Here is a 71,244-nt window from a genome sequence, read left to right as displayed (position 1 = left end):
GTCTCTCTCTCTCTCTCTCAAATAAATAAACATTAAAAATAATTTAATTAATTAGATAAATAAATAAATAAAAATTAGACAATAGTTGTAGCCAACATTGGTTAATCTACCCAATGTCCCCTCCCCTTAGCCTTGCTAACACCACCCTCATTTGGGCAGCATTGTACCCAGTTAGAATACTCTCTCCCCAGATTCCCATGTAGCTGGAGGTGACCAAGTCACCAGTTCTGGCTAAGGAGGTGTCAACTGAAGAAAACAGAAAGGGGTTTCCAAGAAAATTATTGTTTTTCTGATAACAGACTCAGATGGCACATACCTTTTCCCTCTTCCTCTCCCCTCTTCTTCCTAACTGAAATGCAGAAGCAAAGCCTGGAGGTGCTACATCCATTTTGTAGCCATGAGGACCAAAGTCACATACTAAGGATATCAGAACAAGAAGCCGGAGGTCTGAACCCTTGATTTTTCCTTGAGCAGCTGCACCAGCCCTGGACTGCCACTCCCAAAACGTATTCCCCATCAGAAGAATAAATCTTTTTTTCTGAATCTACAGATCCCAAATCATAGTGAGAAACCATTTAGAGTCTCATAAACTTGCAGGGGAAAGGTTACACTTTTTTTTATAAACCTCTAACATTTTGCATTTCTACCCCTTGTGAGTGTGGGCAACAGACCAGAAGAGTATCAACAATGCCTGTGACTTTGTGAATAAAAATCACAGACATTTTCATTTAACGTTACAATTGTTGACCTTATTTTGATTTATCATTTACAGTTATCACTATTTTGAAATCCTGGTGGTTTATTAGTTATTTAATGCATAATTTAAAAGCACATATTATCACTATATCCCAAATTTGGATTTTTAAAATTATTTTGATAACTATTTTAATAATTGGCTTCCTTTGTAGTCCTACATTTGTTTTATTTTATTTATTTATTTATTTATTCATTTATTTATTTAATGCATGTAAAAATATTCTTCCACAAGACTCCCCTGACTGCCAAAGAAGGTCATGGCTTGAAAAAAAGGTTCAGAACCTCAGTTCCATCGAGGTAAGCATTGTGGTCAGGTTTCTTTGCACGGGGCACAATAGAATTCCAAAGTAATCCTCCCATTTTTCCTAGTTGAGGCACGGGCAACTCTGAGGGATGGTAATTTCTAGAACCAAGAGTAGAGACAGTGATGAATAGAGCACAACTTCTGCAGCTCATTTGCCTTCAATCTGCATTTTTTTTCCCTAACCGGAAGAGTCCCCTGGTGAAATGCAGGTACCCTGGAGGAAACTAGAGGGAGGTACCCAGTGTCTCCGCCTCCTTCACTAGTCTTCCTCCAACTGGGCTTTCTTACTACTCACAGGACATCCAGACAATGAGGTGGAAAATGCCTTCCTTCCTATCAGTGCATGATGCCCCAGGGCCAGAAAGTTTTAAATATTAATGGAGTCTTAAGCCTCTTTAGCCTACCTGTTGCTATCATCCTCAGGCAAGCCTTCCCCATTCCAGCCCACCTCCATCCTGCATGAGCCTTGCTGGTAGTTTCCTTACTTTATGGTGGCTGACGTTATGTCTCTCTGCTGGCATGATTTGCACTCTGATGGTTAACTAGCTTGGCATGCCCAACCTCTGGATGACCTGCCCTTCATCACAGCTGCCGGTTTGCCCAGAGCCATTTGTCCAGACCACAGCCTCTTGGCTTTTTGTGACATGACTCCCATGTGTCGACTGGGGAGCCAAAAAAAATAATGTCTTATCTGTGGGTTGAGCAAAGGTCACCCCTTCTCTGTGGCAACAGAACATCTGCCCTGGAGAAATGAATTGATGACCACTTCATCATTCGTTATGATGAGAGCCAATCAACTTTCTTTCCCTATTGTGTTTGTCTGTGAAAAAGACCCAGAACCCAAGAAGGCAAAGCCAGGAGGCCTCAGATACCATGAGAAACCTAGCGTTGGCAGTGGCTGGGTGGCATAGGAGTCCTATGGAGTTAAGGTCATTCACTTTACCCAGCCTGGGATCCCATGGCTGCTGTTTTCATGCTTCTTAAAGGCACCGAGTCTCCCGAGTGTCCCTTTCAGAGGCTTCATGGGCTTTTGTGTCATATTTTGCACCTGGAGTTAGACTGTGAGTGTACTTGCTACCTATTCCTGTGTAACAAATTACCCCAAAACTTGGAAGCTTAGGAAAATAAGCATTCTTGTGATTGGGAATCCAGAAACAGCTTAGCTAAGGGCCTCTGCCTCAAGGTGTCCCATAAGGCTGCAACCAAGGTGCCAGCTGGAACTACAGTTTCAAATTCAGTCTCATCTTACAACTAGACTGAGGGAGGATCCGGATCCAAGCTCACTCACATCATTGTTGCCAGGATTTCATTCCTTGTGAATCATTGGATGAAGACCCTCAGTTCTTCACAGACTTCTGGCTGGCTCTTGACCACATGCATGTCTTCACAGGGCAGCTCACAGCACGGCAGCCAGTGTCCATTAGAGAGAGCAAGTGAGAGAGCCACACATAGAGAGTGAGCAAGAGTGAAGCCAGAGTTTTTTTATAACCTGATCTCCAAAGTGGCATCCCTTCACTCTTGCCACATTCTATGCATCAGAAGCAAGCCACTGAGACCAGGTCATACTCAAACAGAGGGGATCACACAAGAGCATGAGTACCAAGAAGCAAGGATCATTGGGAGCCATCCAATAACTGCCTACCACAATGGGGAGTTTTGTGAAACTCTGTTCATGTTCTATGCATGAATTACATTTCTGAACACAGTTTCCTGCGCTTCTGTCTCCAAGTTGCAAGTATATTGTTGCCTAACACTGGGGGTTTTAGCCTAAGATCCATGGGCATTGGAGGAAGGATCTTCTGATATTGTGCCAAATGTTGGGTATATGTAGATTTTGCTAGGGAGAGGATCTGTGGTTTCCCATGTGATTAGATTCCCAAGTGGGATCAAGAATCCAAAAAGATAAAAGAGCCACCACCCATAATGTTTGTGAGACATCTGTGTTTGCAATATGCTCAGACTCTATCAGAAGTTCCATGGAGGAAGTGGCTGGCCAAATACAGGTCAGAGCTGGCAGGACTGAGCTGGCCTGCTCAGAGGCTGTCTCATCCAGTAGGTAGAGAAAAGGAGCCCTAAGGAGGAGAGAAGCAGGTAAAGACAGGTCACAGATGACTTGAGAGGTTTGGAGGCCAGAGTTTGCTCTATTTTCCCTATGCTGCTGTTACTGCTATATGATCTGACCAAGGAGTGGCGCCATGCATTTTGATGGCCATCCGACAAACGTTGGATCTTTGTCAACAAATTCAAATAAGTGTTGCCACAACACAGGGTCCTGGCACATAAAACCCATTCTCAATTCTTTGCTTAGACTTTCAGCACTTTTTCCTTCAACTTGTTTGAAAGCCCTCGCTTTCTACTTCTAACAACCATTCACACTCCACAGGATAGGAACTGAAGAGGGGCTCCTTGGAAACTCATACTGTTTAATGTGGGGAGGTAGAATGGCTGGAAATGACAAATGGCAATTTGATGAACCCACTTTTGCAAAGACATCCTCTCTAATCAAACGCAGTGTGTGGTTGAAATGCCCCGGTCAAGAGTGTGTCCGGCTTTGACTATCTTCTCTTCACATTTAAGATATGTGCCATGGCTAAGTCGCTTAACCTTCTCTGGGCCTCAGTTTCTCTGTCTGCAAAATGAGAATAATGAGGGGGCCCACCCCATAGGAGAGCGAGGAGTATTTGATTAGGTTGTAGTCATAAAGCACTGAGCCCAGCATCTGGCCCAGAATAAGCCCTGAAAAGAGACTGGCAATGTCCTTCACCTTTCTGGATTTCGAAAGGTGAGCAAGATCGTAGCTGGTGAGGAGTAGAGAGGGTGCCTGGTGCTTTCACTCCAGAGTCTGAATTTTAATCCAGTGGGATACACAAGAACACTGGTGGAAAGCCTTGGAGCGCCGGGACCCTGGTTTGAGTCTCTTCTCTCTGCCAAACTGAGTTAAAGACCTTCAGCAACTGGCTGTGCTCCGAAGGCCTCGCATGCACAGGACAGGCTTGCTCAGAGGAGCGCAGAGCCACGCATTTGCTGCCACACCCAAGCTCGTCCCCAAGCACCTGCACCAGACCCTGCTAGTCAGTCGTGGCTCCTGGGAGGACACATGAACAATGCCTGCAATCTGTTCTCTCTCTCTTCAGAGAATGCCTTGGCAGAGCAAGGAAAGTGACCCAGGCAATCCCCTCATGAACATGCCAGTGACTGACCTGGAAAACACAGATGATGTATTTACTGGGAGAGAGTCCTCCCCCATGGAGTGCTTTCAGCGGGATGCACCTGAGGTATCTGGGGTGCTTACAGCAAACAAATCCAAAATCCCTGGATTTATGGGGTGTACCTCCCCCAGAAGACGTCAGGTAACCTTTGTGCTCACTGGAGTGTAAAATAGAAATGCTTCGCGAACAAAATAGCTTTTTCATGTAAGCATTGCCCCCACAGGCATTGCTCAGAGACTTCATTTGTTACATCTGGAGGAGGGAGCATTCTACTGTGGCAAGCGGGGGGCCTGGGGACTCCATGGGGGTTCTGACCTTTCCCAGCTTCCCCCGTGCCTGGCAATAACTTGTGTCCTTAAATTGTCAGTTAAGCTGGATACTAGGAAAGATCTGGCTCGGATTCTCACAAGTCTGACTCCAGTCTTTGTGTTATCTCAGCACCCTGGGGCTTGCGAGAGTTTGAGGTGTAGAGACTCTGGGAGAATACGGACAGTGACCTTCTTGGGGTCAGGACCCTCAGGGTGTCTCTGGGTTGTGCACTGGAGTGTCCTGGGTGCTCCATCAACGTTCACAGAGTGAATGCAGGTTGTTTCATCCTAAAAACTGACCTTTTGGCCTCCGGCTGTTCAACAGAAGCAGTGGGTGATTACACCTCAGAGAGCAGGAGGAAGAATCAGATAAGGGGAAGAAGTCATGTGGAAAGCTGTGTATTTCCTCAAACCCATTTTGAAAACTTTAAGCCACCGCCCCGAAACTGCTGGCAATGTGACAGAGAGACCTGTGCCGAACGCCCTTCTGAAGCAGTCCTGTCAGCCTAACAGATTTATTCTCTGCCACCACAGTAATAAAGGATGAATTTAAAAGGATCACACTGGTAACCGAAACGATCATAATCCACCAGGATGAACTTGGGAATTTTGTGGAAACAGCCAATGTTCGATGCATGTGAGCCCCACAGAAATAAGTATCCACAAAGCTCACCAAGCTTCTTCTGTTGAGGAAACATACTTAGTACCATTCCTTTTCCCCAAGGCAAACTAATAATTAACGTGGGATATTAAAAAAAAGAGAGAGAGGGGCGCCTGGGTGGCTCGGTCGGTTAAGCATCTGACTTCGGCTCAGGTCATGATCTCATGTCCGTGAGTTCGAGCCCTGCGTCGGGCTCTGTGCTGACTGCTCAGAGCCTGGAGCCTGTTTCAGATTCTGTGTCTGCCTCTCTCTCTGACCCTCCCCCGTTCATGCTCTGTCTCTCTCTGTCTCAAAAATAAATAAACATTAAAAAAAAATTTTTTTTTAAAAAAGAGAGAGACAGAAATGATAAAACAGCAGGTTTTATCAGCCCCTTTTTCGGGGCTTTGCACATCTTTAACACAGTAGAAAAAAACACTGAACATGTGGCAAAGAGAGAGAGGCTCAGAAAAAAATGAAATTTAACATTTATTGGAAAATAATTTCCCACAGCGTTATAGTAATCCATTAACCCCAGAACAAACCCGAACTTAATGGCTGTTATCATTATGCAGTGACGTCTCACATTTTCCAACGCAAACAAAACCATCTAAAAACAATGGTGTCTCCTTTGAAACTCTTTAATGCTCATTTTTGGCAAAATAAAATCCATTACCCAAAGAAGGAAATGCTCAGTGCCAACTGTAAGATTGCTCTTTGGTCCAGGGCTTGGGTGACGTCACACACCTATTTTAATAGGAGAAAGGCCCTGAAATTGAATTACTGCCTGGAGATTTTGTGCAGAAGAGGGCATTGGGAAAGGACCTTGTCAGATCATATTTTGTATGTTTTATAAGGCATCTCATAGTATACGTTTAAATCTCACAGATTTTATGCTGGGGCACCAGAGGCCCTGGGCTGTGAGCACTGAGGTGTTAGAGGACAGAGATACAGTGAAATAAAATGCCGTCTCTTCAGTCTCTGCCATAATTCTCTCCACTTATAAAGTGACACTATAAAAAAAAAAGACTGTGTAAAAGAGACAGAGACAGAGAGGCAGAGACAGAGACAGAAACAGGGAGAGTAAACATCCCCTGTGAGATAGGGTTGAAAGGCATGCCTGTTTTATTTGTTCAGTTAATTATCTAGATCAGAATTTCTCAATTTTGACACTACTAACATTTGTGGCAGATAATTCTTTGTTGGAGGTGGTGGTGGGCTGGCTGCCCTACCATTGGACAATATTTAGCTGCATGTTTGACCTCTACCCACTAGATATCAGTAAAGGAGCAAAAGATTTTACTTGCTGATAAAAATAAATAAAAAACAAACAAACAAAACAACTAATGAAAGAAACAGTCCCCTTTTCTACCAAACGCACATTTTTGTGTGTGAATGTTGATCTGCTGTCCTTCATCTTATGAACCAGCCAAGGACCAAGTAAACGCAATGAGGATGACAGAGCAGAAAGAAGAAAAGAACCAGGGTCTTTAAAGATGTCATTGAGCCCCTGGGAACCACCCTTCTTAGACTTATATCTCCTTGAGAGATGAAAGTCCTTATTTTTAAGCTGGGTGACCCTATGGCTTTTGTTACTCTTAACTAATGTCACTTGGTCCACAACAAGGCAGAAAATAGAGGTCTCCAACCTAAGAAAGTGGATAGTCTAAGAGAAATCTTGTGACCATAGGGATGACAATGCCGGTGGAGACTGTGATAATGGCAATGATGCTGTTGATGATTGTGGCAGAGGCATTGGTAATGATGGTGATGGCAGTGATGATGGTAACAATGGTGATGGCAATGGTAATGATGGCCATGGTGATGACAGCGACAATGATGGTAAGGATGGAGATGGCAATAGTACTTACTGCCTGGAGATTTGGTGGAGTAATGGTGGAGGTGGCAATAGTAATGGCGATGGTGATAGTGATGGTAATAATGGCCATGGTGATGGTGATAGTGATAGTAATGATGGTGATGGTGATGGTGATGGTGATGGTGATGGTGATGATGGCAAGGCAGGTGAAGATTATGGGAATAGCAATAGTGAGGTCAGCAGCTACCATTTGTTGACCTTTGTACAACTTCTACTTTGGACCCAGTCTCTCAATTTCTTGGGCTATTATAAAGAGGAAAATACATAGTAGATGCAAAAGTTTCTAAAAGGATTAAATCAACCATTGCATTAATAATCCATTTATTAAATACTGAGCCCTACACTGTAGGGCTCAGACACTCCATCCCTTGGTCCAGAAGGGAAATTTAAACCATGAGAACTCCTGCCCATGTATGGAAACTCACTCTAGTCCCATCCCCTGACCACAGGAAAAGCCAGAGGCACTGGCCCTTCAAGCCACTTTCAGACCAATTTAGGAGCTGCCCAGTCCTCCCCTGGACCATTTCATGATGCAATAAATATTTTCATACCATTTTGGTACATCTGTGACATCATTAATCTCAACATCTCAACCAATTTTGGGTTGTGGGAGGTTGGTCCTGTCCTCTGCACAAGACCTCCACAAGGTAAACCCAGTGATATAGAGAATCTAATTATGCCCATTTTATTGATGAAGAAACAGGATCAGAGAGGTAAGTTTATTTGCCTTGCATCACATAGCTTGTATATAGCAAAGAAAGGATTCTGTCTGACTCCAGAACCTGAAATTCTAATCAAAAAGGCTGCATTTTCTCCATATCTGGGGTTTGTTTTAAAACATGGACCAGGAGAGTCACTGTGGAAGATACTTGAAAAAACGGCAAGCATTTGTTCACTTGCTCATTCTTTCAGTCATTCCACAAGTAATGGTGCCCCTGCTACATGCCTGCTGTGGCTAGGTTTTGGGGAAAGACATTTGGACACTCAGAGACCCTTTGAGCCAACTAGAGCCAAATGCTTTTCTAAATGAGGTTATAGGATCCTGGGGCATGGTAGAGGTCAACCAGGCCAACCCCCTGAGGAAAACGCTCAGAAAAAAATTGGCCAGAATGGGCAAATAGATTGAGAAAAAATGGCTAGGGAAGGACCATAAAAAGGTAACCACAAACCCAAGCAAGTGTGAGGCACCTTCCAAGAGCAGGACACAAAACCTGGAAAGAAATTCATTTTAATGAATCATTACCTAAAATTGCTGATGAGAAAGTCACAATAATCCTCAGCATCATAGCTTGGGTTGGGAAACTGCCTCACTCTTGTAATTAATAAAATGAAGAATTAATTTATAAATCAAATATTCATATTAAAAATTCAGAGAGCAGCAATCAATATTTTTCTGCTCGTGCTACATTCATCTAATTTTCTGTAATAAATGACATTAGGAGATGATTATTGGTAAATTAACAGAATATCCAATTGAAACACTTCCCAAGAGTGTTTGCCAATTTGGAGGGCTCATTTACGGAAAATACAAGGCTTGGGTGGATCCTAAGGACTGTGAAGTAATTGACTCCTTATTGAGCACTGGAGAGCTTCAGTTTGAATGGCATGGTGACAAATCAGCCAGAGCCTTTTAGAGAATTAGTGAATTCAATTAGTGAATTGTAGAAACCTATGCCTTTTTTTTTTTTTTTTTTTTTTTACAATGTGGATCAAGTCTTGCTTGTTCCCATTCTTAGAGCCTGGGACCAGCACTGACATTTGCCAAGCCAAATTGATATTATTTCCCAGAATTTTGAACCTTAAAGCTATGAAGCAAGGAAAGGAAGAGCAAATGAAGGTGCCTTATCACAGTGGCCACAACAGCACACTGACCATGTTGCCCCTGCTGCCTGGACCTACAGAAAGCCCTTGGTTCTCATTTCCTAGGTTGGTTTTCAAGCCACCTATCAATTCTGAGAACTCTAATGTCCTTCTAATAAATTCCTTTATGCTGGAGATGACCAGAGTCTGCTTCTTGCTGGCAACGAAGAATTTTGAGTGAGGCATAAATAACCTGAGGGAAGAGATAAATTGTGCGTTAATCAAGTTTCCTCCTCAGGTTAGGCTCTCTGAGTAAGTAAGGTAAGAGGAGCTTGCTTTTAAAAAGATGGGAGAAGGCAGCAGGAAGCCATTTAGCTTTGATAAATGTGAGGAGTGTAGTTTGGAGGGCACCTGTCTCCACCTGAAATGGGAACAGAAAGAATTATGACCAGAGAGAGAGGAGGGAGAAGAGAGCAATCCGTTTAAGCAAAGCACGTGAAATGAAGTCATTATCCAAAAAACAAACAAAGGGTAGATATGCTATTCATGCTGGTGCAATTTTTTGAGGCCCCTACTTAAAAGAATGATTAGGATGAATGGCAAATATGCTGATCTGGTCATGAATCAACACAGTACTTCTGCCTGAGCTTATCTATCTGACAATGTGCTTGCTGACTGTGCTTCCAGGACATGCTTCTCTAGCAAGGCTCCCCCTGCAAAGGCCCTAAGGAAACTGATGGCACATAGTAGGTGTTCAATAAATATCTGTTGAAAGAATGGGGAAGTTGTGACCCCAGAATTATGCCTCTTCTTTGGAAGAGAGGTACAACCTCTAAAAATGGTCACGCACTTAGCCATTCAAGAACACTTATCATCCATTTAAAGATGTTCATTCAATAATTTCTTTCTTTTATAGGTTTTTGTAACCAGCCTTCAAGATGGTCCCCAGCGATTCTTTCATGCTGGAATTCATGCCATGTGTAATCCCTCTCACACTGAATAGAGCTAAATAGAGCTCATATGTATAAATAATTGGGTAATGCAGAAATGATGGCATGTGACATCCAAGACTACATCATAAGATATTGCAGCTTCCACCTTGATCCCTCTTGGATCACTTGTTCTGGAAGATGTAAGCCATGATGTAAGAACACTCAAGCAGCCTTATGAGAGGTCCTCATGGTGAGGAACTGAGATTTCTTGCCAACATCTAGCATGAACAGGTCAGCTATGCTAGTAAGCCATCTTGGAATCAGATTCTCCAGCCCCCCAGAAAACTTTAGAAGACTATAGCATCATGAAGGACCATGACCTAGAACCATTTAGGTCACTTCTAAATTTTTTATCAACAAACACTACATGAGGTAATAAATTTTATTACTGTTTTTTTAACCAATTTTTAAAAACTTATTGAAATATAGTTGACATACAATGCTATATTAATTTCAGGTATACAACATAGTGATTCAATAATTCTATACATTGTTCAATTTTCACAATGATGAGTATAGTCATTTTATTGTTGTTTTAAACTACTAAGTTTGAGGGTGATGTGTTATGCAGTAAGAGGTAACTAATATACTAGATATGTTACAATCCATATGAAAGAGTGCACAGATATGTAGAGATATGGAGTGACTTCTTCAGTCTACTCAAAGTGTCTTCTCCATCTCCAAGTTTCATTCCTAATGAGTAGGCCTCTTTAGAAACTTAGGGTTTCACCACATGGCCAACCCTGTAATCATCAGAAAATTCTCCTCCTAGATCTGTTTCCTCCCCTCCATCCCACTTGCCCAAAGACCCATCTCCTCGCATTTGGCTTCCAGAATGGATTGTTAGCCATTCTCTATCCATCCAGTTCCAATGTCAGATGGGGAATAGGACCTCCAACCCTAAGAGTGGAGAAAAGAGAGGAAGAATTTTCTCCAAAGTCTCTACTCAAAGTGGAAAATCAAAAAATAAAACTCAGACCCTTCACACAATGAGGATTGACCCTCTTTCTTTCCAACACATCTCCTATAAGTTATGATACTCACCACATGGCAAAAGGCTTGAGAGAATCCAGTGCCTGAAGCCAAACGCCTGGCTCCATGGTGAAAATGATGCCATGCTCCTTGCTTTTCTTTTCTCTGACAAATGCTTTAGCTCACTATTTCTCAAGTGCATGGATCCCTAGGCTCTTGGGATTCCCAGAGGAGGAAAAAAATATGTATGTCCTATGAACAAAAAGTTAAAGAATCACTGTGTTCTGTAGCCCCCTCATGGAGATCCATAACATATGCTCATGTCCTACAAAGCAGCCTTTCATTAAGGAAACCTAGTTAGCCCAGGAATTCCCAAATGTGCCTGGACACAGAATGTTTATTCTTGCCTAACGTGAAATGCTGCTGAATTAGTGTTCAACAGAACCTTCTGGGAAAAATACTGTTTCAGCCAATATATTGATTTATTCTCTTTTTCTGTTCAGATTTTATGGTAAAGGCAAATAATGAAGCATTGGATGTGATCATCACTGCCAGGTAGTGACCTGCCAGGTAGGGACCTCAGGCATGGAGTGAGAAGACTCAAGGTGTTCTGTTTAGTTTTATTTATTTGCTTACTTTAAAAAAAAAAAACAAAAAACCTTTAATATCCACAAGAAATTGTAAAAACAGTACAGAGCTCCCATGTATACTTAATATAATTTGATGATAACATCTAACATAGCCACATCATCAAAAAAAACTGACATTGGTGCACTATTAATTAAACCATTACTTGGATTCCATCTGTTTTTACATACACTTTTTTTTTGGTATATAGACTTATGACATTTTATCACATGGACAGTTTTGCACAACCACCACCACAATCAGGATTCAGAACTGTTTTGTCACCATCAAGAAACCCTTTCAGGCTCTCCTTTTATAATCACACCCTCTACCACTCCCAGCCCATTGGCAACCATCACTAAAATTTTGTCATATAAATTATGGCAGAAGTGTGACAAAAGAGTTTATGGCAAAACTATGGCAAAAGAGTGTTATATAAATGTAAACATACATAACTCCTGTGGTTGGCTTTTTTTCACTCAGCATAATATCCTTGAGATCCATCCAACTTGTTGCCTGTATCAACACTTCATTTCTTTTTATTGCTAAATACATTCTGTTGTACAGATTTAACACCATTTTGTACCCATTCACCTGCTAAAGGATATTTGGGTGACTTCCAGTTATCAGATATTACAAATACATTGCTATGAACGTTTGGGTATAGGCTTTTGTGTAAATATATGTTTTCATTTTCCTGGGATAAATACACAGCAAGGCAATTGCTGGGTTGCATGGTGAATATATACTTACTTTTATAAGAAACAGCCAAATTGTTTTCCAGCATGACTGTACCATTTTTCATTCCCACAAGGAATGTGTTAGTGATCTACTTTCTCTGCATCCTTGTCAGCACTTAGTATTGTCAGTATTGTTTTATTTTAGCCTTTCTAACAGGTGTGTTGTAATATCTTGTTATAGTTTTAATTTGCATTTGACTAATGGCAAGAGATGCTGAACATATATTCATGTGCCTATTTGACATTTGTACCCCCATTTGGTGAGATGTTTGTTCAAGTCTTTTGTAGATATATAATGGGATTATTTGTTTCCTTACTTTTGAGTTTAGAGATTTCTCTATACATCTAAGATATAAGTCCTTTGTCAGATATGTGACTTGCAAATATTTCTTCCTATTCCTTGTCTTTACATCTCTTTACCAGGGACTTTCACGAAGCAAAGCTTTTAGTTTTGATGAAGTCCAATTTTTCAAATTCTTTTTTTTTTTATGGATTTTGCTTTTGGTGTCATGTCTGAGATCTTTTTGCCTTAGCCTAGGTCACAAAGATGTTCTTCTAAAAGTTTTATAGTTTTACACTTTACATTTAGATCCAGGATCCATTTTGAATTAATTTTTGTATAAGGCATGAGATTTAGGTCAAGATTTATTTATTTATTTATTTATTTAGCCTAATTTTACCAACACCATTTATAAAAAAGACTATCCTGCCATTTTGTACCTTTGTCAAACATGAGTTGGCCATACTTGTGTGAACTTATTTTTAGAATCTATTATGTTCAATTAATCTATGTGTCCCTCCTTTGATACCACAGTGTTTGAAGATGTATAGTAAATTTTAACATGGACAGAGCCCATTTTTTTAAAATGTTTATTTATTTACTTTTAGAGAGAGAGCATGATTGAGGGAGGGGAAGAGACAGAGACGGAGAGAGAGAATCCCAAGCAGGCTCCATGCTGTTGGTGCAGAGCACAACAACCGGGCTCAAACCCAAGAACTATGAGATCATGACCTGAGCCAAAATCAAGAGTCAGATGCTTAACCAACTGAGGCACCCAGGCACCCCAAACCCATTTCTAATCCCAACTCCTTCTCTTACTATGATGATAGAATAATACCTTTCCAAAGATGTCCACATCCTGCTCCTCACAAGCTGTGAGCATGTTACTTTGTATGGCAACTGGGATGTTGAAAATGTGATTAAGGTGAAGAACTTGGAGGCTGGCGATTATCTCTGATTATCTGGGCGGGCCCAAACCTAGTCATGTGAATCCTTAAAAGCAGAGAACCTTTCCCAGCAGTGGTCAGAGAAAGAAAAACATGAGGACCGGGAAAGGGATCAGCCAGATGCCACATTTCTGGCTTTGGAGATGAAGGAAGAAGACCGTGAACCAAGGAATGCAGGTGATCTCCAGATGCTGGGAAAAGCAAGGGAACAGATTCTCCCCTAGAGCCTCCAGAAAGAAGTGCAGTCCTGCCAACCTTCACTTTAGACCTGTCTACCTCTGACCTACATAACTGTAAGATCATAAATTTGTGTTGTTTTAAGCCATCAAGTCTACGGTAATTTTTTATAGCAGCAATTGGGAAATTAATACACTTACTAAATGTGGGACCTCAGCCATGTCACAGAATGTCTCTTTCTGTTTCATCACCGGCAAATGGAGATAACGTTGTTCCAAATTTAGCACTGATGTGAGAATTAGAAACGTAATGTCTAAAGTTCCCAAGCACACTGTAGGCACTTATATATGACGTGTTTCTTCCTCTATTTCAGGGAAAAGAAAGAGGGAGGAAGGAAGGAAGGAAGGAAGGAAGGAAGGAAGGATAGAAAGAACCATACAAGAGAAGACATGGTTCTAAGAAAAAGAGCTAAATTAAAATGGACAGGGGTGTTTGAGCTTAAGCGTCCATTTACATTTTCTGAACATCAGTCTCCTCATCCGTCAAATGAGGATAATAATACCATGAAAACTCTGGTCACTGACCCACCTTACCCAGCCCACTCCATTAAGTCATACCCTCGGGTGCACAGCGATGACTGCCCATGGCTTTCCAAACATTCTCTACGGCTCTCAGGGTGCTCTCTGACCTCTCCAGCCAATTCCCCACTTGAACTGATGTTCTGATTAACCTCCCACTGCAAACCTCCATTATGCTGGATGAGAGAACTCATACTCTAGCATGGCCAACCTGGGGCAGTATAAAACCCCATTGGATGGTCATTAATTAAATGAACTGTCCTGAGTCACTAGGGACAGGTATTCCAGCTGTCAGGGCACTTATAACTCCTCCCTGCCCTGGTGATTCCGGGCAGGTGGAAGACAACACTGGAGCCTCTGGGGCCTCACCTGACCATGGCAGCTAACGCTCCTTAAGTGGAGTTTATTTTCATAACAGATGAGGGGCAGGTATTCTTCATGGAGACAGGAAGTACTTCTCCTAACTTCCCTTCCTCTCGGCCCTTTCATCTTCCTCTTTCCCATTGGCCGTGACCTTGGCCTTGCCAAAGGTCAAACAGTAGAATCCTTTTAAGTGAGCACATGCCAATCGTGCTTTGAAAGAAATGATGCCCATCTCTCATCACCAAAAGGTCACATCTAACATGCACATCAGCCCACAGGCACATGCACATATCCGAATGTGGCTGAGCACTGTGCTTGTTAAAATTCTCAACTTGGCCCGTTTCTGTTTCAAGCATGCATGTGTGGAATAAATGCCCAGATAAGGGGACACAGTTTGGTGGGTTTACAGTGGTATTTTTCTGGAGGGCAGGGTCATGTAGTTTTTAAAATCTCCTTTAGGCATTTAAATTCCAATTTATGTCTTGTTTTATGAAGGAGAAAAAAAGAGATGAAAATATTTTTCTTTAAAAATAGTTCTGGATGAAGGGAAATATTTTCCAGAAGCCCATTTGTACAGTGTAAAACATACTGGGCATGTGAAAAGCTACCTGGATTAAGCTGTGTTTTGGACAAGATAGAAGCCTGATTTGGGGGCCTCACCGCATGTAGGTCTGAATGAGGGCTCAACCAGCACTTTCCCACCCAGTGGCAAACATGCCTGGAAATTTCCCCATACTGCTTTCAGCCAGAAGACCTGGCCTTTAAAGCCTCCCATCCCCTCAGAAGAGTCCAGCCTGTAAAAAAAAAAAAAAAAAAAAAAAAAAAAAAAAAAAAACCTTCAAGAAAACCTACCCTTGCTCAAACATCATTGGTTTCTTCCTGTCTCAATCTGCTTCAGTTCCGGGAGCAAAAGTGCAAGTTGGCAGCCAGGGCGGAAAGCTAAGCCCTTGTGAAAACCTGGATGGCCCCTAGTTATGCTATAGGTGGGCTGTGTGTGAAGAAGAGAATAAACACAGCAATAAAACATGTGTTTGATATAAGGAAATTATGACAAACCTATATTTAATAATGATAACTTCCTGCTACCTGAAACCATCCAGGTCTGTGAACAAGCATCCTCTCAAACATTTGCTCTTAGTGTTTACACTTTGTAGGTGTGGGCAGAGATAGAGGGAGCAGAACAGGAAGCAAGAGAACTCACTCCCAATCATGGTGTAAGGAATGGGATCCCCGTAAGCACTGGCTGGCCTTGATCAGCTGGCAGGAGGTGAGGATAAACTAAACCACTGGCCAGGGCCTGGAAAGGCAAAATCTATGCATCACCTGACATTGTATTTCATCTCACTGGGGAGTGTGAAAAGATAACCCCTCAAAGCGCTGATGAGTGTTGACCTCATCTCTTGAGCAGAGTTTCAAGCATCCCTGGTGCCTGCCTGTCTCCAAGGAGGGATGTCAGGTAGCCTCACAGGGAGGAAAGAACCCTGAACTGGGAGTGTCTGACTTTGGGCAAGTCCTTTGACTTCACTTTCACCTGTAAAATAGAAACAATGATCCTGGGAAGTTCCTACACAGTGAACCTCAACCATGCACCAGGCAGCAGGCTAAATACAGTTACACTAAATACACCTAAAAGCTGGTGAGGACGTTAAACAACTTGCTCTGGATCCCACTGCTAGCCAATAGTCAATCTGGGATTTGGTCTCAGGTCTCTCGGACCCCAAAATTTATATTTCTAACCACCAGGCCATGCCACCTCCCACCTCACAGGGGTCAGGTTGAGTGATACAAAGTGAAATTGCTGTGCTACCCATAAAGTGATAATCAGATATCAGGAATGGCTATTGTTAATTCTGATTATTAATCACCAACAGAATTACAGAGGCTAAGATCATTGCTTCTAGCAAATGACAGTCCAAAGCAGACCAGTGTTGTATACACATGTTTGTGACATAAACCAAAATATTGACAGATGAGTGGAAACTTCAGGGAAATGGAAAGATATTAATGTTGAGCAAAAAAGAGACAGTTGGCACACCCATTCATTCAGGTTCCATCTGCCCATCTGCTGAGATCTCTGCACTCTTGCTGCTCCCTGAAAGGTTAAGACTCACAAGTGAGTGTTGGCCAATTGTATACACATAATTTGTCTAACAGGGACAAAACCTCAGTCAATATTTTCTCTGAACAACATTTCTCATCAAGGTCCGGGGTTCTAGTTAAGCTAAAAGCTATCATCCTTCAACAGAGACTCTAAATAGGACTCAAGGTAATGAGTTTACTCAGCTCTTTATGGATGTAGGTCAAGGTTGGCCCAGGCAGTGGATTTCAAGCATTGTGTGTTGGTGGCCAAGTGTGCATAGAGAAGCAGCCAAGAGGGAAGATAGGGCTAGGACAAAGACAAGAAGTGGAGCCAGAGCAATGGGTAAGCCACAGGGGGTTCTCTGTCCTGGGAAAAGTTATCCTCTGAGTCCGAGACAAGGATCATCCCAAAGGCAACTGGGCTTTGGTGTCAGAACCTCTGCAAAGCCCAGGATTTTCCTAAGAGAGGGAAGAGGGGACACCAATCCTTTCTCCCAGAAATTCTGTTCCCTGCCTCAAGTGCTAGAAATGTACTGCCCAGCCCCCTTGAGGGAATTTCGGAGAATTTCAGCAAAACGGGATTCTAAAATTTTAGAATCTTGGAAGCATAGCTTCTTAGAATTAATGAATTCCAAAAATTTCTCCAGGGCATGGATCATTTCTTATTATATTTGCTTCCCCAGCACCTGCCTAGCACAGACTCTGGCATAGTAGAGGCAATGAAATTTTTTTGTAACCTTTGTTTATGCAGGGGCCTCCCCTGCCCATCTGCAGAGTCCGACCCAAGTCAGCATGGTCCAGCTTCTAAGAGAAAATTTTTAAAATATATTTTTTTTAACGTCTATTTATTTTTGAGACAGAGAGAGTCAGAGTGAGAGCAAGGTAGGGGCAGAGAGGGAGACACCAAATCCAAAGCAGACTCCAGGCTCTGAGCTGTCAGCACAGAGCCCAATGTGGGGCTCAAACTCACAAACCGGGAAATCATGACCTGAGCTGAAGTCAGCTGCTTAACCAATTGAGTCACACAGGTGCCCCATGTAAGAGAAAATTTTTAAAGAAATCTTTTTATTTGTGTTTCTCAAGAAACCTGAGAGGGGCACCAGTTAATCACCCCCAAGTATTCATGCCTCTTCTCCCAGAGTCTGTCACAGCCAGCAGCCTCTCCAGGCAACCTCTCCATACCTCTACCCTCCTCCGCAACCAACCAAGCCTCAAGGACTTTTTTCCTCTCTCCCTCCTTCACCCACATCCCAGCCCGTTATATCATGTTTCAGCTCAGCCTCTCCAGCTACATCCTTCTCCCTTTCTTCTCTGGCAATCTCTCCTTACCTTTTCTTGACAGTATATATGACAAAATTTCTGAGAACGGGGAAAGCAAACACAGAACCCATCCTGGATGGAAAAGGAGAAAGTGTCAAATGTAAAGAAGGCAGATCAGGGTGGTCAGAGGTGAATTTAGCAGGAAAGACAGGCAGGAAACACTCATCTCCGTCATAGTCGGACGAAACACCATCTTACGGGGTAAGAAACAAGTGAATAAATAGAAAGTCAGAGTCTGGAAGGACCCAGAGCCCATCTCATTCTCTCCCAATCCTCCACCAACATCAGGAAATTTCTTTGTATTATCCAGAGTTTATCCACCTTCCATGGAACACCCTGGGAATCGTCAACACCCAGAGAGTAGTGGAACATAGTAGAGACACATTCTCTCATGGGCCCTAAAATTATGAAGTAATCATAAGGCTCCATCCAGAGTGGGAAACCTCAGGCAAAGTTAAACTCACAACCTGCTCCAAAGGGACCTGGACCTGCCATAGCTACCTCTCCCCTACAGAAAATTCCTGAAGAAATGGCCAAGGAAGACCAAGGAGCAAATAAGGAAAAGGAAGGAATAGTAAGGGAAGGAAGTGACAATGTTGCCTCAGCCTGAGCCCAGAGCCTTGGCCATTGGAAGCACAGGTTCAGTTCCACAGCCTGTTTGGGCAACAGATCATCCAGGGCTCCTGACAGAGTCCTGAGACCACAGCCTTTAGTTCCTATACCAGCTTGCTGCCATCATGAAAGGCAAAGGTACTTGTGAATGCTCATTCTCTTTGTTTCCCCTTCTTCCCCGAGACCTCGTCTGTGCGGCCTGCCGGGAAGTGGGCTTCATTTAAGATATGTAGGCGTCCCCATTAGACTTGCAGCTGGAGGCCATTTTTAATTTTTTTTGTTTATTTTATTTATTTTGAGAGAGACAGAGAGAGAGAGAGCATGAGTGGGGAAGGAGCCAAGAGAGAGGGAAAGAGAGAGGATCCCAAGCACTCCCGCACCGTCAATGCAGAGCCCGACACGGAGCTGAAACTCACAAACTATGAGATGATGACCTGAGCCGAAATCAAGAGTTGGACACTTAACCGACTGAGCCACCCAGGCTCGCCTGAAGGCCAACTTTTTAATAAGTGTACCAACACCACTAGATCCCCGAGGAGAGAATCTGGCATCATCTCCCAGTTTTGTAAGCACCTTCTCACTGCTCATGGGCAAAGACTGGTTTTCTATGCTCACAAACGCATGAGAAGAGGCCACAGATTTTTTAAAAGCCTCTCCAACAACCCTAGGAGCTGTATCCATCCGGCTTTCAGAGGCAGCTCCTGCCATATGTTGGGGAGGGGACTGAATGGTACATTTAAGCGTTTCGGTAACTGTAAGCGTGCTCTTCCTTTATCGTGCTATTGGGCAGCCATCCAGTACAGTAGCACCAGCTGCTGTCTCAGAGAGTCTGCTGGGCTACCCAGAATGGGAGCGGCAAGACATAAAGTGATTGCATACTAGGTGTGGGTGGGGGTTATTCAAAAGGGAACAGTGGGAACACTGGTCAAATGATGGCTTTGGGAAGGGCAAACCCCGTAAAAAAAAAAAAAAAAAAAAAAGAACGTTTCTCTTTGGGGCAAAGGTTAGAGGGCTCTAATACAGTTTTTGGTGCAAGAGGGAGACCTGAGGTCTTACACTAAGTGTAGTAAGATGCCAAGCCCAGATGACCTCGGCTGCTCACTAGCAAATAAGATAATTTGAGTACCTGCTGTGTGGTGTTCCCGGTGCGCTGTGCTGTGGACCATAGGCCACGAAGAGATGAATCAGGCACATATGAGAGGCTGTTTAGTGGAGTCTCCCATAAGATAGAACCCAGTTAAGCATGTTCCTCTATTCACTGGCTGTGTGTCTTTTTGTATATTACCAAACCTTTCTGTGCCTCAATTTTCTTATCTTAAAAATAATGCCTGTCTCATAGTTTGTGGGGATTCAGGACATTGTATAGAACATAGCACATTGTCAGTGCTTAAAAATTAGGTGTGACTAATTTTAGTAGATTAATTTTGTGTAAAGTCCAAGGTGGACTCTGGTTAGTGCTACTCAGTGAGGAATACAAAAGGAAGAGAGTTGCTTGTGAGCGAAGCAGGGAGTCCTCTTGGATGAGGAGACACCTTAATTGCAAAATTTACAACACCTGCTCCACTAGAGGGTCCTGAGAAGAAGATACCCTCTCAAATTTTCACACTCATTTTAATCCAAAGGATTGGAAGGATGAGAGAAATGTCCACTGGTAAAAATTTACCGGTGGTGGAGGTCATTTTAGGAGGCAAAAATAATAGTTAATAATGATTTATTATTAACTCTCATGTGTCATGGAATCTAAGCCACACCAGTATTTCATGTACCACCAAGAAAGAGCAAAAGCCAAGAACTGAACAATGACGCAGTGTCTTCCTAACAACCACTGTTAAAATGCATCCGATTTCAGATAGGTTTTAAAAGGCAATAAAAAGATGTGCATCTGAGAATCCATGAAGTATGGCATTTGCCATACTGTGTACTAATGATCATGCATTTTAAAAGCAATATTTTATTGAATCCTCACCAAAATAGGTATAATGAAATCCGTTTGACAGATGAGGACACTGAGGCACAGAGCAGTAGAGTAATTTATCTAGGGTCCCATAACCAGTAAATACTAGGGCTGATTCAGAGCTGCCCGTCAGAAAGCCTGAGGGCTTATGCACCATACTGTACACGAAAGACCTAAAACCCAGAGCAGCTGGGTGAGAGGCACAGAGAGAAGTGCATGGACCAGGTCAGAACCTAGAAAGCCCTGGCTGCTGGGGTAAGGACTGGTCAATCACTCCAGGATCAGGCACTGACCCTTACTGTATGGCAGGCACCGCATTGAGCACTGGGAGGAAGGTGGCCTCGAGTAAGAAACAGACCAGGTACCTGCAACGCAGAGCTCACAGCCGACCGAGCAAGGGATCGGCATCCGACTGGACCATTCAGGGGAACAGGTGCCAGGGTAATGGTGTGTATAGGGCACACATAGGAGGAAACTTTGACCCAGTGCTGGGTGGTCAGGGAGGGCCTCACAGAGAAAGTGACACGATGACCTGAACAACGGGTCAGAAAAGGAGAAGGGTTTGGCACCAAGCCTCCATGTGTTCCTCTACATTACTCAGCCTCCCTTACAATTAGCTTGGAGCTGTGACCAATTCTGGTCAATAAAGGGTGAGCGAAGGTGACCTGTGACACTTCTAGGCTGAGTCAGTTAAAAGACGGGTGCCTCGGGGGACACCTGGGTGTTTCAGTCTGTTGAGTGTCCAACTCTTGATTTCAGTTCAGGTCATGATTTCACACTTCGTAGGTTCGAGCCCCAGGTCGGTCTCTGTGCTAACAGAATAGAGCCTGCTTGGGATTCTCTCTCTCTCCCTCTCTCTCTGCCCCTCCTCCACTCTCTCAAAATAAATAAGTAAAAAACAAAACAAAGATAAACACCTCCTCCAACTTCTTTTCTTTGGGGATGACCTGGGAGCCACCCTCCAGAGGGAAAAGGACCACCCAACCCACACTGCACCTCACAGGAGTGAGACATCAACTTCAGTGTGTTAAGTGACTGACATTTAGGGGTTAATTTATTATCACCTCATATCCTAACTGATCCAATAGGAGACGGTGTTCTATGCAGGGCCAACAGAATGTGCAAAGGCAAGAACGAGGGAACTTGGAGGAACTGAATATTTCCTCCGGCTGCAGCAAGAGCATGGGAGCCAGTGGCATGAGCTGAAGCTGGAGAGGTGGGACTGCCTCCCAGGGCCCTGCAGGCCATGTAGGAAGTCTGGGCTGCTGTGGTCCTGAGAATGGATTAGAAGTGGGGATAGACCCGGTGACAGATTGGAGACTTCAAGTTCTGAGAATGGCAATGAGCCTGACAACGAAGACACAGACATGAGATGGAACTAGAATGTATTTTGCTAAGTGAAGTAAGTCAGTCAGAGAAAGACAAATAGCATATGATTTCACTCATAAGGGAAGGGAAGAAAAAATAAGATAAAAACCAGAGGGAGGCAAACCATAAGAGACTCTTAAACACAGAGAACAAATTGAGGGTTGCTGGAGGGGACATGGGCTGGGGGAATGGGCTAGATGGGTGACGGGCATCGAGGGATGAGCACTGGGTATTATATGTGAAGGATGAATTACTAAATTTTACTCCTGAAACTGATATTAAACTCTAGGTTAACTAATTTGAATTTAAATAAATAAAAGAAAAGAAATAGACACAAGAAATACCACAATGTGGAAACCATGTCGGGGACAAGAGAGAGAGAGCTGGGTCAAAGTTGCCTCCAAGATCTTGAGCTTTAGACACCAGGATGATGGTGGGGTGCTCAACAGAAGGGGTAAATCTGAAGAGAAACTGATTTGTGGAGGATGCTGATGGGTCTGACCTGGAACATGTTGAGGCTGAGGTTAAAGGATCACCGGGCGTCCAAGGGAATTCAAGGAGCAGAGCTCGGCAGATTCAGGAGCTGACCTCAGCTTACTCCTAGGCTGCAATTCCTTCCTGCTTCTTTCCATTCACAACAGGTTCAACTAGACAGACTCTCTACATTAGGGCTTCTTATGACAGCCTGGGTTTTCCTAAATGCTCTGTAAAGACCAACTAATTGTGTTAATTTATCTATCAGCTTTTACTGGAACGAGCGTCTAAGACATAATTAGACAATTGTCGTTAAACCTATGGAACAGCTCCCTGAGAGCGGTCAGCAATGAGATGGTGTGTTTTTCCTTTGTGACTGCCACGTCAGGTGGCTGTGAGAAAATATACAGAAACAGGTACAGAGGTGACAGAGAAGGGAAGGAGCTCTTGCAGGCCTCAAAGCCACCACCTCGTGAAATGCTCCCTAGAGAAAGATGTGCTGTGACCTAGTAGTGGCTTGTGAGTTCTGGAGCAGGCTCCTACCAGCTCTAAAATCAAATATACGATTCTTGCAAGCTGGTTGCTAGCTCCAAGCTGGCCATGGTGAGAGCATGTACAGCATAGAAATCAGCAAATGCTACAAATCAGGGCTTCTCATGGAAGGAGCAGGGAACCTGTTAACAAACACACCACCGGTTTATAGCAAAGGAAGGTTGCAGGAATGTGGGGTTTGGAAAGCCATCTCAGTATCTGGCTCCACTCAGTTCTCATGGGAATATCCAAGAGCCATTCATGATAGATGCCTTCCTCTTGTTCTCCGGTTCCAATCCGCCAAATGCTCTCAATCCTGTCTCCCAAATACACCTTCATTATCTGACACCTCCTCCCTCACCTAGCACTCCTTTCCTTCTTAATCACTGTGCTCAGAACTTTGCCAGTCTGGAACTTTGCATACTCCGGTCCCTCCTAGAATGTTCTTCCCCCCATTAAGAGTGACTGGGGATGACTTTAGTCAGTTAAACATCTGACTCTTGATTTCAGCTCAAGTCATGATCTCATAGTCATGAGCTTGAGCCCCACGTCAGGCTCCACAATGAACGTGGAGCCTGTTTAAGATTCTCTCTCTCTCCCTATGCCCCTCCCTGCTCATGTTCTCTCTCCCACTCTCTCTCTCCTAAGAAAAAAAATTAAAAAAAAAAATTTAGAATGACTAGGGTCTTCTCATCTTCAGCTCTCATCTTTAAAGTCACTTCTCTTAAAGACCTCCCCAGAACATTTCATCTAAAACAGCACTCCCTATATTATTTTTCTTTTTTTCACGTTGTCTCCTTCAAAGCACTTTTCACACTTTATCTTGTTATATAATTCTTCTGTTGACTTTCTACCAGACTGGAAACTCCTTGAGGAGTTGACTTTCTACCGGACTGGAAACTCCTTGTTTTCTGCCGTGTTAGTGTTGCCTCCCATGGAGCCTGGCATAGAATTGGGGACCAATAAGTATTTACTGCAGAAACATTGGATAAAGTGGCAACCCTCCCCCCCAAATTTTATAGTAATTGTGAGTGATACCAACTCCGCCTTTTTAAGGTCTTGTCCTCCTTAATGTTGGAGGATGTTGCTATTAAAAATTCAAACCGGGGCACCTGGGTGGCTCAGTTGGTTAGGCGACCGACTTCAGCTCAGGTCATGATCTCGCAGTTTGTGAGTTCAAAGCCTGCATTGGGCTCTGTGCTGACAGCTCAGAGCCTGGAGCCTACTTCAGATTCTGTGTCTCCCCTCTCTCTACCCTTCCCCTGCTCATGCTCTGTGTCTCTCTGTCTCTCAATAATAAATAAACGTTTAAAATTTTTTTTTAAAAAATTCAAACCAATGGAACTCAAAAGAGGGATGATTTCACTGATGCCATAAGCCCTCTCCAGTGGCCCAGTGGGAGTAAGGTAATGATGTTTCCTCCCCTCCTGATATTGGAGTACATATCAGTGAAGTTATGGAGCCCACCCCTCTCATTGCATTATTTCACAATTTTCTCTCTTCATCATGACAGCCCAATCAGAGGGAAGAGTTTCGTTGCCACTGTGACCTTCATTCTTAAGCCTGAGGTGTTTGTTTTTGATGATCTCTTCTTTCCCTGAGGCCTCCTGACGTCATAGAACACTCAAGACCTGTCTCAGAGGAACAGAAGTATTTGGGTTTACTAGACTTAACACCAAGGAAACCACTTGGTTCCTCCCATGTGTCCAACATCAGACATTTATCATTAAATACCACAATTACATAGATTGACCACCTCAACAAGGGAAAGGTAAAATGTTCTAAGGCAGGAAAATGCAGGGATTACTGGCTGACTCTTCTCAAGAGCTAAAGTCCTCCCTCATGGTAGGGTTGGGGACAGGGATACGAAGCAGTGTAGCAGACAGAGCCTTTGGTGACCTGCAGTGACCTCCACCTCCTGGTATTCATGTCTTGTATAATCCCTACCCTCAGTGTGGATGGAAACTATGATTTGCTTCTAGCCAAAAGAATATGGCAAAAATGAAGGGATTTTGCTGATTGAAGGTCCTAAATCAGTTTGACTTAATCAGAAGATAGCTTATCTCAGTGGGTGTAATTTAATTGAGTGAATGTCCTTAAAACAGACTTTACTCTCCTTGAGGCAAGAGATTCTCCTTGCTGGCCTGATGAAGTACTGTGGTGAAGAAGCCTGCATAACAAGGAACTGTGGGAATTCCCTAGGACCTGAGGACAGCCTCCAGTCCACAGCCAGCAAACATCTGGGGCCTTTAGTCACAAAACCTCAAGGAAATATGTGACATCAGGCATACCACAACACGAATAAGCTTGGAAGTAGATTCTTTCCCAACTGAGCCTTCAGATGAGAATGCAACCCATATAGCACCTTGAATACAGTCTTATAAAACATGAGCAGAAGACCCAGTTAAAACATGCCCAGACTCCTAACACACAGAAACTTTGAGATAATAACTATTTGTTTTTTGAAGCCACTGAGTATGTGGTAATTTGTTAGCAGAGACAACTAACACAGGCAGTGACATGAGCTAATCCCAGGAAATAGTAACTAGAGATTCATTAATACCCACCCTCTGTATGCCCTGCTTGAGGGCCCTGTGGTGGGTCATTTCTGCTCCCAGACAAAGCATTTCAGGTGCTCCTCAGGGTGTAAAATCGGTCACAACATCCCTGATATATGATTCTCTTTGTTGGGGAATGAGGATTCAAAGTGACGATAATATTGTTTTTCTTTCCAGGAGCTTACAGGCTAGGTGGACAGATAATGCGAGCCACTCCTTTATCAGCTCATGTTTACAGAGATCTGCCAGTGTGGCAGACAGTGGCTAAGTGCTGTGGCCAGAGACGGACAAGAACCTGCTCAGCTTGAAGTGTCACTCAGATTATGGAGAGCTGGAGCCAGTTTGTCCTGGCTCACAAGAGCCAACTGTTCAATTTCCAGTAATCTTGTGACCCAATTGTTGAACACAGCCATTATGAAAAGTTAAATTATTTCAACTTATGAATTAAATAAATTATATTTTAAAACAGTAATACTCAAAACTCAGCAGTTCCTAATTATCTTTCTACACTTTACTTCTATCTATGCTCTTGAAGCAGTAGGCAGATACTGTAGATGTATGGTGGAAATGTTACACAGCGGTGTGCTACTGTGTGTGTCTTCCCAGCTCCACAGTTAATGATTTCACAATGACAGCTTCAAACTGACCATAGTGTGTGTATTTACACCACAGAAATTGGCAACCACTACAAATCTGAGCTTGATTTACACTTAAGAAAGTGGTGGAGAAATGTTAACAACGCAGCAAACAGAGGGCCTGGGTGGCTTAGTCAGTTGAGCATCTGACTCTAGATTTGAACTGTCATGATCCCAGGGTCATGGGATCAAGCCCCACATTGGGCTCTGCACTGAGCACGAAGCCTGCTTAGGATTCTCTCTCTCTCCCTCTGCCCCTCTCCCCTGCTCATGCACACACACACTCTCTCTGCACCCCCCAACAACAACAAAAAAAAAAATAACAACAACAAAAAACCATGCAGCAAACATTAAGTGTGCCATGTGCTGTAGCCATTGCATTTAAATTGAACAAAAAATCAAAGAAATGTTCTTACAGCATTCAAAAACTGTTATCTAATTCAGCAAAAAACTCACTCATGTCATTGACAATCAAGTGAAGTTTTGACAGACGTCTTTAGTGTCTTACCTTCATCTTACTTATTAACATAAATGAAAATATCAATCAAAGTTCATGACAGAACTACACTTGCTCATTCAATGACATGAAAGCCTCTTTGCTGAATCAGAAAGTGATCAAGTACATACTCATAGACAAATTGTGTCACATCACGCCTGAATTGCAACCATAAATTGGCTAAAACAAGAGTAGGCAAAATGGATGAAGGCATTCTGTGAGAGTCAATGGCCATACGAAATTTATAAGAAAGAACATTGTATATGTTGTTCTTATGTAATAATCAATGTGTGTTTGAGTCAGTTAAGCATCTGACTCCTGATCTTGGCTCAGGTCATGATCTCATGGTTCATGAGTTCAAGCCCCACATCTGGTTCTGTGCTGACAGTACGGAAACTGTTTGGGATTCTCTCTTTCCCCCTCTCTCTCTGCCCATCCCCCCCACATGCATGCTCTCTCTCTCTCTCTCTCTTTCTCTCTCAAAAGAAATAAACTTAAAAAAAGTAAATGTGTATTTATTTTCCTTTATATCATGCAATATAATAAACCTAGGTATGTGTAGATATGTCTACATTTTTTTCTGAAGAGCTGGTTGTGAATTTCTGTCAGCACATCAGCTGGTGGAGACAGACACAGATGACTATCAGTGAGTTCAAAGCAATCGTCAAAGTGTGAATGAAGATGTGAGGCAGTAGCAGGGAGTGATTTCTCTCTCTAACCAAAAGGGTGTGAGAGGTGATTTCTGACACTGGTCACTGTTCTCAACTAGGTTGGGAAGGGTGTAGTTCAAATACTGAGGTAAGACACCAGCTCCCCACATCACCCTCTCCCCAGCCTAGGCATTGTCTGGCCCAACATTGCATCTCCTTGCAGCTCAATAAGGAAAAAGGCATTTAGAAGCTGTCAATTCCCTTTGCTGCTCCCTGTCAGAGTCCCGATTCCAGAACTCTTCGTGGCCTGGGAGATAGGGCCACATCCCTGAGGCAGCAAGTCCTCAGCATCCATCAGGACCTCCTACAAAGAAGGTCAGTGTAGTTCAGGGTTCACAAAGAAAGACATCAGTTGACAGGGAGGAAGCATTCTGCTCTGAGCCAGGCTCCATGTGGATTTTTACCTGCATCATCTCATTTAATCCTCATGACAACCCAGTGAGAACATCTGCCTTATCAACCTCATTTTATAGAGGAGGACACCAGGACTCAGAGAAAGGGAGTAACCTGTCCAACCATGCTCACCCTGCCAGGATTTGAACCCATATAAATGGACCATGTGCACAGTACAGTGATGGGCGAGGTTGGATTTTTCCCCACCATTATCTTAGTGAAGACAAAATGTGAACATGACAGGAAAACATGGAGAACATAAGGCCTCATCCATATCCATGATGATGACGATGAGGCATCTATAAGAACTGGGGAGAAAATTCTTCCATTTCATTTGGCTCTCAGATTTCTTTGCTATTAGATTGCCTCCTTCAGCTAACAAGAAACAAATTTTTCATTGTTTTCACAAATTTTTATGGAGTTCCTAGTATATTCTAGGGGTGGGAATTACAGCAAAGAAGAAGAAAGACAGCAGGAAACAAGTGGCAGAGCCCCTCTTTCGGCATCCAGACCGTGTCAGGAAGTAGATATATTTTTGCTTTTCATTGCGCTCAAGGCCTGGTGTCTAGTCTAGAGAAGGTACTCATTGAATATTTGTGGGTGAACAGCTAAATGGATGAATGCCATAAGGGGTGATCATACCACCTTCCCTTCCCCATTCCAAAGGTGCTGGAGACAATCAGAATGAAGAAACTCCCAAATGTGCTCAGTGTCTGCTTTCCCCAGACCCACCAGCCCACATCCTGATGGATGCACCCACTCAGAGCCCAGTACCTGGGAGGGAAGCTCCAGGTCACCCTCCTCATGCCATGGCTCCCTGGACTTGTGCTTCCCCTGAGAGAAATAAGCCCACTGACGCAGTCAAAGGAGGGATCAACGTTCTTGCAAGAGCAGGTGTCTGATGGACAGGCACACTCAGGGCAGTTATAGCAGACAATTTATCTCCTAGCACATAAGTCCCTCCCCTGGTTCCTCATTAGCTGAGTACTACACAGGTTAAAGCCTGACCCAGACAGTGCCTATTCCCATGTAAGGCAAAAAGTAGTCTGATTGGAACAAACGTACATTCCCCGAGGTGACACAGAGACTTTCAGTCCCTCCTCCCTTTATTCTTTGGCATATGCTCATCGCAAAGCCCGAGAAAACAAGCCTGCTAAATGGGGAGGGGAAGAAGAACCAGGGAGTGAAGTGTCTAAGGGTTTGGGACTCCATTGTGGGGAGGGTTCATATATACTTCCAATAGGTTGTAAGCCTATCATTAACTAGACAGCAAAGTTTTTATTTGGTATTTCTGAAAATGAATCATCTCTCTTACTTCTCACACCCACATCCTCCATGGTCCCTGAAGAAGCAGAGGCCAGAGCAGAAGGGCAGGTTTGAGCCAATATGGCTGCCTGGAAGCTGGGAGGGGTGAGCCCTCGCCTCTGGAATGAAAGGACAATAGCTGTGAACCCCAATAAAAAAGTGATGAGGTGGCCATATATGCCATCAGACTCCCTGCTCCACCCAAGCCCACCCCACAGCCTAAAAAATCAGGGCAGCCTCCAGTTTGCATTGCAAGGATTTATCTGCTTTTTAAACTTTCTCCCCCACCCAAGGAGGACCCCACCTAAGGAGGATTCCATGGTCTTGAGGAGTGGTACACTCAACTGAAAGAAAAGGCCAGTGGAGGGGCAACACAGGGTACTGATAATAAACTTTATTGTGCTGATTATAGAGTAATATCTATTAGGTATAGAAAATGTAGGAGGTGAGGGAAGAGTTGGGCCAAGAAGATTAAAATTTGCTGTAATCCCACTTCTGAGAGACAGCACTGTTGGTACTTGGCTGAATTTCTTGCAGCCTTTCAACTATATGTGTCTATTTCTTTATGGTGTTTAATTGAAATCCTTCGCAGAATACTGTTTAGAAATCTATGACTATGTGGAAAGAAAAGGAGATGCCAGATCCTGTTTCTGCAACATCACTAAGCCCCTCCTCACCCCTATTTTTTGGCAACCAGGAATGACGAAGGGAGCTCCAGAATTATGGTTGGTACTAAAGTTGAATTATGGTTAATACTGAAATTCTCACCACCCTGACAAGTGGTTTGGAGTGAAATTCAACTTGATTTAGAAAAATAAAGAAATATGACAATTCTTATACCTGTGGTGTAGAGTAAAATTCATACCAGCTGAGTGGATGAGTGAGTGGATTGATGGATGACCATCTGGATAGCAGGCAAAAAAGAGGAGTAACAGAGAGAGAAACAGAAAGAAAAAGACAGAGAACAAAGAAGACACACATATATGCTTGTGTGTGCATAGAATGTTCCAGAAGGATCCTTAGAAATTGTGTACAGTAGATCCATCTTGAAGAGTAGGTAAAAGTGGGCCTTTAAATGGTCATTTTATCACCTCTGCACTGCTTCGAATATTTTACCATGAGCGAGCCTTTTCTAACTCCTAAAACATTTGAAGTGTTTTTCCACCTCAAATATTATGAATACAAATATTATGAATTCAAATATTATGAATACATGGCAAAGAGGGATTGGGGCTACAGATGGTATTAAGGTTGCTAATCAGCTGACCTTACAATAGAGAAATTAGGGGAACCTGGGTGGCTCAGTTGGTTAAGCATCCGACTTCAGCTCAGGTCATGATCTCGTGGTCCGTGAGTTCAAGCCCCACATCAGGCTATGTGCTGACAGCTCAGAGCCTGGAGCCTGCTTCAGATTCTGTGTCTTTCTCTCTGTTCCTCCCCTGCTCATACTCTGTCTCTCTCAGAAATAAAGATTTAAAAAAAATTTTTTAAATAGGGAAAGTATCCTGGATTATCTGGGGGGGGGGGGGTTGGGCAGTGTAATTAATCACCAGGGTCCTTAAAAGGGGGAGAAATAAGGGGTGCTGAGGTGGCTCAGTCACGTGAACAACTGACTTCAGATGGGGTCATGATCTCATGGTTCCATGCTTTGGAGCCCCACATTGGGCTGCCTGTCGTCAGGGTGGAGCCTGCTTCTGATCCTCTGTCCCCTTCTCTCTCTGCTCCTCCCCTGCTCTCTCTCAAAAATAAATTTCTTTATTTATTTTTGAGAGAGAGAGATACAGAATGGGAGTGGGGGAGGGGGGGAGAGAGGGGGAGACACAGAATCCCAAGCAGGCTCCAGGCTCTGAGCTGTCAGCACAGAGCCCACACGGGGCTCAAACTCACAGACGATGATGCCCCAAGCCAAAGTCAGACGCTTAACTGACTGACCCACCCAGGCACCCCATCTCTCATTCAAAAATAAATAAACATTTTTTTTTAAGTGGGAGAGGGGAGGAGAGAGTCGGAGAAAGACATGTGAAAAGGAGGAAGGGGCCAAAAGCCAAGAAAGTAGCCTCTAGAAACTGGAAAAGGGAAAAAGGCAAATTTCCCCCAGCAGCCTCCAGAAAGGGATGCCTCTCTGTGACCCCCAATGTAGAGCCATGTCAGACTTCTAACCTGATCCCGCTGTCCTCCCCGCCCCCCAATGCAGAGCCACAGACCCGAGATATGCAGTTTGGCCAGGCTGCCCAGGCCTAGGGCTCCAAGCCGACGAGCTTCTGTGCCAGCTGCCCACACCAGTCCTGGCATGGATGGTTCTTTGTTGCTGTTGCTGCTGTTCAAAGGAACTGCCGCAGCACTAAAAGAAATGAATGAAGGAATGAATTATTAATGCTTGCAAACAGAATCTCTAACTCTATTAGTATTCTGTCCTTTGCTGAGCCTCTCATGCCAAGGCACTGATTTTATTACATAGCAGATCAAGGCACAAGGCACATGTGGCTACATTGGATTTGGTCAATTAACGAGGCTACGGAAAACTGTAAATTATTTGTAGTTTCCGGTGGCACCACTTGGCATAGTAATGTTTGTGCCTTTCCCCCTTGGCTTCGACACACACCTGGCTTGCCTTTGTTATCAAGGCCCTGTGGTTGCTGTGAAAACATGCTGGTGATTTGATGCTGAAGGGAATACACAGAAATCCCAACCTAGGTCCTGGTCCAGTTTCTTCTCAAAGATCAGAACTAGAAAAATTGGTGCGGTGAGCATTTATTTCATTAGTAAACCAACTCTTTTGTCTTTGGGCACCCGGAAAGCTAAATACAGCCTACACAAACACACACATCTGCCTACCCCTGTGCGCGCACACACACATGCTTATGGGTACCCAAGACACATGCACTCACATGATGGGGACCCACACTTGGACACACACACCGGGACGCAGCTCTGCTGTTTTATCTCAGACATGCCAGGGGTGGGTTCTGCTCCTCTGGACTTTTCCTCTCTGAACAAAGCATTCTAATTCAGAAACTACCCCAGCTCTGGGGAAATAATCTTCAGATTAGTTTCTCTGTCTGCCAGGAACACAGGGCCATGTTCCATTTTTAAAAAGCGCCTTATTTGGGGAAATGCTGGGGGGCCCTGCATTTCTGTTCTGGAGCCCCCGAAGCTCTTGGAGGTGCTGGTGGGTGGTGTGTGTGTGTCACTCCCCAATTTCCCACTCGCTGTGTTGTCAGGGGCAAATTACTTCACCTTTCTATGCCTCAGGCTCCTCAATCAGAAGCTGTAGCTAATGATAGGACTTCCCTCTTGAGGGCTGTTCAGGATGAATTCGGATTATGCATGGACCTTGCTTAATGGAGTGCCATGCAGATAGGAAATGCCGCATAAATGCTGATTCTGTGGCTATTAGCCCTAGACCCACACTCGTCTAATCCTCCTACCTTTTAGGAACACTCACGCACGCATGCACACACCTTGAACACACAGTGCTGGAAGAGACAATGCTCAAAACCTGGCCTTCTATCTGGACAGCTCCTTTCCCCCATGGTTTTGAAAGCCCCTTCATATCCGTGTTCCCCTTTTTGCCTCATAAAACCTCGTGGGATAGGAAGGCTAGAATTAATTGTTCCCATTTAAAAAATAAAGGAAATATAGGTGTACAAAGGTCACAAGATATACCTGTAAAAATTCATTGCAGTGTATTTATAACACACACACACACACAGAAAAGATCAAACACCCAGCAGCCGAGGAGGGTAAATGAAGGTAGCCCTCTGCAACAGGTGATAGTCGTTAGGAAATCCGTGTACGGGTTTTTGGCAACGTGGGAAATACCTCAGCTGTAATGATAAGTGAAAAAAGAAGGACACCAAACCGGATGGACAGGAAGAGTTCCGTCCAACAATCAGGGGCAGGAAAAAGGGCAAAATATTGACATCGTTCCCAAGAGAGGTTACACTTGCCTGATATTTTTTCCTTTACACTATTCGGTGTTTTCCAAAATTTCCATGATGGGACCATATTATTTTTATAATTAGATAAAAGAAATAAGCTGTTGTGTTACAACTGCTCCCCTGAGGACGTGCTGGTGGCAGAGCCAGTCCCCTGAACCTGTCAGCAATGGGAGGAATGCTGACCGGTCCCTCCTGGTCACTGGGTCAGCCTTTCACACCAACACTCCCCAAGGAAGTGAATCAACTGCCATACAACAATAATTGTGCTTTTAAGACCCCTTCCCATACCCTGAATCCAGACTTTGACACTGATCCCCAATCCTCCAGTGTCGACATGTGAGAGAGAGAGAAGGCATCCTGGCTTTTTCAGGAAAGTCCACCTCACAGATGATATTACACAAAGAAGTAATTATAATCACAGAGTTTACTGAGCATCCACTATGGGCCACGTTTTTCAAACAAATTCTCATAACTATCCTGTGACACAAGAACTATCCCACTTCATAGAAGAGGAAACCAAGGCTTGAAAATGGGAGGGCACCTGCCAAGGGGACCCAGCAGGTCAGGAGCAGAGTCAGGTAACACCCAGGCCTGTATGAGTCGGAGCCCATGTTCTCCACCCGCACCGCGGACCGTGCGGGGGAGTCCCTGGTGCACACAGGAACCAGCCCCAGTGCTGAGACCCGGCTGGTTCCTCTCTGAGTGAACACTGGAGAGAATGTCCCCTGGGAGGCCTGCTCAGGCTGCTGCTTCAGTGAGGGTTTGCCATTGGAGGGAAAATGAAAGGATGATTTCCTGAAGGTTATTAACCCCTCCAAGACGTGAAGCCCTTGAGGAGACTGCTCTGGGCCTTCTCTTCGTCACAAGGCTTTTGCAAGGATGTCTGAGACCCAAAGCAGGGGAGAGGAGGCCCAGGGTCACACAGATGCTCTGAGTAGAGTAGGGGTCACAGCTTCTGGCCCGTGGACCGGGGCTGTCTGTATTGACACCAATGCAGAAATGAGCTGGCACTCATTCATTCATTCATTCATTCAGCAAACCTTTACTCAGCATGTACTGGGCACCAGGCATTATTCTAGTAAGCAGAACCACCAAGGCCCCAGCCCTAGTGGGATTCACTTTCCAGTAAAGCAAGACAGGTGACAAGTGAACAAATATTTAAGAAATATCATTTCAGGGGCACCTGAGTGGCTCAGTGGGTTGTGTGTCGTCTGACTTCGACTTCAGTCACAATCTCAGGCTCCATGAGTTCAAAGCCCCACATCATGCTCTCTCCTGTCAGCATGGATTCTGCTTTGGATCCTCTGTCCCGCTCTCTCTCTGCCTCTCCTCCGCTCACGCTCTCTCTAAATAAAAAGAAAAAGAAAAAAGAAATATCATTTCAGGCTGTTGTAAGTGCTACACAGAAACTCAAACAGGATTGCGCCTGAGGTTAGCAGCCTTCGAAGATGCCTATGTCCTAAAACCCAGAGCCTTGCAAACATGTGCCCTTAGTTATATGGCAAAAGGCAATTAAAGTTGCAGATAGAATTAAGGTTGCTAATCAGGAGACCCTGAGACAGGGAGAGGGTCCTGGAGTATCTGGCTGGGCCCAATGTCTTCATGGATCCTTAAGAGTGGAAGAGAAAAGCAGAAGAGAGAGAAGGAAGAAGCGTCATTGATGAGACACTGCTGGCTTTGAAGTTGGAGGAAGGGGTCATGAGCCAAGGAAAGCAAGCCACCTCCAGAACCCGGAAAAGACAGGGAAACAAAATCTCTATGGAGCCTCTAAAAAGGAACACAGTCCTTCCTACACCTGGATTTTAACCCAGTGAGACCCATCAGCCTTGTGACCTAGCAGACTGAAAGATAATAAAGACACTGCGTTTGTGGTTGTTGGTTCCATAGGTGGTCTCCTGGCCTTGGCAGAGGAACTTCGGGTGGGTCACAGTCACAGTGACTGTGGTATTTCATTCCTGTCCCTACCTTTGGGCCTGCTAGATCTAGAGAGACCACCTGTGGAACCTCTCCACCTCTCTCTCCTCAGAGAGGCCTCTCCTGACCACCTGCTGGGAGGCATTCTCCTATTCTCCTGCTCCTTACTATTCGCTGTTACAGTTTCCCTCACTGAACTTACCACAATTTTAATTCAATGACTCACTTGTTTACTTTGGGAGGCAAGGCAGAGGGTCTCCACAGGGAAGGTCAGGCCTGAAGGATAAAAAGACACCAGCCATGCACAGAACTGTCCAGAACTACTCTCCTGAGAGGAGTAGACAGAAGGCAGGAGCAGACAGAAGGCCAGGCCTAAAACCAGTCGGGATGCAGGAAAGCGCACCCCAACTTGCTCCCCCCGGGACCCGCTGGGCACCAGAACCGCCTCACGCAGCAGCCACCGCCACCATTCCTTCGTGGCAGCTCCTGGACATGTGTCTTTATCCTCTGACCAGCGATCTGACCTCATGTCCTTGGATATTCATTTCAAGAGGGCGGCACATCCTCTCGGAAACAGGGTGGAAACCACCAACTAGAGTAACACCATCTGCCAGCAAACAGGAAGACCCCCAGGGGACTACGTGGAACGCGGTGCCTGCCGGGAAAGAACTCACCCTAAGAGGAAACGTTCTTGGGGATGAGGATGATGACTAGTAGCGAAGCTTGGGGGTGCGGGATGGGGAATGGGGGACACTGAGTCCCAGGGAAAGAGAAAGACGATTAACGCTGCGCTCACTGTTGTGCTGAAATTCTACTACCTGTTGGCCCTTCTCTGTTCCCCTCCCTCCTTCTTTCTCTGGCTTCAACTTGTAACTTGTGCCCCAAACCAAATCCAGAATCTTTTCTGCAGACCATTCCCTGCGCCTGGTGGAGGAGGCCCCTCGTCCATCATCCAGGCTCAGCAGCCTTTACCTCCCCCGCCCACGGTGTGTGCCTCCTCCCCACGCCTGCTTTCTCCAGCAGCGCTCAGCCTGGCCTAGAACCTCAAAGCGGGTGACAGCACTCCACTGCCTCACTGAACTGTCCCCTTGTCACCCTCAGGGCCTGGAAAGGGTACCAGCATGGGGTGGGTTTGTTTTGGGCCGTGGTGCCATGCTGTGTTTTGTGTTGCTTTCTCAAACAGTGACTGTGGTATTTCATTCCTGGTTGAGTTGCTCAAATCCCCACCCGAAGTTCCTCTGCCAAGGCCAGGAGATATCTGTGGGGAAGAGACACCTACTTACACGCAGGCCTAAGCCAGGGCTCCAAGTGGCTCTTCAACCAGGCAAGACTTTGGACTCATTTCCTCCCGGTGAGCCCTTAGATTAATTTCCTCCTTCCGGGGAAGATTGTTTAACAGGGCAGGGAGGGTTTCTTCACAGGCTTCTTCGCAGGAGGGCAGGGCCAGGGCAGGACCAGGGGGAGCCCACCCAAGAGCCCATGAGCCACTTTGTCCCTACCTTTGGGCCTGCTAGATCTAGAGAGACCACCTGGGAGGCCCCAGCCCCTCCAAGAACCAGCAGGCTGGCCTCCCTCAGCTGCCGGCCCAGGGGGTTGGCTGGCTGGGGTCCAGGACCCAAAGCACCAGCTGGAACATCTCATCTTCTCTACTGACGCAGGGACGTGGGAGCCTTGAACCCTCAGGTATGTTCACCAGCCTGGAAAGGGCTATACTTTGGGTTCCACATTATTGACAGAAACGAAAATAGAAGTAGGGCAGACGGAAGATAAGGAACGTGCAGACAAGACATGGAAGCCAGGGATCTGATCATCTGCATCGCAGGCTTTTTTCCTCAACCACGGGAGCCCTTTGGCGTTCATTCATTCGTTCATCTCTTCATTCAAAAAACATTTGAGCATCAACCATGACTCACACCAGTATTCGAGGAATGAACAAAGAAGGCCCCAAATCTCATTTTTCTCTGAAAATAATGATCTGAAAACTTACAACAAAGTATGTGATCTTTTTTTTTTTGAGAGACCAGAGAGTGCACGAGTGGGGAGATGGGCAGAGGGAGACAGAGAGAGAGAGAGAAAGAGAGAGAGAGAGAGAGAGAGAATCTCAAGCAGGTTTTATGTTCAGCACAGAGCCCGACACAAGGCTCATTTTCGACCCTGAGATCCTGACCTGAGCCGAAATTAAGAGTCGAACACTGAAAACCAACTGAGCCACCTGGGTGCCCCAAAGGTATTGTAGTCTTGATAAATTTTCTAGCTGTGTAATTTTGGACTAGTCTCTTCCCTTCACTAAACCTCAGTTTTCTTATCTGTAAAATGGGAGTGAAAGTGTGGCTATCCCCTATTAATCCCTGTAGTTCTCTGTCTAGGCATCTAGGATAATAATCACAAAAACACATAAAAGAGCATCTATTATGTGTCAGGCTCTGTGTCCTATCTAGGGCTTATCTAATCTTCATATCACCTCTGTGAGGGAGGCACCATTATCACTCCCATTTTGCAGATGAGGAACGAAGGCACAGAAAGACTCAAAAACTCGCCTGAGCAATGTCACTGCAAAATGTATGCCCCCGGCACTAGGTACCACTGCCTCTCTGCTTCGGTGGATTCAAAGTCCGTGGCTGGAACAGAGCCGGTACAGGAGGCTCACTCAGTGAGCATTAACTGAGCACTTCCTACATGGCAGTTAAACAAGGACACGATGATTAACAAGACAGGATTTTTAAAAAACAGGTATGGCTCTAGTCATCCGGTAAAAAACAATTTGTACAGTCATTTCAAAACGCTCTGGACGTGTACCATAAAGGAGGTAGGAGTCAGGACAGACTTCTCTGAGCATAAATTTGCTGAGGAATGCCAGCCAGAGCAGGAGGGCAGGGGAGGTGAGCATTTGGCAGGATTTAAGAGAAGGAGGAGAGGGAGGAGGGGCGAGGAGGGGCAGTCCTGCAGGGAGGGGGCAGGCGCTGGCAAAGGGAGGTGAGGATGGCCCGGTGCTCATGCCCAGGCTGAGCATAGTTGTGAGGAGGAGTTTGGCTTTACCCAGTGTTTGCCCTAGTCTGTCCTTCTGTCTGTCTGCCCTGGTGCGTCCGGCAGCTCGCCATTCAGGCTGGCCACTGCCCACCGGATGCCGTGCGAGGCCCGCCAGTATGAGACGGGCCGGTCTCCTGCGACGAGGCACAGATTCTGTCACACGGTCACCATTCACGCCCCTCTCTCTGAGCTTACCTCCATGTCTACACACAGCCTGCCCAACGGCTCCAATAGGAATTTGGAAGCTTGCAAGGCTGAGGGTTATCTCCTCAGGTGGGGAATGCTGGAAGCCATGCTTTGCCAGCATGTGTTTGGGTTGGGCAGCTCCTTCTCACGTGAGACCAGCCTGTCTAATACTGGCTGGGCAGCAACCAGCCCGCAGGGGGGTGGCGGCCGCCGGCTGGCCTGGTGTCCCACAGGGTGGGCCTCGTGGAAAGGGCAGACACTTGCTATGCTTGGTGCCAATCCCTTGCTTTGGGAGGCCCTGGGAAACAGAGGTGGGAATGTCAAGGTCTGCTCCCCAAGGGCGTAGCACGGGGAGACAAAGGTGTAGATGTCGTGGAAAGAGCACCACTTCTGGAGTTTGAATCCCAGCTCTGCCTTTCTTCTGACTGTGTTACATTGGGCAAGTTGCCTCACCTGTCTGTGGTTGTAACTTTGGCTGAAAATGAGAAAATCCTTGTGTATCAGGTGGTACCCTTCTGGGTACAAGTGACAAAAAAACCAAAAACAAACAAAAACAAAAACCCTCAAACCAGCCCAACAAATGAAGGATGTATATTGGCTCACATATGGAAAAGTCCAGAGATATACCGCCTTCAGGCAAGGCTGGATCTAGAGGCTCGGTTACATCCCCAGCACTCTGACTCTATCTCTGGGATCCTTTCCTCCATATGGCTTTGTTCTCAGGCAAGGTGCTCCCACACAGTGGCAGATACCCATCAATATCTCCAGTTCTAAGTCGTCTCAAGTCAGTGATCCCAGCAGAAAGGCAGATCCTCTTTCCTGGTAAGTGTGTCAAAAGCCCTGTGAGGGCTCTGATCTCCTCAGCCTGGGTTGCCTGCCCATCTCTGTGACCATGAAATGGAGTTAGGCTTGGGCCACATGGCCACACTTAGAGCCAGGAATGGGGCCGGCCCTAGCCAACTGCACAGCAGACAGCAGAGGAAAGGAGTTTGATTCCCAAAGGAAAATCAGGGTGAGCGCCAGACAAAGGGAAAACGGATGCTGGAAAGACGACCAAAGCAGCAGGCATCCACCACAGTCTAGCTCCAATCACCCCTACTTCATTTCATCACAGTTAGTAAAGTCATGGATGGCAATATTGCATCAGTCGCTCCACTCAGGTAACCTTGGGCAAATCACTCAATCTCTCTAAGCCCCTCACTGGTAAAAATGAAGTCAATAAAAGAATCTGCTTCACAGGGCACCTGGGTGGCTCAGTGGGTTAAGCGTCCAACTTCGGCTCAGGTCATGATCTCACAGTTCGTGAGTTCAAGCCCCATGTCAAGCTCTGTGCTGACACCTCAGAGCCTGGAGCCTGCTTTGGATTCTGTGTCTCCCTCTCTCTCTGCCCTTCCCCCACTCACACTCTGTCTCTCTCACTCTCTCTAAAAAATAAATAAACATTAAAAAAAAAAAAGAATTTGCCTCACAATATTGTTGAGAATAAGTGGAAGGACACCAGGCTCCAAACTGGCCAACTAACAGTATTAATACTTATTAGAATCATTATTATGATTATTATTAAGATTATTTCTCCTTTAGAGATGTCTGGATCCCACACATCTCTCGGGAAGATTTATCTCCCAAAGCCTTCCCAAAACCCCATTGACTTCATTGTGGAGGCCACCATCTTGATTAATCAAACAGGCCAAGACCCAGCTGTCTCTCATGGAAAGAATTAGAATTGCCCACTGGGTCTGAGGTGAGTTTTGTCATGCTTGACCTGCTGAAGAGATTCAGACAGGCCACCAGCAAGCCTGCCATGGCTCAGGGGATGAACCCAGATGCTCCAGACAGTCCCAGCCTAATATAATAGTTCTCTCCAATGACATACAGCCAGACTCTCAGCAAAGAGAAATTCTGGTGGCACAAACTGTCCTCTCCGGCTAACGTACCCAAAGATGCCCCACAGCCTGAGATTACCCCACCCCCTTGAGGAGGAGGGAAGGGCCCCACAACCTGAGATTACCCTACGCCCTTGAAGAAGGGGAAGGGCTGCATGTTTGGCCAGGTGACCTCCTCCTTTCTCCTGCTGCTCTATCAGGGCCTGGAGGAACCCATTCCCTATCCAGAGCACACTATTCTCTCGTTCTGGAGGGATTTCTGCCTCCTTGGGAGGAAGGATGGAGGCACAGGTGCATCCCCAAGGCAGAGTGCAAGGGGGCCTACTTGCTCAATAACCATCAGGGTCCATAGCAGGTACTGTGCTTGGGGTGTATTCTTGAATTTAATTTTTACTAAATTAGCGATTGTGGTGGCCACATATAGATAAGGAAACTAAAGCTGAGAGGACTATATCCACAGCCCATGACAGAGCGCAGTTGGGGTTCCAAAGCCTGCATTCAACTACCATATTATACAGACTCGAAATCCCTGGGGCCAGATGAAGCCTCTGCAAACCTGAAGGTGCAAATATGGCTAGAGCTGCTATTTCCTGGGTACCTCCTGAGTGCCGGGCACTGAACAAAGCACCTTAGGTGATAATCCAGTCGGGTGAATTTGGAGGAAAGTCCAAGGACAGGCGGCTGGGCCCTAAGCAAGCAGGGGGCTGGTGGATCCACTCTTGAGGAGGACACAGGCTGCTGGGTAGGAGGAACAGAATTGTAGGAACTGTCTCTTATCCCACAGAAACCTTCCTTCTCCACCACCAATGGTTGAGCCAAACTCAGGCAGGTTGAAGCTCAGGAGCTCCAGGTTCGTGTCCCCCTTGGGCTAAGAGGGTGCAACACCCAGATCAGGGTCAAACAGTCTAAGGCCCATGGCCAAATCCAGCAGCCACCTGTTTTTATAAATAAAGTTTTATTAGAACACAGCCACGTTCATTCATTTACATACTGCTCCTACTGCTGCTTTCCCACTACAATGGCAGAGTTCAGTAGCTGTGACTGGGAACATATGGCCCAGAAAGCCCAAAATAATTCCTCTGGTCCTTTGCAGAAAACTGCAGAACCCTGGTCTAGAGGAGTCAAAGTGATGCAAAAGGGCTCCTGAGCTCATCACTGGGATCCTTTTCTTCCTCTGTCTCTTACCAGCTGTGACCTGAGGTTCTGTGCCTCGGTTTCCCCAAATTCCTCATTAAGCTGCTGACGATTAAATTAGTTAAAATACACAAACCTCAGAGCAGCTGCCGGCACATGTGTTTTTGTCTTATTCTGGGAAACATCCCAGGAACTTGGGGAGTAAGAGGCCTCCTGTGTGTCCTCACACCTTCTCGCATCTCCTGCTGTGCAGCCTTGCATGGCCCAGTAATTCTAGCACCAGCCGGAGCTGGAGAAGACCATCAAAATCAATAAATAAAATTAAAACAGGCCATAATGGAAACAATGGGTTTATTTCCTTCTGAAATAAATGTCACTGGAACAAATGACTCAAGCCACCGTCCTTATTGTTTACAGATTTATTTGTGGTTTCTGTCCGTATGTATTGGTGACATGATCAATAATTGCCTATAAATACCGGAGGCTTACAAGAAGGACCCTTTAGAGGATGAAAGGCAGCCTCTGGTTCCTTTGATTACCTTTCCCAGGCCTGGACCTCGTGGTCAGGATTCAGGACAGCCTTCAGGAATGACTGGAAACTCAGGCCAAGTGGCAACCAGGTCTGGGCAGGGCCACACATGTCCCCTGGTTCCAGGTGGGACTTTTAGAAGCACCTGACTCATTGGGGGGGGGGGGGGGGTGCACACACACGAATGACCACATGCTAGTGCATGTGTGTCTGTCAATATGTCTGTCACTTTCAGTATCTTCGTGTCTCTGCTTCTTTTCCACTCCATCATGTCCTTCGACTTCAGTCTTCTTGTCTACATGCTGAGTGTCTCCCTCAGGCCCTGTGGCCCCTGTCCCCCTGCAGCGTCCACCACCCACATCCAAGCATGCGGAATTTGTCCCTTGTCAGGAATCCTGCCCCCATGGGCGAACAGAAAGAAGCCCTGGAAGAGTAATTAGCGCCCCCTGCCTTTGGAGACAAACTCCACAGAATTTCCAAGGATGACGAGGAAAATAGCCTGAGCTTGCATTTAGCCAGAAGAGGCTACGCAGATTCCAAAGTCTGAGCCCATCCTCTGGACAGAGTTCACTTTGGAGAGCACTGTTGAGTGTGGGGTAAAGGACGAAGACAGCTGGGTGGAGGGAGCAAGTTCTGGTGTGTTTGGGATGGTTTCTCCCCTAGTTTCTTTCCCAAACAGAAAGCCACTCACTTCCTTCTAATGACACTTACTGCACAACTGCTATGCCTTGGTTGTAGCACCGGGGACCTGATGAGGAAGGCCCTCAAGAGTCACAGCCTAGAGAGGAAGATGACCTCCAAATCAGGCTGACCATGAAGCATGACAAGGTGCCTTATGGCGGATTCTCCACTGAAAGGCCAGGAGCCAGGGGTCAGGGAAGGCTTCTTGGAGGAGGTGCTACCTTCTCCACACTGAGCTGAGGATTTATCACTGGCCCCGTTTAATTCTTCCCATGGCCCCCTCATGACCCTGAGAACAAAGCCCAAGGTCATTACATTAGCCTCATCCTTAAGGCTCTAATGAATATTCCCCTTCCCCCTTCACTTTGGTCTCTACCATCAGAGTATCAGGTTCCACCTCTCCTCTGAGCCTCTGCACATGCTGCTCCCTCTGCCTGGAACACTTTCCAGGGGAAGTCTATCTGCCTAGATGCCACTTCCTCCAGGAAGCATTCTCTGATAGCCTCCTAGCCAGGAAGTCCCCTGGAGAAACACCTACCAGAGCACCTAGCCCACTGCACTGTAACCATCCACATACTTGTCCCTCCCAGCTGTGCTGTGCATTTCCAGAAGGCGAGAACTTGATTGGTTCTCTGCTCTGTCCCAGGCCCCCCCAGCATTGTGATGGTACAGAAGAGAGCCTCAGGAAATGTAGGATGAATGACTGAGTTGGCTTTTAAAAACAAAAAGATGTCATAGAGATCCCCAAATAACTCCTGACCAAGCAGACTCAGAAGCCTCAGACCTGCTCAGCTCATGACCGTGTGCTGTCTCAGGCTTGTCTGAGAGAAGAGAGAGGCTTCTGTCACATCCAGTATGTCTCCTCTGGCTCCAGAAGGCCCATGCTGTGGAGAGGACCCAGCTCCAAATCAGGCTGGCCCTTGCCCCCCACTGAGAAGTCCCCACTCCAAGGATGACAAATCTCATGTGCCAGCCCCAGGAGACTGGTGGGAGTCAGTCTGAGCCCCCTCTGTTACTAGCCAGAAAAATGCTGTGCTTGCTTCATTAGATCAGCCATGGACGGAGGTCAGAGTGGCTGCACAAAGGCTCGTGCATGCCCTCCCTGCACCAAAGACTCAGTTACTCACACGAAGGAAAACGTGAGCCCTCAGTGGCCTGAGGTTAGGACCCTCTCCTGGTGTAGAATTATCCTTTGGGTTCCAGTTAAAATACCTCCTTTTCTTGAGTCAAGCCTTAGTCCCAGGCACACAGAACCCCCGTTGGACCCAGTTCCCTTCCTTGTTGGGATTTGGTGAGTGTGAGCCTGCCTGAGGCCTGCCAGATGCCGGTGTTGTCACCATCTGCTGCCTGCAGCTGATGGTGTGGATCTCCCCTCTGCTACCACAGCTGGGAGACCATGGGCACATCACCCACCCCCTTCAGGCCTCAGCTTCCTCCGCTGAGAAGAAGAGACAGTAGTTTCCAACTCACAGGGTTGCCATGGAGATTTGGCGAGACAGATACATAAAATTCTTAGCCTAATTCCAGCTGCACAGTAAGCACTCAATAAATGGTAGCTAGTTGTGTTATTTTGTTGATAGTTTATTATTTTTATTATTAGCTCAAGCAAGTTTGGCTCTCAAGAGCTCACTGAGAAAAATCTGGCCCCTCTCTCCTGACAGAGGGGCTCCCCCGGGGCTGGGGTTAAGGCAAGAAGAAAAGTCAGAAAAACATGCTTCCAGGAAGAGGTGGAGGTGGCCGGATGAGGGCTCGCCCTCCTTGGGGTAGGATGACACAGGTTGTCACTCCCAGGCAGAGGTGATGGGAAAGTGAGGGGGCTTCCCAGGTGAGAAGGCCCAGGTGGGCCTGAAAGAGGAGGAAGAGAGACCCCATCACAGGTGGGGCTAGGTCTTTGGGAGAGCCGTGGTCAGAAGCGGGGAGAAGGGTGGTGCTGTGGGGAGCCAGGAGGCCCCACACAGGTAAGCCCAAGGGGAGGGAAGGACAGGTCCATCTTACACCATTTTGAGTTGGTTTCCTCAGAGGTAGACCCTAAGAAAAAGATTCAAGGAAAGTAGTTTATTTGGGGAGAGCTCCCAGGTGGCACTGGCAGGGGATGGGACAGATGGTGAGACAGGGAAGGGAAGGACCCCATAAAGGGTGTTGTGTCCAACAGGTTACTATGGGCCACTGAGGCCCCATTCTTTAGTGGAACTATGGGCAACAGCCAGGGAGCCACCTCGGATATGGCCCCTGTTGAGACAGCCTGGGCTGCCATAAGTGTATTGGGCCTCCCAGTCCTGGAGCCTGGAAGTCTGACCCCGAGGTGTCGGCAGGGCCACACTGCCCCTGGAGATGCTTGGGAAGAAGCTGTCCAAGCCTGTCTCCCAGCTCCTGGTAGTTCCACAGCATATGGCAGTGTGACTCCAGTCTTCACACGGCACTCTCTCTGTGTGGATCTCTGCACCCAAATTTCTCCTTTTCAGAAAAATTTCAGTCATGGGCACCTGGGTGGCTCAGTTGGTAAAGCGTCTGATTCAATTTAGGCTCAGGTCATGATCTCACTGTTCATGAGTCTGAGCCCCATGTGGGGCTTCTCACTTTCAGTTTGGGACTCTCTCTCTCTCTCTCTCTCAAGATAAAATATATAAACATTTAAAAAAAGAAAAATTCCAGTCCTATCGGATTAGGGGCCCACCCTATTGACCTCACCGTAACTAATTAGATCTACAATGACCCCATTTCCAAATAAGGTCACATTCTGAGGTCCTGAGGGGTAGAACCTCAACATATACATCTGCGGGGGACAAAATCAACCCATAGTACTCACCTAGGGGCACCTGGGTGGCTCAGTTGATTAAGCCTCCAACTCTTGGTTTTGGCTCAGGTCATGGTCTCACAGTTCATGGTTCAAGCCCCGAATCGGGCTCTGTGTTGGCCGCACAGAGCCTGCTTGGGATTGATTCTCTGACTCCCTCTCTCTCTGCCCCTCCCCTGCTTTCTCTCTCTCTCTCTCTCTCTCTCTCTCAAAAATAAATAAGTAAACTTAAAAAAAAGATTTATAAAAAAAAAATACCTAGGATGAGAAAGCCAGGGTAGGATCCTCAGACTCTCAACCATACTAGCTGAGAGCTGCTCCTAGGGAAATTAACTCCCTGACTCTCCCAGCCTGACCCAGGGGGGCCAAGAGAAACCCCTCAGGTGGGGTATCACACTAACGGTATTTCCTAGAATGGCGAGTGTCTGCTGTTTTCTTCTTCAGTAAATCTCTAAGACAGCAGTGGAAATTGCTTCTGCTTAAAGCAGTACATTGAAAAGATTCTTTTTTAAAAAAGTTTATTTGGAGAGAGAGTGTGTACCCATGTGTGAGTGGGAGAGGGCCAGAAGGGAGAGGGAGAGGGAGAAGCAGGCTGTCAGCTCAGAGCCCTATGTGGGGCTCAATCTCATGAACCCATGAGATCATGGCCTGAGCCAAAGTTAAGAGTCAGACGCTTAACCGGCTGAGCAGCCCAGGTGCCCCGCACGTAGAAAAGACTCCGAAGCCGAGATCAGTATGGGTTGTTGATGTCTTCCACGGTCACAGGAGGATGAGAGACCGCGCACACACCATGTGTTCGCCATTTCTTCTCCCAGGTGTATCTAAACGGGTTTTTCCCTGCTCCAGAATTTGGGCAGCAATTTGAGGTATGGTTCCGGGCAGAGAGGAGGAAACCTGATTGCCAGCAGGTGCCGGAAAACCTGAAGGGCTAAAGCAAATAAAAGTGCAGCCATAAAGCAACAGTTGGTGCTAACTGCAATCTGATTTCTCCGAGCTCCGTATCTGGCCTCAAGTTCATGCCTCCTTGGAAATGACCTGAAAATCAGAGAGCGAAGTTGAACCCGTGGCTAACGCCCAAGCCAGGGAAAATGCAGAGCGCTGTTTGCAGAGCTCTTTCCATTTTACCTGTGGCTCAGGGCTGATTCAGGAGTGACTGTTGGCTGAGCCTGGGTCCTTGGGATGAGCTAGGAAACAGCTTCCAGGTTCTGTCTTTCCAACGACAAAGGGCTGCTTGGGTAAGGACCTGAGGACAAGGAAAAGCTGCCCAAGTGGATGAGTCAGGGGAGAGCAGTCCACATAGAGAGAACAGCATGTGTGAGGCTGGAGGGGGAGAGAGAACCTCATTCAGGGCAGCTCTGAGTGTTTAGAGCAGAAAGTAAAGTGGGGACAGCAGATGATGAGCTTGGCAAGGTCAATCTCGTGCCAGGGTTAAAATCATCCAAGGCCTCCATGTGAGATACTTTGGCCTTCATCCTGAGAGCTTTCGGGACCATAGACCAGGTTTAAGCAGGGGAAATACCCACTTGAAATAAGTGCTTTCCAATTAAGGTACTTTCCTCAACCCTCCTAGACTGGATAGAGAGTAACCCCTTCTCCATTCATCTTGGCTCTGGGACAGAGCTCAAAGGTTAAGCTCCAAGGCACCTGAGTAAAGAGGGCTCCAGGAAACAGGAAGAAGCTGATTTCTCAGCTCCTAGAGGGCCATTAAGGAATGTCACAAACAAGCTGGCTGTGATGACATTTTGGTTTCGTAGGAAAAGTAAACATCCGAATAGAATCCTGCCAAGGAGGGTGCTAGGAGGAAGCATCAGGGCGAGTGGGGCCAACAGGCCAGCAAAACCCTTGTAGGCAGACAGCCTCCCTGCCTGACACCCCTTTCGGGACACGTAGATAGCATCACCCTCATTTCACAAAGGACAAATTGGGGCCCAGAGAGATGTGCCCCAAAGCACACAAGTATTGAGTGACTAACCCAGGTGTGTCCAATGGACCCAAAGTCCATCCTCTTTCCTGACAATACAGACTTTTTCCTCCCTGATTCTCTCAAGTATGCCCCACTACTCAGCCCTGGCATTTACACCTTCTGGCGGGACTTGCCCACAGCAGGGGGTGATGTGTTACAATGGCCCCAGACTCACAGATGGCTAGCTTAGAGTAACCTGGTAAAAAATAGCTTCTTTCTCCCCAGTTTCCACACATCTGTCCCAGGAAAAACTCTAATTAGTCTTGCTTGGGTCACATGCCCCCTTCTGTACCAATCACAAAGAAATCACAGTGCTCTCCCTGACCAGCCCCTTACGACAGGGTGAGGTGCCATGACAAGTGTCCCCTCCTCCAGGACCACACGTAGGTATTTCACCTTGATGTGGAGGGTCCAGGAAAGCTTCCCAGAGGAAGTGACTCCTACACTGAGACCCGAGGATAAGTAGGAGTGTTCCAGGCAAAGAGGCAGAGGAACGGTGTACAGACAGGGACTAGGGGTGCAAAGGCCCAGGAACACTCCAGAGTGTGTCTTGCTCGTAGCCATACACCCCTGCCTAATGCACAGCCTGCCTTGCCATGTGTGCTCAGAGAATGCTTCAGAAAGGAAATCCACAATTGGCTGTGTGGCCTTAGACAAGTCACTTGTCCTCTCTGAACTTTAACTGTCCTAACCTTTCAGAACTAGGCAAGAATGGAGTTCATTCAGTCCCAAAATATTCACAGAGCACCTCCTCCGTGCTCAGCATTGCCCTAGACCTACAGGAGATAAGGCCTGCCTTGGAAAAGAAAACGATGCTTGGGGCTTATGCAAAAGAACTACAACCAGTCCAAAGGGGCTCAAGGGGAGGGGCAGGACAAAGGGAGAGGCTCAAGGACCTCGAGTGTGAAAAAGGGGCTCTGCCCTCCCACTCTGCACCTCTCCTCCCCCATCCCCTACTTTCCACCCTCCCACCCCGCTGACCTTGTGACCACCTACCACCCTGGAGCCACCATATGTATGCCTAGGCCTCAAGCCAGCATGCGAGGGCAGGAAGACCTCTCTCCCTGCACCTTTGCCCCACAGCTACGTAACCTGAATAACAGGTTGTGACAGACAAATCTCGCAAGAACAGGTAGGAAAGAGACTTTTGGGTCTGGGTGGCTACAGAGGGAATTTTTGCCCCACCCTGCGTACCTGTCCCAAGGGCCGGTCTTCCTCCCTCTCCGCCCCCAGCAGTCTAGTCCCGGAGCCCTCGACTCTGGAGCTGGAGTCTCCAGAGCACCCACGGGCTGCCAGGGTGAGCCGGCCAGGGACTCAGGAGACTGGAGAGCCCTGCAGGTGCAGAGTGGACACGTCCGGCTGGAAGAGCCGTCGCTGCCCCTCCCCTCCCCACCCCCACCCTGAAGCCAGAACCCTGCTTGGCATGGGCATGCCAGGGAGAAGCTAGCCCCCTGCCCAGGTATGTGCCCCAGCCTCTGTCCTATCTTTCTTATGTCTTTCTGAATGGCACTCTTTCTCCCTTTGAATCTGGGTAAGTGCATGTTGTGAGTATTTGCTCTTTACCTCTGCCCCTTTATCTGTTCTCATCCTCTGTCCCTGTCTCATTCTTTCTCTCTTTATATCTCTGCCGTCTCCCTGTCCCCTTGTCCTTGCTCTCTCCAAGCTCTGTCTCTGACTCGCTGTCCGCGAATATCAGTATCTGTTCATCTGTGCCACCTCATCTATCTGACCCTGTCCTCATACTTCCTTCCATCCGGCTGGGCCCCCAGCTCTCCTGGAGCCTCCACATATGGGGATCCCACAGAATGTCCTGCCAGCCTCATCCCTGGCCTGGGCTCTCTGTAAGTCGCTGTTCACTGTAGGTCACATCCTATGAACATTCAAAAGCATAACGTGCTTTTGTATCTGGAAAAAAAGGGGGGCGGTGGTAATTTGAATTTCAGGAAGTTAAAGTCCCACAAAATCTCTGTGGGTGGTGTCAGGCACGGCTCACTTCTCTCACCTGGAAGGACCTGGAAGGCGGGGCCAGAGTGGGGGGAGGGGAGCGTTTTTTATACTTGCTTAACAAAAGGAAATGCAGATTTGCACTGGAGCTTGCTCTTGTTTAAATGTCAAGGACTGACCCAGCCCACTGCTTCAGTGGCAGACCTCAAGCCTCCTGTCTCTTATCTGGGTCCTTGACAGTTGGACTTTGGAGACCAAGTCTGTTGAGATAGATTCTTAGGATAAAGAAGATTCTGGGATGGGAGGGGCAGGAAGAGTGGTGGGAGTAGTCCTTGAGGTCAGGGCCCCTCCAGCTGGCTGCAGCGGGTCACAGACGTGGAACAGTTACCACCAGCCCTGCCCTCCCCTCCATTCTGTCTCTAGAGACTTACTGGGGGTCTTCAAAGCTGCCAAATCACTGGTAACTGCCCAGCACTTGGGGGGTGGCACAGGGGAAAGGAGGAGGGGCCAAGGACAACCCTACCCCTGCCCAGGGCTCAAGAAGGGAGGAAACCCCAATTTCGATTCTCCTGAGACAAAAGCACTGGCAATGGGACCCTGTGGGGATTGGGCAGTGGAGACCTGCATCCAAATTCTGACTCTGATCCTTACAAGCTGAATAATCCTGGGCTTAACCATAACGAGCCTTGGTCTACCTACCCTTAAAATGGGGGAGTGTGAGAATTCAAGGAGGATTCAATTGCATATATAGCGCCCTGTGCAAACTCAGCCGTCATGGGAGAGTCCTCATTACTCTTCATTTTGGTACTCTCACTCGAGCTCACTCGAGCTTCTGTCTTCCTGCTGGTTTGACTAGGGCTAGCCAGCTCAAGTTCAATGTCTCTTGGCTAGCTGGAGGGAAGGAAGGAAGGAAGGAAGGAAGGAAAGGAGGGAGTGAGGAAGAAAGGAGGGAGGGAGGAAGGAAGGGAGGGAGGGAGGGAGGATGAATGGATGGATGAGTGAATAAGCCAGCCCTCCAAGAGACAGTGGCTGGCAGACTTCACCTTCCTCCACTGGCCAATGTCTGCACCAAAAAAGACATGCTGAATTGAATAAAGTTCTAGGGACAAAAGTGAAGGAGAGGTGGAGGCAGAGAGGGAACAGATGGCAGATGGTGAGGAACCAAACCGAAAGGTCTGTGATCTCCTCTGTTCGAGGTACCTGTCCCTAATTGTCAGCCTTATTTGTTTTCAGACCCCAGGTGCCAGTTTCCAATTTGATTTCCTTCTCTCCACAGGCTAACACTGACCCCAAGCCACTCCTCACCTGGACAAGATGAGAGTGTCAGGTAGGGTCAGGCTCTAAGGATTCTTAGGCTCAAGGCTGAGGTCTGAAATCGATTTGGGAATCATTTTTCGATCAGCAGTGCAGGCAGTCCTAGACTCCCAGGTTGTTTGGCCATATGTGCTCTCAAATGGTCAGGCCAGAATTCCAGGAGGAAACCCATCCAGGGGGAGCCTGGAAGAGGGGAAAAGGAGACTTCCTGCCTCTAGGCTGAGGGACCAGAGAAGCTTGGCACGATGACCCCATCTGGCTGGGATCACAGGGAGTGACCCTGTTTTGGAAATATCTGATCCTGGTAGGAAATTAGGGACAAAATATTTGTCTCAAGGAGGGCTATTCTAGAATCCTCACATCACGGGGCTGGGCACAAGGAGTAGCCTTTGCCTTCTCATCCACGCCCTCATGCTATACTCTGTACAAATAGGGAAACTGAGGCACCAAGTAAGAAATGGACACAATTCATCCATATTCCCAAACAGCTGTGGGGAAGAGCACAAATTTTAGAGTTAGCTTACTTCCCTGGGTTCAAACCCTACCATTGTCACTTACCAGCCAAGTGACCAGCTTACTTCCCTGGGTTCAAACCCCACCGTTGTCACTTACCAGCCAAGTGACCACCTCTCTGAGCCTCAGTTTCCTCATCTGTAAAATGGGGATAGTCAATAGTATGTAACAGAGAAGTTTATTGTGAGGATGAACTGAAATAATGTATGTAAAAGCTGTTCTCCTGGTGCCCTAACAAAATGACTGTATAATACCCAGGGAGAATTCTGGGTGCCTACAGTCACACTGCACCCCAGAAGATGAGGGACTCCCACAGACCTGAGCCCTGCCCCCCAGGATCCAGGGAGTCTTCTCCCCTACCCCCAAGTAGCCAGAAACCAGCATGAGACCACGGAGTTGACTTCAGGGCCACATGGAGGTCAGGGGTGGAGCTAGAGAAACATGGCCTGATGACAGCAGGGCCACTAGGGTCCCTGAGCTGGGAGGCATAGTGGAGCCTGCTTCTAACCCTCATGGGAGAGTAAGGGAAGAGACAGGACACGGAGCTCAGAGGGGTGGGGGGTGGGGGTGGGGGTCTCTCCTGTGCGTGGGGTTGCTCCCCACTGATGCGGAAGCCATCTGGCCACAAGGCCAGGGAAGCCGTGGCAGCAAGGCCATGTGTATTTCTATAGACAGCATTGTGTGGTTATTTGTGGTGGCTTTCAGGGGGAGTGATGGAAAGTGTGGGAGGCCGGCCCCAAGCCACCCTGGAGGCTGCCTACCAGGGACAACTGTCACATCCCTCCCGACAAGCTGCAGGCTCAGAGGCAAGGGTGTTGAACCATGTTCACTCTGACTGAGGCACTCCTACCCAAAGAGCCTGAGGTCCGCCCAACATCACACAGCAGCACCGGCCGCCTGGGGCCCTGGACGCAGCCTTCCCACGTCCGGCCGGGAGGCTCGCCTCTTAGGGCTGTCTGCAGTAGAAATTGCCTCCTGCTTTCACAACACACCTCTCCAGCCTCCAAAGTGCAGATTCCAGGCCTCACCCTCAATGATTCTGTCTCTGGATGGCTAAGCGGAGCCCCAGAAGGTGCATCTCTACCTTTTCCTCCCAGTGGCTTCACTTTGGGAAATATTGCCATGTAATCTTGTAGCGTGATCTCACCACTTGATCACTGCGTGGATTCACACGTGGTCTCACCACGTGGTCCCCTGAACCGGTCCAAGGTGTGGGCCTTGACCTGGAGCTACAACACAGGGTCCCTCAGTGGGATCCCGTGGCATGGTCTCACTGTGGGGATTTGGTAAGAATCTTGCTATCTGGCCTTGTGATGTGGCTTCATGGCAGCATTTCCTTGCTCTGCAGGTGTGCTTCGCTTCCTGGCCCTCGTCTTTGCCCTGGTCTCCACATGGATCTTTATTCGCAGCTACATCAGCTTAAACGCGAAAACTATCCGTCTGCCCCGCTGGCTGAGTGAGTGGGGCCCACTCCTGGGGGGTAGGGCCTATGGACCAGGACGGGGCCAAGGATATATTCCTCCCTCTGTCCGTGGGTGGCCCAGGAGATGGGCCACCAGATATGGCATGGTGTGGGCTGCCTTTGGGATCCCAGCCTTTGTGGGGGTGGAGGCTGTCGGGAAGGCTGGAGCCCACGGGGAACATGGAAGTGTTCCGAGGCCCTGGCCAAAACACGCACCTACATCAAGGGGTCATTTTGGAAATGTGATTCCAAGAAGAAAGAGGAAAGAGAAGGAAGGACAGAGGGAGGAAGAAAAGAAGGAAGGAAGGAGGGAGGGAGAGAGGGAGGCCAAGAGGGAGAAAACTGAGCATTGTGGCTTCCAGCTGCAGCTGCTTTCCCTCTGCCCGGGACACTCTTTCTGCACATCTCTCTGCAGCCAGCTCCTTTCAGACTTCAGGTCTCTGCTCAGATGTGACCTCCTCAGAGAGACCTTTCCTGCACACCCCAGCTGCAGCCACACACCCTTGTCCTACTTTTGCCTCTCATGTCAGCCCATTTCCTTTAGAGCTTCACCAGTGTTTATTTACTTGTCTACTTGGTCGTTGCCTATCACCAGCCCCTAGAGTGTCAGCTTCCTGAAGGCAAGGATTTTATCTTGTGTACATCCATTTCTCTAGCACCTGGTGCAGAGCAGATACTCAGTAAACATTTGATGAGTGAAAGAAAAATGAATGGATGGATGGATGGATGGATGGATAGGTGATGGATGGTGGGTAATGAATGAATGACAGATGGGTGGATGGATGGATGGACGGGTGGATAACAGATGAGTGGATGATGGATGGGGGGGATGATGGATGAGTAAGTAATACCAGTTACCTACATGAATAATCTCATATAATCTGCACAAATGCCCCATGAGGTGATCCAAGATTTGGTTGTGGAGTGGACTCATACATGACCTCATGGTGTGGTGTAAGTTTCCTCATCTCCTTCTTTTCTTAAGAAACTTGCCCAAATGCTCCCTGTAGATGTCAGGAGGAATGGGAACTGTGGTCTCACAGGTCCAAATTCTTTTAAGGAAGGAGAGAAAAGGCAGCTATCTATGCCTCTGCATTGGTTCTCCTTGGATTCAGAGAACCACCTCCATTGACACAATCAAACATAATAACCTCTAGTGGCCCAGACTAGCTCACAACTTCACAGCTGTAAGAAGCCAGTCATCCCACAGAGGAGTCTCCGAGATCCCTCACCTCATACACTTCTTGTCAAGCATGGCTCACACCCATGTCAAGATGATTTATATAGATTCATGGTGGCCAACATGTCCCTGGACACTGCTTTCATACAGATTGACGCGGCTGTACCGACAGCCTGGGAAGGGATGGGCCCAGGTCAGTACAGGAGGCTCAGAGCAGGAGTGGAGATCAGGTGTGTCCTCTAGAAGAGACAGCCCAAGCCTGAGGTGAGAAAGAGAACAGTGTTTGAAAGGAAACCCCAGGGGCACCTGGGTGGCTCAGTCAGTTAAGTTTCCGACTCTTGATTTCAGCTCAGGTCACCATCGGTTGTGAGATTGAGCCCTTTGTCGGTCTCCATGCTGACAGCACAGAGCCTGCTTGGGATTCTCCCTTTCTCTTTCTCTCAAAATAAAGAAAATAAACTTGAAAAAAGAAAGAAGGAAAGAAAGAAAGGATACCCCAGAACTCAGCTACCTGAGGTAAATCAATACCTCCAACCAACAATCATGGAGCAACTATTCCGTGTTAGGTCCCAGGGACCTAACATGTGGCCCCCACTCATGGTCTGAGTTGGGGAGACAAACAGACTTAATTACAGAATACACAGAAGTGCATTAACGTGATCCAGAGTCTCGAGAAATGCTTACGGTGACAGAAAATGTCACCAGTGGGAACAGTGGTCATCGAAAACCATTAATGTTCAGCCACTGAAAGACAACATTCATTGTCTTCAGGGGTTCCTAGCCTGGCTGCACACACCCCACCTTATTATTTAATGCATTAATATAGAAGCACATATATTACCACAGCACAAATTTATTTTTTAATGTTTTATTTCTGTATTGATATACAGTTGGTTTCCTTTCTAATCTATTTTATTTTATGCATTTAATAACATGCTCTGTTAGAGTAGGAAGTGCTGTGTGTGTGTATGTGTGTGTGTGTAAAGGGGTAGCAGTGGCAAGTGAGCAAGGGCTCCCTGAAAGGGCGGGACATCCTGCAGGGGAGGAGGATCCCTTGGCCAGGCCAATGCCATGCCCCACACCCCACACCCCAGCCTCCAGCAGGGAGCACCCAAAGCACTTCCTCTCTAACCAGATCTGTCTTCTCTCCGGCAGGTTTGGTCACCAAGGAGATCCGTGAGTATCACCCCAACCCTGCCTTTGCTTTAGGGTGAGATGTCCCAGGGCTGCTATTCCTGGCCCTGCAGGTCCTGGAAACATCTTTGTGTCCAGAGTCTGCCCAGCTCTCTCCTCCCATGGCCCAATGTTGCCTTCCGAAGCCCCCGAGCCTTGTGGCCCACTGATAGATTCTCAACTCTATGGCTCAACTCTCCCTTCCCCAGTCCCCTCGCCCTGCAGTCTGGATTGCCTCCCCGTCATGGCACCTGGCCGAGCACAGCCGCCTCCCCACTGGGCCCCTGGGCCAGAAGATGGGGGCTGTGCTTATTATCATCATGCAGGGACCCCAGGCTTGACTCACAGTTCCTGTTACCAAGTATGAGGGGCCATGTCGGGCACTACAGAGGCCCCCAGGGGCAAACAGAAGTGGGTGTTGATTGTCTGTTGGGGTAGAAGTGCCAAACATGCCAAGAGAGATGGGGCAAAGTGTTCTGGGCTCCAGGAGGGCTGCCCCCTTCCAATGAGATGGGGTCATGGAAGGCATCAGAGAAGAGGGAATGGCAAAGGCCTAGAGGCAGGAATGTGTGGGGCTGCAGGGGAGCCCATGGCTGAGGCCCCAAATGTGGGACACTGCACACATCTGAGCAGGGCTTTGGCCAGGACCCAAGCTCCCGAAGAGTAGAGAAGGTGGGAGTAAGGACAGTAATGATGATGATAATAGTACCATGATGGAAGGCCTACTATGTGCCAGACCCCATGTTCAGAGCTTTACAGGCATCTCCTGCAATCCTCACCACAGCCTTGTGTGGGTGCTGTATAATCATCCCCATTTTACAGACGGGCAAACTGAAACTCACAGAAGTGAAATCTCTTGGCCAAGGCAACACAGCTGTATGTGGTGGTCCAGAGCCCACGGTCTCAACACCTCCTTGCGAGAGGCAACATCCCCAGGCCCACCTTCTTGCACCTCGACATAGTAGTGACTGAAGAGGGACGTGGTTGCAGGAACAGAATTTTGACTGAGAAGGACAGAAGAGCCCCGGTGCACTGTGGGATTACAGAGAGCAAAGACCGTATGGACCAACACGAACCACTTGCCCCACACCCTCAACTCCATTGACCTGAAACTTCCTGAGTCACATCCTGCAGTAGACACAGTGTCACGACACCTTGTTCCAAACGCTCAGGCGTCACCTGCTAGAGGATGGCAAATCCAGGCTCACGTGCTGCCTCCCGCCCTGCCCGCTCCCCTGGTCGACATGACCGGTCAATCCCAGCACCCTCTCCCTCCAGGCCCACAGGCAGCCTCTACAGCTTTATCATAACAGCAGATCCACTGACATTAAAGAGAAAAGCTATTTGACAACCCTGATCTAAACCAACTCCCAATTTTACAGTCAGCAAAGGTAAAGGGAGAGACTTCTGGCAAGTCGCCCCGCAGATTACTGAAGAGTAGCCCACAGTTCCTGACTGCTCCCCTTCCAGGGCTGAGCTCCATGACCTCACCAACAGCACTAGGGGTTCCCAGAGGGCTCGGGCCTCAGGGTTTGAGGCGGCTGGTGGGGGCAACCTCCGAGCCCAAACCCAGAGAGCAAATCCCCTGCCTCCCGGTGGCTCAGACCCCTGGACATCATCCCTTTCATCCAGTAGCTTGACTGTGAAGGCTGGATGGTCAGAAAATCAATTCCAGAAAAGCCTGCTTAAGCCAGCCTGTTGACATCAGGTTTATCAGACTTAGCTGCAGTTGATTAGGCTCTGGGCACACTCTAGGGTGGTGGCCGGGGCCTGGAACAATCCCTCCAGCATAGGTGAGAACCTCTCGTCTCAAGAGTAAACTGGCCTTCCCATGAGGGGCCCGGGGGCCAGAGGTTGGGCCCCAAGACTCATAGGAGAGGAGGACCCCTCCCCCGCCTCATCCTCAGCCAGCCCCGCAGGCAGGTACTAGGCCTCTTGAGAAGGGTCCCCTCCAGGAGGTGGGGAAAGGGAGTCGGGTCCACGTCTCCAGCCCTCTCTGTCCTGAGTCACAGGCCTGGACAGCCCCTTGTGGGTGTCTCCATCCCTGGCCCTCACTCTGGGGACAATGTCCTGGTTTGAGCTCTGGGTGTGTTGAAACTCCGGGTTGGGGCAGGGGGGCAGGGCAGGGAGCCTAGGACAGGCATTGCACTCAGACTCCAGGGCTGCCCACTAGGCGTGTGAGCTGAAATGCAGCAGGGCACCCTGGGGTGGGTGGCATTCTCTCCTAGGAAGGAGCACATTTACTTACTTAGAGGTGTCATGGGCTTGCCAAGCCTTGTGCCAGTGGGTTGTGTCTCCTCCGGAGGGGCCCTTTGCCCTGATACACATAAAGGCTCCCTCTAGGCTGCCAAGGGCCCTGGAGCCCCTAATCACCTTGCCCACATGCTCCATGGGTTTATTCAGTGAATATTTATTGAGTGCCTACTATATGCCAGGCACAGGAGTTATAGGCACAATTTAACAAGATAATCAATGTAAAGTGCTTGCCACAGCGCCCAGCACGCAGCAAGCCTTCGGCATGTGCCAGCTTCTCCTAGGAAGCCTGTGGGTTTGCTCCAAGCAGGCACTGCCATAGCTCAGCTAGATGCCTGGCACAGGGCTGAAGGAGAGGGGCTGCCCAATCACCGCCTTCCTTTTGCAGGTGAACTTTCTCTAAGTCCGTGTTTACCCAGCCCTCCCTAAAGGTATTTTCCTGTCAGATGGTATTAAAAAAACAAAAACACAAGGCATTAATATAAATTAAAGCCTGCCAGGCTGAAAGCACAGGTGACGGATGTCCCAGCTCACAAAGGGTCGATTGAGGCCCGAGTGGCTCAGCGGCTGTGTTTGGGGGTCCTGTATACGTTTCCTGCCTTTCACACCCTCCCTGGGTTTGCCCTCTGAGGCCCACGCGGGGAAGGCACAGGTCTTAATGGCAGCCACAATAATCAGAGGTGCCACGTACTGAATCCTCAGTGGATTCTAAGCATGGAGTGAGAGAGGACCAGAACCACCTGCCTGTTCCTTATTGTATCCCAGGGCCTGGCCCATAGTAGGTGTTCAGTATGATCACTAAATGAGTGATAAGAAGAATACCCAGGGGCGCCAGGGTGGCTCAGTTGGTTAAGCGGTTGACCCTTGATCTCAGCTCAGGTCATGATCTCATGGTTCGTGGTTTCGAGCCCCACATCAGGCTCTGCACAGACTATGCTCACAGCACAGAGCCTGCTTAGGATTCTCTCTCTCTCTCTCTCTCTCTCTCTCTGTCTCTCTCTCAAAAATCAGTAAATAATTAAAACAAAGTTTTTCAAAAAAAGAAGACCACCCAATATGTCTTGAGCCTCAACCTGTGCCCACTTATTCCTCACAAGAACCCAATGGGAAAGGCACCCTATTTATCCCATTTCACAGATAAGGATGTTGATACGCAAGGAAGTTGAAGACTCGGGAACCTGGCTGGTGAGGCGTCCTACCCACCATGCTGGGGCCCCCAGGAGGTTGCCAACAGGGGGCCTCTGGGAGCTCAAAAGGCTGCTGTGGCCCTAGAGAGAGGTTCTCAAGAAAACCCCTTCATCACAGCGACCCTGGTAATAACCAGGGTGGTAATTAACCACCACTCGTTCCTCCACACTAGTTCTGGGGGTGCTGTGTGCTGAGTCAGGCACTGGGCTGGGGCTAGAGCTGCCATGGGAACCCCGAAAATGAATTCTAGGGTGGTCAGACCACACGACCAGTGTCCTGTGTCTTTGACGGGGACTGTTGGAGGCATCATGGGAACATAGGGGCAAACCCCCCAGACTCGGGCCGTCAGCAAAGGCTCCTTGGGGAGGAGGCCTCTGAGCTCAGTCCTGCGCCTGATCCCGGGCCCCTCCCCCTCCTCCTCCCGGGTCCCTTCCTGAGCTGCTAATGCTAAAGTTGTTCTGTTCCCTCAACAGCAGTCATGAGGGCCAAGTGTGGCCTCGCTAAGCCCTGCCCAAAAGAGTTCTTCGCCTTTAAAATCAGCAGCGGGGCTGCTAACGTCGTGGGCCCCACCATGTGCTTCGAAAACCAGGTGTAAGTGTCTTGTGTTTTTTTTTTTTTTCTTTCCATTCACTCATGCATTCATTCACAAAGTCAGAAGCTGCGAGGGCAGGCCCTGAAAGCAGCCCATACCTTCCACTGGCTTCCTTTTACTCTGGGTGGATGAGTCACAAATAACAATAGTCCCAGCAGCATCTTCATCTGCCAGCACCTTGCGAGATGCTTTGTGGCTTCATCTCATTCAATCCCCCAACACTCCCAGAGGTGGGACTATAATTGATGAGGAAACTGAGGCTCAGACAGCATTACCCAGCTAACTGGTAGTAGAGCCAGGATTTGAACTCAGGTCTGTGTGATACCCAGACTACTGGGCTTCCTATAAAGGGGGATGCCTCTGGGGAGGGTTCAAAGTCAAGATCTAGGCACCAAAGTTCAGATGCAGCAGGTGCCAAGACTTCTACTTAGGTTCAAGAGAAATACTGTGTACCCATTATCCAAGCCAGGTAATGGCCCTGGGGTAAAGGCCCTGGGGACAATAAGTTTATCCTACTAAAGAAGCCAGACACAGATGTTTTAGTCAGGTTTCTGAACCAAACTCCAACTCAGGCAAAACAAGGAACTTAGTGGTTCATATATACAAAAGGCCAGAGACAGCGGGCTTCAGGACCAGCTGGATCCAGGGGTTCAAACCACGTCATCAAGGGTCCCTTTCATACCATCTTTAGCTCTGTTCTCCTCTGTTAGATTCAGTTTTGGGGACATGAGAATGGGCTGCTTCATGTAAAGGAGGGAGGCCACTGGTTGGCTGGGATATTAGCCCAGGCTGGCACCCCACTGGGAAGACAGCTTTCTCCCACCCAAATTATCCCTGCAAAAGGCCCAAGACTGAGTTTCATTGGCTGGCCTGGGTCACGTGACCATACCAGGCTCAATCACTGTGACCAGGGGCACAGGATGCTCTATTTGTCCAGACCTGGGAGACTGAGGTGAGTCCCAAGAACTACCTGGTCTGAGAGTACAGGACAGTTTTCCCAAGAGAGCCAGAGGACTGGGTGTGGATGCTGGGCAGGTAGGGCCACAGCTGGGCTCTACGCAACGATCCCTGGCTGCAGGACGGCAGCAATGTTCTGGGTTCTGCCTTCTTCCCAGCAGCCAGGCTTCACTGCTTGGGGAGGTAGCCTGGTCCCACCTCCAACACCTCAGAGCCCCAGGCAGGGACCTTCTCTCTTTTCTGAGCAGACTGTTCTGGTCCAAACATGCCATGAGAATTCCTCAGAGAATCCAGCCCACCGCTTGTTTCCAGGAGAAAACAGATGGCCCAAATTATTCTGTGTGCTTCCTGATGCTTCTGCAGAGTGCCATGTGGGCCCTCTCGGAGTTCCCGAGTCACAAAAGCAGAGTGTTCATTCCACGTTTGGGCCCAACTGTTGTATTTTGTTTCTCTTCTTCTTTGTCAGGATCATGAGCCCTGTGAAAAACAACGTGGGCAGAGGCCTGAACATTGCCCTGGTGAATGGTGAGCTGCTGACCTATCCCCCAGACAGCCCCCTCCATGCTCTTAGGACTGGGGCGGGGGCGGGGGGAGGTAGTTACACATTCATTCAACCAACACTGGCTCAGCTCCTACTACACACCTGGGGCCATCCAGCAGTGCTCCAGAGGGAAAGCCCATGGGACAGAAGGTCTAAAAGACCTGGTCCCACCCACCAGAGTCTTGACCAGGCCCCCACCATGAGCAACTATCCCAGGAAGATACACTTCTCCTATGAAACATGAGCCCATCCTCAAGGCCCATCCATGCGGCCTAAGCCAACACACATGAAACCCTGAGGGACAACCAACAACAATGTGAGATCATGAGCTGATTGCACACCTTCATTCACTCATTCATCAAATACTGTCAGCAGCTACTGTGGGCCAGGCCCTGTACAGAAGCACTAGGGGTCAGCCATGAACTAGAAGGACAGGTCCTGGCCTGTCCATGGAGCTGACAACCACTACAATGTGGTGAACATCTATGAAGGAGGAAGCACAGCTCTGAGAGCTGGGACATACAGCTGGGGATGGGGGTAGTCAGGGGAGGCTTCCAGAGGGAGGTGCTGGTCAGCTGAGGCCTGAAGGATCGTGGGGGTTGACCAGGGAAAAAGTGGGGGAGGCTCCTTCGAGGCAGGGGCAACACTGTACAGGAAGCAGAGAAGGGAGAAGTGGGGAAGAGGGCTTGGGGGCCACACAGGGTCTTCCTGGCTACACAGAGAAGCGGGAAGGATGACAGGTACAGATAGGGAGGCAGGCAGGGCGAGAGGATGAAGGGCTAAGCCTTCTACTAAGAAGTGTGAGCTTGAAGCTAAAGTCAATAGGGAGCCTCAGAAAGGCTTTGAGGAGGGCATGAGGGTCCAGCCCTGCATTCCAGAAACTTCCTTCCAGCTTGGAGCAGGGAGGCTGGGGGCAAGGAGACCTGGAGGAAGACCCACAGCCTTACTACCCTGCATCTCCAGCAGGAAGACCAACTTCTAGCCATGCCTGAAACAGGGACACATTTCAGGAGGGGTGGGTTTACAGGGGTGGAGTAAGGACCAGGTGGTCTGCCCCAGCCAAGACCCTCCTCTCTCTCTGCCTCTGGCTCTTAGATGGAGAGCGCAGGCCATTTCCCTGAATCTAAGAGCTACTTCCTGGGACAAAGGTCAGGGCAGGTGGAAAAAAGGGCACAGCAGATGCTCCGGAAGGAAAAGGTCAAGCTTGTGTGTGTCATGACCACATGAACACACTTAGGAAATGACAGGGTAGGATGGGACTCCTAGGGAGACATTCCCCTTCTGCCAAGAAATCCTGCCGAGTCAGGGGAAAGGTCAAAGCCTAAAGCAAAAATGGAGCCTCACCCAGAGTGGGAGGTCAGAAGGCAGCCCAGGAAAAGCGGGGCCTGGGAGGGGCAGGAGGCCGAGCAGGGCACGCCTCCTCCAGTCTTGAGAAGGAGAGCAAGACCTGACTCACTGCATTGGCGGCCGCTTCCTACAGGGAGGGCATGCTGGCAGATGACTGTAGGGGTCTCAGTCTACAGGGCCTGTTTCACCTAATCTCCATGCACACCCCCACCCCTCACCCCAGTGGGAAGGGCAGGAACTGGCCCTGGCTGCAGCCCATCTGGCTGAAACCTGCTGGTTCTCTCTTCCCTGAAATGGGCCACTGCAGGAGACAACCTCTATGACTAGTGTCCAATGAGACAGGCTTAGCTTGGGGCCTCCCTCTCCTCCCCTCACAAAGCCCAAAGATGAACACAGGCATCAGTAACACCAAGAGCTGTTACAGAGCATTCACTGTGTGCTATGTCATTCAGCCTCACCCCGCTGCTAGAATGGAGCTATGGACTCTGTATGGAGGTAAGACATGGAAGTTCAGAGAGGTTAGGCAACTTGCCCAAGGTTACACAGCCAATAGATTTGAACCCGGATCTGGCTGACTCCAGGTCTTAATCACCCAGCTGAATTACTTACTTCCCTAGACTAAAATCCTCTCCAAACATCTATGTAGCACCTACTGCATGCCAGCTGCGGGGAAGTCCAACAAATCACTCTCAGGGCTTCACAGTCTCAACTGTATAATAAGCCATCAAAAAGATCGGTAAGTATTGGTAGTTCTCAACCTTTTAGGGAGCAGAGATTCCTTTAAGAAACTTCAGTCTGCACCTTTTCCCCCTAATTCCAGAAAAATCCACAAACGCACATGATCATAGTTTCATGTGTACAGAGACCCCTCCCCCCCTTCCAAGGACCCTACACTAGTGGCTCTGAGAGTCCAGTAAGGGCTGCACTGTGAGCTCCCCCACCCAGCAGGAGAGCCTCCACTACCCAGGCCCCTGTCCCCACCCTCTTCCCGGATCCACAACCTAACGCAAGGGGGAAGGGACCAGGGGTGAAAACGTAGATCTGCCATCCCCTCTGCAACACCCCCATCTAGTGGCGGAGCGTGAGAACTGCGACTTCCCCAGAACACCTGGTTTTCTGTAGGACTTGGACCCTTTGCAAAACCACAAACGCCATTCAGATTACTAGACTCCGAGCACTAGGTACAGTTCAGCCCACGGCAAGTCCCTTTGCCTTCCAGAGTCGGAGGACTCAAATTACAGATTTCCTGTTTAGGTAGGAATAATGATGATGGCTGTAGTTCTTTTTATTACTGTTTTCCGGCTGAAATTTATCTTGTGTTTACTACCTATTTGAAGTACATCTCGCTTAGTTCCCATAGCCCATTTTTCAGATGCAAAAATTGAGGTCCAAATACTAAGTGGTGCATTAGGAAGTGGCAAGGCAAAACACAGACCCAGATTAGCTGGATACCGTTCGATTCCAGAGATCCTCCACCATTGTGTTCTTGTACCTCTCAGATCAGTCCAAAGGTTAGTGGGCACCTACTTAGCGCTGCATGCTTTCCACAGGACCTGATTTTACTCCATTATTATTCTATTTTTAGACCTTAAAGAGTAGCCATTTTCTGCAAAACGATAGGCAGGATGACACATTCCAGGAAATCACAGTTTTGTTCTCTCATCCCTAGGAACCACAGGAATGGTGCTAACACAGAAATGCTTCGACATGTACTCCGGAGGTAGGCACCTCTCTGTTGGCACTGAGGTCACAGGGTGGGCTGAGCCGCTTCCTGTGGCAAGAGAGCCATGGGGTGTTAAGACGCTTGGCTCTGGTTTCTGCAGGAGACAACCAGAAAGAAGCATGGTGGGGGTGGGACGCCATCCTGCTGTCTTTGAAATTCCTCTCCTGGATGCAGAGCCTGAGACAAGGATTCAAGGGCAGCGGTTGACTTGGAAGGAGGTGACCTCAGAAAATATCAGCGGGAAGTGAGACAGGGAAAGGAAGATAGCCAGTGCGATGTGTCATCAAGCTGAACGCTGCGGGCAACTGGAACTCAGGAGCCAGTGTCCAACACATGCCTCAGAGAGGTCTCAAGGGGCAAGGGAGCTGGGGTGCTCCCGCCCCTAATTCCTTGGCACTTCCCACACTTCTGGCCTGCCCCAGGGCACAAAGGAAGGTCTGGAGGTGGGAGAAGACCTTCAGGCAAAGATATGCCAGTGCTGGCAGGTGGAGGCCAGGCATGTGTGCCCTGAAGTGCTTAGGGCAAGGACATACGGCCTAGTTTGCTCTGCTGGGTGAAGAGTATTATATTTTAAGGCTGCAGGGTCTCCACTGGGCCCAAGGACAGGACAAGGCCTCCCAAGGTCCAGAAAGGATATCTCTGAGGCTCCAAGCTCTCTGCATCTTTCTACAGACATCTTTTCTTCTCTCTGTGCACAGGCATGCTTTCTGAACTTCTCTGTACATGTAGCCACCCCACTGTCCTCCTTGCCTTATAGGACACTGACCTACCTGGGCTGAAATTTCCCACCAGCAGCTTCCTCGCCCACAGGCTGACTGGCAAAGCCATGGTGGGGGCAAGACTCTCACCCAACAATCCCGATATCTTCCAAAACATGGTGGAATAAGTCCCAGACCCATTATGCCACCCACTGCCCAGCTGGCAACCCACCTCCCTCCCTCTGACACAGGAGCCTCAATAAGAACTGGAAAAGCAGCTGAGCAGCCCCTTGCAGGCAGCAGGAGTCCTGGTCCTGCAAAAGCCGGTTTCCATCAGGATAGGTGAACTGAGCTCACCCCCCTTCTCAGAGCCCAGCTCAGCTAGGCTACCCTCCCCTGTGCCTGCAACCTCAGGGCCCAGCTCTAGGCTCAGGCATCACTCCCCTACTGTGCCCACCTAACCACACAAGCCCAAGAGGAGACAAAACCAGGCAGCGAGAAAGTGGGAAGCCCTCTGGGCCTTGCAAAAAAAGGAGGCATTGAATGGGAGTCTGGTGCCCGAAGTCACAGCTGCGAATGTTTGCAAGGTAACCACACTTAGAGACGCGAGCCGGCACCCTGTCCTGTGCCCAGGGCTTCAGAGGATCCCATGGGTCCTATGATGGCCATCCTCCACCTGAGTCCCACCTCTCAGGTAGGGTCTGCAAGGCCAGAGGAGGTGCCGACTGGAAGCCTGCATCAGGGCCCACGCAGACGTCTTCGAGGTGTGACCCCCTTGGGCAGAAGCCACAGATACACCTTTAGGACTGAAGGTTGGCCAGGGCCTGGCAGTTTCTGGAGGGGAGGGTGGTGTGGACAGAGCTTGGAACAGCAGACTGGGGGTGTCCACATGCAGGCACGCAAGTCCCCTCCTGGTGTGGGACAGAGCTAAGACAGGGGTGAGAAGAACGTGGGGTAGACTATTGGCCGAGGGCCAGAGAATGTCATTTGTTCTCTGTCCAGGACCCCCCCAGGTGTTCAGGGTGGCCGGGGGCCAGGTTTATGGACAAGGTCCAGTCTCTGGAGTCAAAGACTTCAGGGTGAGGCAATGACACCTCTTGAACTTCAGTTCTGTCATCTGTAAAATGGAGGGAATACACAGTGTCCACTTCATGAGACTGACATGGGGATTGAATGGTAACCCACACTAATCAGTGGGAGGGGCCCTACCTGGCTGGAGAAAGGACCTGGGGGGCTCATTCAGTGTTCTCCCTTCCCTTCCCTTCTCCCTCACTCCATCCACAGGACTCAGAAGCAAGGAGGTCATTGTCAGAATGAAAAGGGGGAAAAAATAACTTAAAAAAAAACTAAATTTTATATTGCCCTATTGTCAAGTTGAATGTAACCATGACTGACAGGGACCCAAAAACAGAAGCATTTGAGGACAGGTTGTGGTCATGGACTACACAGACCTCTGTGTTACTGAGCTGGTTGACAGCTGACCTTGGCTTTCAGGACTTGATTCTTCCCCTAGGTCCAAGGGATCCTCAGGGAATATAAGAACTGGCTTGTCTTCATGGGCATGGACCTATGGGTGGAGTGGCCATACAGGGCCCTGTGCTTAGAGCGAATTCAGGTTTGGTTTGATGCTCTAGTTTTGCCATCTTGAAATTCTTAATATTTTTTTAACAAAAGTCTCCTTGTCTTTTTTAAGATTTTATTTTTCAGTAATCTCTATGCCCAGCGTAGGGCTCAAACTCACAACCCAGAGATCAAGAGTCACATGCTCTACCGACTGAGCCAGCTTGGTGCCCCAAAAGGCTCCACATTTTCGTTTTGCACCGGCCCCCCAAAATTATGTTACAGATGCTGCTAAGAATTGCAGTTCCATTATAGTGCACTTTCTGTATGCCCGAGAGTCATCGTCACATTTGCTCTTTACAAAAATTCTCTGGGCAGTGCTACTGATCACCCTTGTGTGACAGATACAGCCCTGATTTTCCCACTAGGCCAGTCTTGTCCATACTTCTTCAGCCATTCAAGAGCCCCTTGCATACTTTATGCCATGTCCAGGGTACCGTCTGAATTGTTAGTATTTTCCTTTGAATCAGCTCACTTTTTTAACCTAAATAATCTTAAAAAGGAACCTATATCGCTGCCATAAGTTATCACTTTTTATGCAGCAAAGATGGCCATAAAGATAAGCTCCAGCTGGGTGCTGATCCCTCCCCAACGTGCTGCAGCTAGGCCTGTCTCTGTTAAATGCACAGATTTTGCACCTGCAGTGCGGTGTTCAAGATGCAAAGGGAAGCTTGCTCTTTGGTGTAAGCTGGGATCTGTAGGACACTAATGTTCTCTCTCAGTGACCTGAGTTGCCTGTGGTCCAGTGGGTCTATCCTCTAAAGTCAGGACAGACAAGTTAGGTGGTTAACTAGTGTAGAAGGAGGTGGCGGAGGGTATGCAAAGAGCCCAGAGATGTTGAGAGATGATTTCTTAGGGGCCAAAGACCTCCATACCTTGGGTGTAGGTCCCCAAGGGCCCTTAGGGCAATGTCTCTCACTTATGGCTGCACATCTGAATTGCCTGTGGAATTTTCAAATTCCAATGTCCACGCTTAACCACCTGAATGAGGCTACCCTTGCTCTGTGTACGTTGCTCTCCCCTGGACAAGGGCTGCAGACAGCTCCACCCCGGATGCCACCTCCTACCGGCCCCAGAGCTTCAGACGGAGCTCAGTGTCAGCCTGCCGCTGGCCACTCCTGGTTCATCAGAGCAGTAGCAGAGAATGAGAATGACCAGTGGCCACTTCCCCTAAATGACCAGCACCCTCCTTTCCTTCCTCCCGCAGAAGTGAAGCTGCTGGTGAAATTCCTTAAAGAAATTCCAGAGGGCGCACTCGTGCTGGTGGCTTCCTATGACGACCCAGGAACCAGGTAAGTGGGAACCTCTACCTGCCAGGCCATAGCAAACCAAATGCTTCCAAGCCCTAAGTGCCTTTTCCCACTCTCCTGCTGGCTCTATCTTCTGGCAACTTTTCCTAGGGAAATAACCAGACAAGTGTACATGTTCTAGGAGGCCCATCACAGCCTTGGTTACAACAGTAAAAAACTGGACACACTGTCCCTGTCCAATAAAGACCTACTAGTTATAGAAATTATGACACATGCTGGTAGGTGACATATTATATACATATATATACATATATATATATATATATATATATATGGATATATTGCATCAAAAATGATGTAGAAAATAATTTAAGGATATGGAAGAATGCTCACCTTTTAGCATTAAGAGGAAAAAAAGAAGCACTTTGTAAAAGCATTGGTATGATCCCACAGTACCTGGGGGAAAAAAAGACATGAAGGAAATATATTAAAATTTTATAATGATTATGTCAAGCGGGGTGAGACTCTAATTTTTAGTTCCTCTGTGATGTTCCATATTTTCCAAATAAACATGTATATTTGTAAACAGAAGCAAAATTGTACTAACACCTCTCCAGCCCCCTCCAAGTGGCTTCTTGAGAGAAGTCCTTGCCACTCAGCCCTGTTCTTCCTGAACACAACTCTGCTCGTAGGCCAAGGGCCTGAGAACCTGACCCTTCCCCCACCCCTCTACCTCACCGTGTTCTCTGCTCCTCTGCAGACTGAATGATGAGACCAGGAAGCTCCTCTCCAGCCTGGGCAGTTCTTACGCAAAGCAGCTGGGCTTCAGAGATAGCTGGGTCTTTTTAGGAGCCAAAGACCTCAAGGACAAAAGCCCCTTTGAGCAGGTGGGTTCCTGGTCGCATCCCATCCCAGTGAAGTGGGTGGGGTGGGGGGAAGTTGCCAGGGATAGATGGACAAGGACTGGGGTGGCTTGGAAGAATGGTGTGGGGACCCCTAGAGGTCAGAGTGGCCTGACTGGGTAATCCCCCAGCAGGAAGTGGCCTTGACTATTTTGCAAGGAGGTGGGTCATAATAAATTATCGGATAAGTACCAAAAAAGAGAAGGAAAAGGAGAAAAGAAGGATGAAGGCAAGAGAGACATGGAAAAAAAGAGAAAGGAATGTAGAGATGAAGCCTGCATGACAGGCAGAGAGGGGAGCCCAGAGAAGGGGGGATGCCTAGCTTCTGGTCCCAATGGAAACCTAAGCCACACCCCTATTCCCCCCAAGGGCTCAGGCTCCCCACCTGAAGAGAGAGGTTTGGACCAGAGGAGCTGTCCCCTTCTAAGCTCCCTGTGGAGAGAGTAAACTTGCATCAAGAGGAGGACACAGGAGAGCCCACCTGATATGGAAGGGGTCAGCAGGGGTCCATGACATGTGGCTCTATGGTCACTACCCAGGGGTGTCCCCAAGCAGGGTCTGGGAGGCCCGCCAGCAATGGAGTCTCAGGATTGCTCAGAGGAGGAAAGGGGAGTTAAGGCAGCATTGGGAACCCGCAGGGAAATGCTGCACCTTCTCTCCCTGTCCCCCATCTGTGCGTCCCCAGCTCAGAGCAGTTCCAAAATGTGGGAGAACTAGCCAGATCTTCCCCAGGCATGAAGTAGCCCCATCTTTGGAGGTGACAACATTCAGTTCTGCCCAGAAGGCAGCTAAGAGTCGATGATTCAGGCATAAAGGTCTAGCGAGGTGAGTGAATTCTATCCCGAAGGCAGTGGGGAGCCATGGAAGGCTTAAGCAGGAAAGCGACAAGCACAGATTGATATATAAGAAAGACTAGCTAGCATTCAGCAAGCACTTGCTCCGTGCAGGCTCGGCTGAGCAAGCTACCTGCAGCGCCTTCTTTGATTCCCACATGAAGCAGGTACAATTATCCTCCCATCTCACAGTCCAGGATCCGGAGGCATGGAGAGGTTTTAACCAGCTTGCTCAGGTCTGAGCTACTCAGCGATGCAGATGCAGCTGTCATCAGGTCAGCCTGCCTCCACAAAGATTTCCCGTCCTGATGCTTTTAGCCCAGCCTCCCCGGCTGAGCACGGAGAAGTGTGGAGAAGGCAGGGAGGAGGCCCAGGCAGCAATCAGACAAGAGGCACAGCAGCCTGCAGGGAAGGGGCCATGGGTGGCAGGGAGGGACAGCGTCAGGAGGCTGAACTCCAGGTTGGGGGGGACCACAATGGGCTGCAACGGTTTTTGCCCTGTCTAGAAAATGCTGGCCTTGTTTGTATGCGTGAGTTTCTAAGAGAATGAATTCAGGTCGTTAGAAATTACTTTTTAAAAATGACTGTACAAAGTAGCTTGTGCTGGAGGAGAAAAGGAGGGAGCCCTCTGTTGATAGCCTCTGGGTGAAGACCACAGACATCGGGGCGGGGGCTCCAGCGCATCCCTGTGTGAGGTGCAGGGAGGGGGCAGGGCGGGAGGCAGGGAAGAGGCTTCAGGCCACAGGCGCGGTTCTTCATAAAGCCCAGCTTCCAAACCCATCAAAACCGGGCCAAGACAGCAAAGAAGAAGCACGCAAGTCGACCCATCACCCAGAAATGAATCGGAGGCCACGGTGTGATCGAAACCACCTAGTCCTTTGTTCCCACACACGGGGCGCTGGGCGTTAGAGAAGCAGCATCTAGAATGACTTTATTCCCTAGGGTGAGCCACGATTATCCCACTGGTAGACTTTGCCACTTACATTCGTTTCTTCCGTAAACTAAGCCCAGGCACTTTAAACACAATCTTAACTGATTTTATTCTATTTACTTTTAATTAATATTACAAAGTGGTTCTGCCACTTACCAACTAAGTGGCCACAGGCAGCTACTTTGGGCCTCTGTGCCTCAGGCTCCCCATCTATAGAATGGGATGATAATGGTATGCCCTTCCTGGGGCTACCATAAGGAATAAAAACATAAGGTACTTTGTGCCTGGCATAGGACAAGTGTTCACGAATTGCTAGGATGCTTCTTCTCATTGTTCTGGTTGTCTGGGGGTGTCCTAGAGGGGCTGATAGAGAATTTGGCAGAGGAGCTAATGCTCGGCAAGCCCACCTCCCATGCTTGGTGCTCCCCGCCGCCCCCCACCCCCAAGGCACCGAGGGATGACTGAGCTCTGATCCCCTCTGTAAAACCTTGGGCAAGTTGTAGTCCCTCTGAGCCTCAGTTTCCCCTCCTATGAAATGGGCTAGTTATATCCAATACCACCACCTCCCCATGAGGCCAAAGCCAGAACAAAGTGAGTGAAGGCATGAGGTTTAAAAGCACAATGAAAATTCAGGTGTGAATTCTGAACAGCCTCCCCTGTGGGCCACGTCTCTCTCTTTCTCTCTCTCTCTCTCTCTCTAGTTCTTAAAGAACAACCCAGACACAAACAAGTACGAGGGCTGGCCGGAGCTGCTGGAGCTGGAAGGCTGTGTTCCCCGAAAGATACCATAGGGTAGCTGTGGACCAAAGAAGCTCCTGGCTACTCTAGGAGTCAGAGCTGGCTGCGGCGACGAGAAGGGGGCCAAGAGGCCTGTGGAAAGTGCTGGGGGAATCCCCATGCACTGTGCACCTCCCCTGTTTGGAAGCAGACCCCTCTCATGGGCTGAGGTGGCTCACCCAAGGTGGCCAGACTCAGGGATCCTTCCAGAGCCCGTCTGCTCTGGAGAGAACAGGCTGGCTGTCACTCCCGAGGAAGGACAGACTGCCCATACCTGCAGCACACAATTAAATTTTATTTTTGCTGACTTTGAATGAACGTTCTGACCTTCCGAATTGCAGTGTTTCTCCCTGAGATCAAACTGGCCCAGGCCGGGTTTGCTTGGCCCACAAGCTGGGACAGGTCGATGACAGCCTCGGGCACCAGGTTAGGCAGCTGGAAAGGAGGTTGGTTTCATAGAGATTTTGCTGAAGGGTAAATGAATCCTTTGCTCTCAGCTTAAGCTGTAAGACCCACAGGACTAGAGAGAGCCAGAGGACGGACACAGAGCATGTTGCCTTGATCTGCTGCTTGAATGAGAGATGGAGAATCCAGAGCCGGAGCAGGGCGGGCAGGGGCGGGGGAGGGGGGGCGGGTTCCTAAGGAAGAATGGGAGGAAGAGGCAGGCTGCAGGAAAGACCTCTGGCTGTTTCTGAGTGGTTCTGCAGAAGCAGCCCCTGAGACTTATTTGGGAAGTGATTCTAGAAAACACCAATGGGGGTGTGGAAGTAAGACAGGGGTGGAAGGTAGCCAGTAAAGGGTGTGTTATCGGCTCTGCTACAGCTGTGGGTAAGTGGAGCTCAGTCCCACAAGGATCCCCAGGAATCCGTGTAGAATACACACACCAGAGATCTCTTAGCCAGGGCGAGGTTGAGATGCGTCTGCATCAGTCCTGTCAGTCACTGCTAGGGAGGGTGCTGCTCGTGTTGGGGCTGATGCGAATTCCTG

At 48.0% G+C, this 71,244-nt stretch overlaps 1 protein-coding gene across 9 annotated transcripts; it reads left to right on the top strand.

Annotated features, from left to right (window-relative positions):
• Window positions 1-48,321: 48,321 nt before the first annotated feature.
• On the top strand, window positions 48,322-70,575 carry FAM3D (FAM3 metabolism regulating signaling molecule D). 9 transcript variants are annotated; one of them, XM_042929827.1, is made up of 12 exons: window positions 49,318-49,463; window positions 50,101-50,176; window positions 50,280-50,330; window positions 52,179-52,286; window positions 54,628-54,648; window positions 58,560-58,677; window positions 60,102-60,160; window positions 63,193-63,243; window positions 66,772-66,856; window positions 67,575-67,701; window positions 68,402-68,541; window positions 70,182-70,257. In XM_042929827.1, the coding sequence occupies exons 3-11, from the start codon at window positions 50,318-50,320 to the stop codon at window positions 68,516-68,518; spliced, it is 699 nt and encodes a 232-aa protein (XP_042785761.1). In that variant the 5' UTR covers window positions 49,318-49,463; window positions 50,101-50,176; window positions 50,280-50,317; the 3' UTR covers window positions 68,519-68,541; window positions 70,182-70,257. The 9 variants fall into 9 exon arrangements, with proteins under 9 accessions (XP_042785759.1, XP_042785762.1, XP_042785761.1 ...); XM_042929825.1 differs by lacking the exons at window positions 49,318-49,463; window positions 50,101-50,176 and adding an exon at window positions 48,322-48,518; XM_042929826.1 differs by lacking the exon at window positions 50,101-50,176.
• Window positions 70,576-71,244: the final 669 nt, after the last annotated feature.

This window comes from Panthera leo, chromosome A2 (genome assembly GCF_018350215.1).
Source record: "Panthera leo isolate Ple1 chromosome A2, P.leo_Ple1_pat1.1, whole genome shotgun sequence".
In the NCBI taxonomy this organism is placed as follows: Eukaryota; Metazoa; Chordata; class Mammalia; order Carnivora; family Felidae; genus Panthera; species Panthera leo.
This window is presented reverse-complemented; position numbering and strand designations above follow the sequence as displayed.

Bases quoted from the DNA above. Each gene is read 5' to 3' on its own strand.
- FAM3D (XM_042929820.1), top strand. From the start codon at position 51,653: ATGTTCACTCTGACTGAGGCACTCCTACCCAAAGAGCCTGAGGTCCGC. The intron at 52,287-54,627 runs GTGAGTGGGGCC...TCTCTCCGGCAG, and splicing joins CCGTCTGCCCCGCTGGCTGA to GTTTGGTCACCAAGGAGATC. The intron at 58,678-60,101 runs GTAAGTGTCTTG...CTTCTTTGTCAG, and splicing joins ATGTGCTTCGAAAACCAGGT to GATCATGAGCCCTGTGAAAA.